Source organism: Ailuropoda melanoleuca, chromosome 8, assembly GCF_002007445.2.
Source record: "Ailuropoda melanoleuca isolate Jingjing chromosome 8, ASM200744v2, whole genome shotgun sequence".
Taxonomy (NCBI): domain Eukaryota; kingdom Metazoa; phylum Chordata; class Mammalia; order Carnivora; family Ursidae; genus Ailuropoda; species Ailuropoda melanoleuca.
In genome coordinates, this window is record NC_048225.1 from 7,920,349 (window position 1) to 7,992,437 (window position 72,089).

General features: G+C 46.2%; 1 protein-coding gene across 1 annotated transcript; it reads right to left on the reverse strand.

The window, feature by feature from the left end:
* Window positions 1–13,871: 13,871 nt before the first annotated feature.
* POU2AF1 (POU class 2 homeobox associating factor 1) lies at window positions 13,872–39,433 on the reverse strand. The gene is made up of 5 exons (XM_002921100.4): window positions 38,939–39,433; window positions 19,854–19,984; window positions 19,316–19,358; window positions 18,965–19,230; window positions 13,872–16,009 (listed from the first exon to the last, which is right to left on the reverse strand). The coding sequence occupies exons 1-5, from the start codon at window positions 38,952–38,954 to the stop codon at window positions 15,695–15,697; spliced, it is 771 nt and encodes a 256-aa protein (XP_002921146.1). The 5' UTR covers window positions 38,955–39,433; the 3' UTR covers window positions 13,872–15,694.
* Window positions 39,434–72,089: the final 32,656 nt, after the last annotated feature.

Sequence of the window (72,089 nt, forward strand, 5' to 3'; positions counted from 1 at the left end):
CTCCCAGCAGAGGTCCAAGCAGCCCCTCAGCCTTTATGTTAACACAGCTGGAGCTCGTTTGCATTGGGATCACAGGGCACTGCATCATCCAGGAGATAAGTCTGCATTATGCAAATGACTTGTGCCAGGATTCTCCAGAAATTACCAAGCCACAGGGGACTTGCCTAACTGCTTAACCCTTTCCATCCAGCTCCAGATTCAAAACAGACACCGCTGATCAATGCAGAGTTTCCCAGGACTTGACAAGCTGATAAGCAGAGGGGGACCACTCATGTGACGGGCACATAGCTCACCCAGTGGGTTTGCGGGTTTGCCCTGAAGCTGCTTGGAAGCCCAAACTCTGCCTTCCCGCCCCTCTTGAAGGGGAGTGCATTTCCTCTGGGGGATCCTGGAGCCTCACAGAAGGTGGGAGGACTCCTACAATGGGCTCCAGGGGCTCAGAGTCATTTACTCTGACTGACAAGATAGTGGGGGTTTCTCAGAGAAGGTGGTATTTGAACTTGGCATTGGAGGACAGTCAACAGGAGAGAAAGGGCATGTCAAGGACACAGAAGCAGAAAGGTCTACAGTTTATTTTAGGAACAGCAAGTGATTGAAGTGAAGTGGACTGGGAGGCAAACAAAGGTGAACTGATTTTTTTGTTACAGAAATCACTGTAAAGCTAGAAATATTTAATAAAATCACAAGTTCATGTCTATGAGTTATAAAATTCACCACTTGCACGAAAGACAAGCAACAAACAAACGAACAATTCTCCAAATTCCCCAGACAGATTTCCTTCAGGCAGGCATGCAGGCACTGGAAGTTTCAAAGCCAAAGGTGAGGTCAGCACGAATTCAAGCTCGTAATTGACATTTGCATAGCTGAGCAACCAGGTCCAGCTGGAGCAGACAAGCCCCAGGAGGACCAACAGTCTGGCCACCTGTGGCTTAGATGGCCAGGTGAGAAGCAAGGAAAGTCTCCTTAGAGAAGATCAGTTTCCCCGTGTGAGTGGCAGCTTGAGACCTCAGCTTTTCTTCCGGCTTCCATAAGAAGGAGTCATGGAATCTTAGGGCAGGGGGCTGAGCAGAGAGCATCTGATCCATCCGTCTAACTCCAGGCCACACTGTACATATGACAAAATGGAAACACATCACTGATGCTCTTCAAATGCGTCTTATGACTGCGGTGCTCACAACCCATCCCCCTCTGATGCTCAGAGATCTTCATGATTCCATTCACCCCATGGTGACTATGTCTCGCTGCCTTTATAAGCAAAAGCTTTTTCTTTAGTCGACCTGGAGCCCTGGACAGGAACTGTGAGCATCCACGTCTTTAGCTGTTAGAAAATGGACCACTTTCTCCGCATACGTTTCCCACATTTGCCCTGACTTATCACTCGGCATGCCACACTAGACTCCTTCAATTCTCCTTCCACCTCATCTACGAAGAAAAGCGTATCGTAATGGCCCAGAGCCAGGTGCTGGAACAAGACAGGAACCAGGCACCGTTTCCACTCCCTAAGCACGGTGCTCTTGGGAAAGTCACTTAATTCCTGTGGACTCAGTTTCATCTCTGTAAAATGACGATGACAGCATCATTTCCCCATAAGATTGCTGTGGAGATCAAAGGAAAATGTAGAAACTGAATCTGTTCATAAATAATGCAGTATAAATATAAAATATTACAGGATTATTTCTACTTACAAAGGAACACCAATACTGAGCAAACAGTAAGCACAAGGAGGCTGAAGTGGCTATATTAACATCAAATAGAGTAGACTTCAAAACAAACAGTATGACCATAGACAAAGAGGGGTATTTTAGAATGATAAAAGAATGTATTTATAAAGAAGGCATGACAACTGTAAATGCGTATGTGCCTAAGAACAGAAATTCAAAATACACAAAGCAAAAGTCAACTGAACTAAATAGAGAAATAAATAAACTCATAGTCATAGAGATTTTAACACCCCCTCTTTCAGCAGTTGATAGAATAGCTAGACAAAAATCACCAGTAAATACATACAAGACCTAAACAACACCATTAACCACATTAACTGAATTAACATGTCTAAAATACTACATCCAGTAATTACAGAATTTGATTTTTTTTCCTCAAGAGAACATGGTATGTTCACCAAGAAATACCAAATGGTGGTTCATAAAACAAGTCTTAATACATTTGAAAAGATTGGCAGTCTTACAGAATATATTCTCTCACAATAGAATTAAATTGCAAACCAGTAATATGATATCTGGAAAATGCCAAAATACTTGGAAAGTGAACAAAACATATCCACATACCCACAGGTCAAAGAAGGAATCACAAGGAAAATTACAAAATATCCCTAATTTAATTGTAATGAAAAATGCAATATATAAAAATTTGCAAAACATAGCTAAGGTAGTGTGAAAGGGAAATTTATAGATTTAAACACATATATTTTAAAAGGTATTAAAAGAAAACTCAATGACTTTAGGATATATCTTTAAAATATAGATCAAATATAATTCTCAACCAGGAGTGATTTTATTCCCTAGGGGATATTTGGCTATGTCTAGAGACATTTTTGGTGTCACAACTGGGTGAGGAAGAGCTATTAGCATCTAATGGGGAGATGGCAGGTTTGGCCCTAACCATCCTGCAAAGTATCAAACAGCCTCCCACAACGAAGAATTATCCAGTCAAAAATGTCAGTAGTGCCAGGGTTGAGAAATCTTAATTAAATATGGCATCAAAAACATTCAAAAATATTTTAAGATGCCAATTATCTGTAGATTGATCTACAAATTTAGTGCAATCCCAATCATAATCTTACCAGGCTTCATTTTTTTGGTAGGAATTGACAAACTGATTCTAAAATTTACATGGAAATGTAAAGGGCCTAAAAATCTTCAAAGCAATCTTGAAAAAAGGAGAACAAAGTTGGAGGACTTAGCGTATTTGATTTAAAGTTTCACTACTAAATTACATGAATTAAGAATAGGGGGCGCCTGGGTGGCACAGCGGTTAAGCATTTGCCTTCGGCTCAGGGCGTGATCCTCGCGTTGTGGGATCAAGCCCCACATCAGGCTCTTCTGCTGTGAGCCTGCTTCTTCCTCTCCCACTCCCCCTGCTTGTGTTCCCTCTCTCTCTGGCAGTCTCTATCTCTGTCGAATGAATAAATAAATAAGAAAATCTTAAAAAAAAAAAAAAGAATAGATGCATGTATCAATGGATCAGAAAAGAAAGTCCAGAATTAGAATCATACTTATGTACTCAATACTTTCAACAAAAACATCAGATAAATCCGATGGAGAAAGGAAAGACTTTTCAACAACAGGTATTAGAAAGTCAAATGTACTTGTAGGGGGGGAAAGCCCTTGACTCTTAGACCCCACCAAAAAATGGATCTTAGATTTCAATATAAAACATAAAACTACCAAGCTTCTAGAAGAAAACAGGATATCTTCACAACTTGGAAGGAGGGGGAGGGTGGTAGGAAAAGATTTCTTAGATAAGACACAGAAATAAATACCCATGAAAGAAAATACTGCATCAAATTTAAGAGCTTATTCTCATCAAAAGATACTATTAGAAAAAAGAATACAGAAGCTGCAGCCTGGAGAAAAATATTCACAAAACATGTATCAGGCAAAGGAATTGTATTCAGAATACACAACTATCCTATAACTCAATAAGAAGACAAATTACCTTTTTAAAAATGGGCAAAAGATTTGAACAGACATTTCCTGAAGGAAGACAAATGAACAATAAATATGGGTAGGACAGTGTCCAACATCATTAATCATTACAGAAATGTAAAGAAAGACCAAAGTGAAATACACCAAATATTAGCAAGGATGTGGAATAAAATGGCACAACCACTTTGGAAAAAGATCTGGCAGCTTTCTTATGAAACTAAACATATACATACTGTATGATACAGTAATTTCATTCTTGGGGACTTACCCAAAATCAATAAAAGCTTATGTGTGCACACACAGACATACACAAAGTAAACCGACTTGTACAAGAATGTTTTTAGCAACTGTATTCATAATAGCCAGAAACTGGAAACAGCCCAGGTGTCAATCAATAGGAAAATGGATAAACAAATTGTGGGATGTTCTTGCAATGGAATACTCCTCAGCAATTCAAAGAAAGAGACGATCTCTATGTGCAATAATGTGGATGAATATAAAAGCATCGTGCTGAGTGACAGGAGAGTTACACAAGGGAGTGTATACTGTCTGATCCCGTTCATGTTAATTGTACAACAGACAACGCTAATGTATGCAGAAGAATAATTGGTAGTTTGTCTCCCAGGAGTTGGCAGTGGGGACGGGGTCGGGGCAGGAGGGAATTTGGGAGTGATAGTAATGTTTTGTATCTTGATAGAGATTCAAGTTATACAGGTGCGCTCATTGAGTTTATATGCTTCATTGTATGTAAATTTGACCTCAGGATAAAAAACAAGAAGCCTAATCTAATATCAGTTTAATACATGCATCCTAAAGTACTTAGGGGTGAGTGCACTGATATCCACAACTCACTTTGAAATGCATCTAAATACAAAATAGATTAATGGAGAAATAGATGGATTAGATCTGTCCATGGTAACTAGAAGTAATGTTCATTGTAGCTGTAGGTGGTGAGTATATGGGTGTTCACAGTACAGTTTTTTGAATTTTTGTGCAGGTTTGAAAATATTCATGATAAAATGATGTGTAGGGGGAAAAAAGTAACACTGATGTGGAATATCAGAACTCTCCCTGGTAACCTTAGGGCAAAACACCGAGGAATTCAGGGATAGGTGTGCCTGTCCCCGCTGTTTGCCAGCTCACAGCCCGTCTGTGCCATGGATGGGTTATTCGAAACACAGGCTTCTTCTTCTTTTTTTTTTTAAATTTTTTTTATTATATTATGTTAGTCACCATACAGTACATCCCCGGTTTCCGATGTAAAGTTTGATGATTCATTAGTTGCGTATAACACCCAGTGCACCATGCAATACGTGCCCTCCTTACTACCCATCACCAGTCTATCCCATTCCCCCACCCCCCTTCCCTCTGAAGCCCTCAGTTTGTTTCTCATAGTCCATAGTCTCTTATGCTTCATTCCCCCTTCTGATTACCCCCCCTTTCTTTATCCCTTTCTTCCCCTACCAATCTTCCTAGTTCTTATGTTCCCATAGATGAGAGAAATTATATAATTGTCTTTCTCTGCTTGACTTATTTCACTTAGCATTATCTCCTCCAGTACCCTCCATGTTGCAGCAGATGTTGAGAATTCGTTCTTTCTGATAGCTGAGTAATATTCCATTGTATATATGGACCACAATTTCTTAATCCAGTCATCTGTTGAAGGGCATCTCGGTTCCTTCCACGATTTAGCTATTGTGGACAATGCAGCTATGAACACTGGGGTGCATATGGCCCTTCTCTTCACTCTGTCTGTATCTTTGGGGTAAATACCCAGTAGTGCAATGGCTGGGTCATAGGGTAGCTCGATTTTTAACTTTTTAAGGGACCTCCACACTTTTTTCCAGAGTGGCTGTACCAACTTACATTCCCACCAACAGTGTAAGAGGGGTCCCCTTTTTCCACATCCTCTCCAGCAATTGTTGTTTCTTGCCTTGTCAATTTTTGCCATTCTAACTGGCCTAAGGTGGTATCTTAGTGTGGTTTTGATTTGAATTTCCCTGATGGCTAATGATTTTGAACATTTTTTCATGTGTCTGTTAGCCATTTGTATTTGACACACAGGCTTTGATGAATCCGCGTCACCGCATTGAACTTTCCCAGAAGAATATACCGTATTTTCGGTAAGTCTGCATGTACATTCTAATTTTAATAACCGGGGTCACCAATATATCAGGGTTATGACAACTACATCATTTAAGTATATAAAAGATACTCTTATGTGGGACCTAAAACCGGTGACAAGCGACTGCAAAAAACAGCAAGGTAAATTATTTTGCAGCCAGGTGATTCTGTTTTAATATCAGCTAGAAGAAAGTTAATTTGCCTTCAAATTTTATGAGGTGTTCCTAGCATACGTGAGAGCTGTTTTTAAATGTTAAGTGTGAGCTGCAGGAAGTTCTTCTCACCTTCTACTTAGAAGGAACTAACATTTATGGAAGGCTTATGATAGAAATGTGAGACGTTACAATGGGCACTTTAATTATATTATTACATATATTATACCCATTCAAACCTAGTTTTGTCTGCTCTAAACTGTTCTTTTGGCTATGTACCACGACCTGAGATGAGGTAGCTGGCTTTCGATGTGTGAGAGAGCCTCTTACTCCCTTTCAGAAGTGCATCTAATCAGAGCTTGCAGCTATCAGAACTTGCAGGTGGACCACAGCGGACAACCTGTAGCCTCAGAACTCGGCCTTGTGAGTTGTTGCTGAGTCATTGCGGTGAGCTGGCAGGTCCGCTCAAAAGCCCCTTCAGCATCATGAGAATCTCCTCTCTGCCTCCTTGTCTTCTAGTTCATAGACCAGCGTGAGTGTTCCCAGGGCCAAGAGGGCCAAACGCTGCAACTCCACAAAAGCTTCTTCCTGACTTGCTTCCCTAGGCAGAAAGACAGGAATACAGGTCTACAGTGGCGACCGTTCGTCGTTAACGCGTCTTTACCCAAAGCCCTTGCACTCTTTATTGGCTTGTGCAGAAAAGGTTATCCTTTTCCATTTAGTAAGATGGCATGTAGATTTCTGTTTAAAAGCGGGAAACGTGTATATGTAAATCCAAGATATTTGGAAAAACAAAAGAGAATCCCCTTCAGAATAAAGGGAAATACCTATTTCGAATTATCTCATAAAAACTTCATACTGACCACATCTTTCCTTCCTCTGAAACACATTTTTAAATCAAAATCTACAGGATAGGGTACTCTAATGAATAATTTGCAAGAACTGAATTCTATGTTGAAATTGACCAAGGTGTTTAATACATTTAATTTCGGTCCCTTAGATATTCAGATTTATGTTAACTATGTCAGGAAACAAAAAAGAAAGGCAAGGAATTCTTGATTTATAAAGTGCCCCAGTACCATGGCTGGACCTGGTAGCTACTATGATACTGTGATTTTAAGAAATAGAAACTTAGTCTGTATCCCATTGCCAGCACAGTGCTCCAAAAACCCTTGGAATTTCTTGACAGAGGGATAAAGGTGTTTTTTGTTTTGTTAATGAGGTGATTTAGGAAAGCCCCTAGGTAACCTGAGGAGGGGCTTGTTGTGGGAGGAACCAACTTGTGATTGGCGGCTAGACCCTCCTGAGAGGGAAGAGGGGCTGGAAGTCGAATTATCTTCAGGACCAATGATTTAGTCAATCAGTGACCATGTAAGGAGCTTCAGTAAAAAGCCGAAAAGGTGAGGGGGTGCCTGGGTGGCTCAGTCGGGTAGGCGTCTGGCTCAGGTCCTGATATCAGGGTCCTGGGATTGCGCAGGGAGCCTGCTTCTCCCTCTCACTCTGCCCTACCCACCCCCTCATAAATAAATTTAAAGAAAAAAGGGTAAGGTTCAGAGAGCTTCTGGATTGGTGAACATTTGCAGGTTTGGGGAGAGGGGTGGGTGCACCCTTTGCCTTGTGCACCTCTTCCAACTGGCTGTTAAGTAAAATACTCTGAGTTCCAATCTAGAGCCCGAGGGTCAGAATTTACAGTTGTCATCTGAAGTGGCGGGGTGTAGTCTTGTGGGGCTGGGCCCTTAACCTGCGGGATCCAGACTGTCGCCAGGTAGATTGTGTCAGACTTGAGTAACAGAATTGAACTCACTAAAGCATTTGTTGAGTGGGTGAATAATATATCAAAAGGAATGCAAAAAACGGAGCATAACCCACATAAAGCAACCGTCATCCCGTCCTCCGATTTTGGGAAAGCACCCAAGCGTAAGCTTGTGTAGAGCTTTGCAGCCACAACCTAATAATCCTTAAAATTCCTCACCCTAAGAAATGGGCAAATGATACACCCCTTGACTGATAGAGAAAACAAAATCCGGGCCCACAGGTGGCATGGAAGGCTCAGAGTCTTAACGGCAACTTTGAAAATCAAAGACACCTGAGAAGCAGCCTCGGCGCAGGCCATGTTGCCGCGTCTGCAGACGCAGCCGTTGGACTTAGGTACGTTGGAGGACAAAGCTTCATAGAGACCACGGAAGTAAGAAAGGTAAGATTTCTGGCTACCGTCTGCGTTATCTGTGAAATATATTTAGTTATGTGAATCTACATCCATTCATTTATCTCTCTGCATCGTGTATATACCGTGTATCCCAAACAGTATTACCTCATTTAGTAGCAAAAGCCGTGGGGTTTGGATATCAGCACATGGATAATTAGCACCGTGAGGCTACTAGAGAGCATAGATGACTTAGAGGGGAGACATCACGAACCATTGAGAGTCTAGATCTCAGGGCAACCAGCCGGTTGACCTAAAATGGCGCGTCCTCTCTCCACATCCATTCCGGATTCAGTGCTCACTGGGTGTCCTGGAGCACACGTCTGAAACTTTTGTGTCCGCCTCTCCCTGCCTGCTCCCTTGGAATGGATTCTCCCCTTTTGTAGACCCCTGAGTAAGTGCAATCTGAGGCACTCCAGGTGGGGACATCCCAACCCCCCAGTTATCTTCATCAGTATCTTCATCTGCGTCCGCCTTTTTCTCACAGGGTAGATGAATTGAGGTGAATATGCGAACTTGGACAAGTAACTTAACCTCTTTAAGGGTTTAAAATGGTATTAAACAGGAATTAAAATGGTATGTTCCTTATTTGCTTTTTGTGAGGATTAAAAGAGATTGCAGTAACAGCCTTTTTAGTAAGTGTGCGGTACACAATGCACCTGGGTTTCTGTTTACCACTCTGCTCACTTCACTACATTAGAACCCTCCATTTGCTCTGCTAACCCTGAGTTTCTTGTGATAAGGACTATGCCTGACTTTTTGAATTCCCCGACAAGTAGCACAGTATCCAGCACATCAAGCAATTATTTATTGCCCGTGGCAAATGAAGCAAGGGTCTCCAGTCTCATTTACCAGAAGTTAGTGACAGCCTCTCTGGAGCCTTCCTGAGTCACTGCAGACACCCACATCTTGCTTCACTGAAATAGGGAGAATTCTAAGACAGCAAATAAGGACATTTGTCGTGGCTGAATCACACCCTGTCGTTGGAATTAGCAGATTTTTCAGTCCTGCATGGTTCCTGCTTTACAGTTTGGTTTGGAGGGGCGCCTGGGTGGCGCAGTTGTTAAGCGTCTGCGAGCCCCGCGTCAGGCTTCTCTGCTAGGAGCCTGCTTCTTCCTCTCCCACTCCCCCTGCTTGTGTTCTGTCTCTCTCTGTTAAATAAATAAAGTCTTTAAAAAAAAAAATGTACACGGGTGAGACAGAGGGAAAAGGCTCCAAATACCCTGCTCTTTCCTTTGTTTCATTCTTGCATTTGCTTAGGGGTCTACCCACGAAGAAAGTCACGGGCTGTCAGATAATTGGTGTTTATAATGGCTTTAGCTGCTATCTCTCAACCGAGTCTACCCACCCCAGAGGCCTGCCATAGTGATTGCTAAGACCTCTGGGCTTTCCCTCTCTGAGGAGCTTACGCAGTAGGACCATAACACTGCCTGGTTTGGTAGGAACCCGACTCCGATTCAATCGAACAGCATCGATTCTGTGTGTCACACACAAGTTGCGTCTGAGATCCGCTTTTCAGCATTCAGACACAAGAGGAATCCACGAAAGCACTGGAGGGGCCAGGGTAGGTGAGCCATGGTTCTCAGCTTCGGCTGCATGTTGGAATCACCTGGCGAGCTCTAAACACTCCCGATGTCTGGTTCCCACTTGGAGCAGTTCTGTTTCAATGGGTCCGAGTCGCGGTCTGACGCGGGGATTTTTAAACCTCCACAGGTGATCCTAACGCACAGTTTCAGCTGAGAACTGCGGTTATAGTTTCTTGCCTGATTGAATTGGTACCTTGACCTTATGACCAACGTGCTTCCTTTTAGGATTTTCCCCGATGAGTTGACACAGTCATGTTAATACAGGTGTCACTTGAGGACCAGGTTGGATAAAGAAAAACTTTTGTGAGGATTTGATTTGAGTTGGAAGGGAGCATGGCATGACTGTGTGTCCCATGCTACCACTACTCCTTCTCTAGAATGGGAAACGTCATTTTGATGTTCCCGGACGAGTACGGACTTCAAGCAGGAGTGGCAAGGTTCTGCGGGCCAGAGCCGGCTTCCCTCCAGTGGTCCCCAGGGGAGCCTTCAGGGACAACTCCAGCAAGCAAGAATCTTTCATTCAAGCTCCGAAGTGGGGTGTATGTGTCTTAGGGATCACATGAGACAATCTACTGGGGCACAGAAAGAAACTGCTAATTTATGAGAAAAACTAAATCTCCTTGTATGAAAAGTATGTGGAGGAGGGGGACCAAATGTCCCAGTTTGCCCTGAACCGAAGATTTCCTGGAACTCTTGATTTTCAGTTCTCAGTCACGGATGAATTGTCAGCCCAGCATGGACTGATGCGCCCAAACTTTATGTGACCCATGGGTCTGAGAGTGTCCCCAGAGATGAGAGGGAGCCCTGTATGGGAGGAAAGGTGACGATGGTGCCCTTGCTCCATTCCTTCACTTCCATCCTGTTGCAACACAGGAAGTGGTACGGGGTGATTAGCGGTATGATTAACTTTATAGACACAGCACCTTTTTCATAATGGTAGGAGACGCTTGCACCACAAAGAGAATCTCTGATTGCCTCAAGGCAAAAGACTCTGAAGAACTGTCAAACTGAAAAATGAATTATGTATATTTAAAAATATATAATCATACTAAATTTGCTATTCTTTCCTGGTTGATGAGTTGACTGTCCAAAATAGGCTACCTGCAGATTTTTTTTAAAATAACACAATTTGCATTTAATTGGCCCATCAAGGCAAAAATAACATTTTAATGACGCTTTTAGAAACTTATATAGTGGGAAAAACATTTAGGAAGTGGAAGTTTAGTAGATATTTAAGAATATATCCATCGTTGATCTTGTTGGTAACAATTACAGTATAGATGTGTGTCACCTATGAAAACTCTCTTATCTTCATACTTTTTTTTTAAGTAGAAACAGAGCGTTTGAGCTTGTTTGAGTTTTCCAGATAAAGATTTTGAGTGGTTTTAACTCAGTGTGTTAAAAATATGAAAAGGCAACATCTTCAATGAGTTCATCGGTCTAGTTGACGTCAGCTAAGATGGGAATTTACTAGCGAGATTTATTTTTTTTTAAGATTTTATTTTTTTATTTGACAGAGAGCAAACACAAGCAGGGGGAGGGGCAGAGGGAGAGGGAGAAGCAGAGTCCCCACTGAGCAGGGAGCCCAATGTGGGACTCTCTCCCAGGACCCTGGGATCATGACCTGAGCTGAAGGCAGATGCTTAACCAACTGAGCCTTGCAGGCACCCCTACTAGCCAGATTTAAAAATAAAACCTTTGCAAAACCAATGGAAGGAGTTATGAAATTATTTTTGTAATTCATTTAGCACAGCCAACAATACACTATTTTGATTTGGATCTCAGTATCTTTGTATGGTATCTTTTCCAGCTGTGACATCCATTCAAAGTACTTAAGTCAGTCAAACTTAGACCCAGATCTTCAAATTCAAGTATCACAAAGATTTAAAAAAATCAATTTAGACATATTCAACAATATTTTTCCTTCTAAATATACTTAGCAAGTTTAAAAGAACTTTTATACCGTTAATAATTACTTAAAATGTTATCTATTTTATGTTTACTTCGTCTTTTAAATTTCTATTGTGACTTTTTTATAATGGATATTCATAGAGTAATTCAGGGATATAATTTATAAATAACTAAATATACATGTGTAGGAATGGGCACGGATGCCAAAATACGGATCTCAAAAACTACTTCAGAGTAGAGATCTGTAACGATTCATGATGCCTGCCTAGCCCAGAGTCGCCACTGAATAACGTAGAGTCAATGAATGAACAAATGAACCCCTTCATCAATGTCGTCATATATTGTAGGATTGCCTTTAAGGCTGAATGATACCCACTGTATGCATATGTCACATTCTTTTTCTCCATTGAGGACATTATGCTAAGTGAAATGAGCCAGTCACAGAAGGACAAATACTGCAGGATTCCACTTATAGGAGTTTTTTTTCTAAAATAGTCAAACTCATAGAAGCAAAGACTAGATTGGTGGTTGCCAAGGGCTAGGCAGGGGGGAAAAGGGAGTTGCTAATCAGTGGGTGTAACATTTCAGTTGTGAAAGATGAGTAGAGATCTCATGTATAACATTGTGCTTGTAGATAACAATATTGTATGGTACACTTAGAAGTATGTTGAGTGTTCTTAACGAAATTAATTTAATTAATTTAATTTTAAAGCCCTTCCACGGAAGCCATAGCTGTACACGGAAGAACTAACAAATCGATTAAGAACACCAGCTTCTGGAAGTTTCTTCACAAGCATTCAGGAGGGAAAAAGGCATCTGAGAAGCATCATGTGTCTCTGAGTCTAAGAAAGGAGGCTTGGCTGTAATCAGCTGCATCACGCACATCCGTATTCCTTCAATGGGATGTCATTACTTCACTTCAGCAAGGTGAGTGCCTCACATCTGGCTCGCAAAGTAAGTTACTGCTAAATAAGTTATCTATGATTTCTGATTTCAAGAAATTCGTGTTTAGCTTTAGAATAGGTCTCCAACTTCCACTTAGAGGAAGGATCAGAGAATTTGAGCCTCTTGGCGATGTTATTACTTTGTAGAGGCCCAGCTTCCTTGTCTCACTACGTATGCGTCTCCTCCTTGCTGCCCCTTCTGCGCTAGAAATGGACAGCTTTGTGGGTCACAGTCTGGCAGAGGACCCAGACTGAGCTAGTCACGTCTTCCACATTGCAGATCAGTGGCTCACACTTCTATCATGAAAGCTGGTGAGAAATGCAAAATTCATTTTTAAAAGATCTTCCCCTACCCTTGAGCCTCGGCAAAACTAGAGGGGAAAAAACCTCGAGTACCTTTCCTTTCATGTCTTTTTTCTGGTTTATGACCTACAGAGAGAATAAGTAAAAAGACAACTGTGGTGATAATCTAAAGTGAGCTAAGTAGCTGGAGGTACTGTTGTCCCCCAAAATCTGATGACAAGATATATGGCAGAATAAAGTAGACTATTGGGGCACCTGGGTGGCTAAGTCAGTTAAGTGTCTGCCTTCAGCTCAGGTCATGATTTAGGGGTGCTTGGATAGAGCCCCATGTCCGCCTCAGTCAGCGGGGAGTCTGCTTCTCCCTCTCCCTCTACTCCTCCCCCCACTTGTGTGTGCGTTCATTCTTGCTCTCTCTCAAATAATTTTGAAAAGTGGACTTTAAAAAAAGTGGACTATTAAAAAAAGTTACCCCAGAAGAGATGAACAGTGAAGGCAGTGAACTCAGAAGTTGTTAGTAACTCAGAAAATCACAGGAAAAGATCTTTCCGGACTATTACTCACTCCAAGGACTCATGTTAGAGGGGACTGGTGGGCTTCTTGAATTTCCATTTCATGATGATGACTGGCCCTGAGAGATGGCTTCTGACAGGTGGAAACACTAGTGGTTGAACTTACCTCTGAACACCCAGCATCACGAGACTTTACCCGTGTAACATGAATAATGCCAAGGGCAATAGAGTTAAAAGTTTTCCTTCATTGCCTCAGATCCCTGCTTTCCTGGAGACCCAGCCTCCTGGCCTCACATGTTCTGTCCCTGGGAACTGGCCAGCAGGCAAGTGGGGCCAGTTCCATCTTCCCTTGCAGTAGATCAAGTTGCAAAGTCAACAAGACTCGTGTAAGCTCCTGCCGACGCTCACCCTACCTGACATGGGACTGCAAGCTAAGGGGGATTAATTTGATAAGGAATAAAACACTTCGGCAAAGAAGAATCTGAGCAAATCTTTATTAAAATGTTTCCATCTTAGCAGGAAAACCCAGGAAGAAACCTAGAGAGACTATTACACCCAAGACCTTTTACCTCAAGGTAAGGAGAAAAAAACAGACTGTATAAATCTTAGCAACTACTTCAAGTACTTTATTTCTATGCTAGTTTTGCCAACTTAAACTCCCTTGTGGAGATTGCTGCTGCATCGTCTCAAACCCTCAAATAATAAGCTGAAAAATCTTGCATAGTGTTTTTTCTAGGTAACTAAACAGGCCTGAGACCTCGTCTCCTTTGCCTACTCACCATCATTGTACCAACAAAGATGTAAATTTGGTATTGAAAATTTTAACCTTTTAAACCTAAATATTAAGTCTGAATAAAAACAATTCAGGATATTTGTATTGGGATTTTAGGCAGATGCTGAGAAAGCGGGGTCAAAATAATCCCAAAGCAGGAAAAAACCCAGGGAAAGGCAACTTTCTAGAGTTTTTATTTAAGATGGGAAAGAAAATGTGTCAATGAAGTCATCATTTCTGAGAAAAGTTTGTCACCTCGACATGGATTCCACCAACGAACGTGTCTGCCCGATGCTGACGATGGTGTCAGCGGACAGGTGTGCCAGTCCTCAAAGCACACGGCCGCTGCCAGCAGCTCTGCACCCCCGGCAACAACTGTGCCCGAGCACCTGCCAATCTGAAGCTTCCCCAGCAAAACAGTAAAAATTGAAATGAAATTAGCGGTACTTCTGGCTGAGGCTCTAGAAGCCTCCAGGAAGGCAGAGCTTCAGAAGGAGGCCTCGGCTCCACAGAACAGTGGCTTATGGAGGTTTTTAAGACCCACTAGATGCACATGAGGCAGCACTAAGCGAGGACCCCATCACCCCTGGGCTTCTGTGGGTCTTGGCCCCCGGCAAGCACCACAGAGGGTCTGCACCTGGGAGATAGCAGTCAGACATATTAATGCTCCTGATTACAAGAGCCTGGCTTCCCTCGCAAGCATCCTCAAGCAGAGCAGCAAAACCAGCCATTAAACCAATATTTTTTCGTAAGTTTATTCTCCTTCTTAATAAGCCAGTAATCTGGAGCTAAATAGGTCCTCAGCCCCTCCTTCTCTCAGCCCAAACTTTCTTTCAACCCAACCCAACCCTACCCTACCCCCTCCATATACACACATCTCGTTCCCCTCCCTCCTCTGTCCCTTGACCCAGCCCCTGCCCCACTCTGATGTTCCCTTTTCTCTTGGGACCACCTCCCCCACCACCTCACTGAGCCCCAGGCCTTGAGACTCTGCTGCCTGAGACCATAAATCTGGCCACACCGAGAACAGCAAACAAAGGAGCAACTGTGGGGACTGACAGCTCAAGGACTCTGGCATTGGGTCGGCCCTTGGAGGGGCGCTGGACACCCCATCCATCTCAACATGACAGAGGGCAGGGCAGGGTGTCACTGGCCTGAAGACGGCTCAGCCGGGCTCCTGCTCCAATGGATGAAACGAGGCAGAAATAAAAACACCTGGGTCTTAGGTTTGCAGCACTGGCATCAATATTATCACTAAAATCCTTATAATTCCTTCTCCAAAAGGAACAGAAATGGAAAAACAAATGAGAAAGGATAGAAGGGAGGGAAGGTGAGAGGGAGGAAGGGAAAAGGAAGGAAGGAGGGAAGAGAGGAAGGGAAGGAGGGAAAGTCTATCACTTTAGTTTGGGGTGCCAAGTGTAGTTGTAATATGGCTACTCCAGACAGATGTGAATCCTGTTCCCTGTTTTAAATCCTGTTTTAAATCCCAGTTTCAGGGAACAGGATTTTTAGGCAGGAGAACACCCTAAAAGCCTTCCACGGAGAGCGTGTGGTTGAGTGCGTAGGCATCACCATCCTCTTCCTCCAAGAGCAGCTTGTCAATGGTCAGGGAATTCATGGCTCTCCTGGGGTCTTCCATGTCCTGAAGGACTGGCTCGGGGATGGAGATGGGCAGCTGGACAAACTGGGGCCCGGGCAGGGCTGGGGCCGGAGGCTGGTATTGCAGGGTGGAGGTGGGCAGTGTGGACAGGGGCTGAGGCCATGGGAAATAGGTGAGAGGCGCCTGGTGCTCCGGGCCCTCCAGCTGGGGCCCCACTGTGGGTGCAGCCGCGCTTCTCGTCTGTGATGGGAAAGACACAGGACCAAGGGTTAGCAGCACTGGGGGACCCACTTATCCTTGCCCGTCCTTGTCCTCGTAGGGATCTCTCCATCCCCCTTTCCTGCTGGCTCCCCCCAGGGACTCTGTCTCCACTTGCTCAGAGTCTCCCCCAAGGGAGAAGCCACACAGACTTCAGCTGGGTCCCTGACTCTATCCCTTATTACTAGCTACAGGTCCTTGCTCACGCTGCTTCCTCTCGCGTCCGTTTTCTCTTCTGTAGAGAGAGTTACAAATAGAACTGGTGCCAAAGGGCTAAGCCAATTAGAGATGCTTTTCCAGTTATAATTGAATATACATTCCATCCCAATTTCAGAGATATTAAAATGTAGGTGGGAGGAAATGTATGTCTGAAAAATGAGTGAAAATACATCGTGTTAAACAAGACTGTTCCCTGGCATGGTAGCTGTATCCCAAAGGTGGCCACTGTCATGCCTGGACACCGAGACAGTCCTGGCCCCATACCGCAGCTCTGACATCCTGAGGTCCACCTGGTCCAACATAGCTCCACTGCCCTCCCTCCTGCTCTGGGCCAGACCTGGACACTGGGGAAGCACCGCTTCCTCTGTTAGTAAACAAGCTCCTTAGAGCTTCCCAGCACTTTCCACGAGCTCATCCTCCTCTGTCTCTGAGCTGGGCCCCCCACGGCTATCCCAGGGCCATTTTCTCAGGTGCCCTGCAAACAATGCCCCTCCCCTCTGCAGCAAGCGCACCACAAACCTGAGGTGAAGCCTGCACGAGACGCAGGGCCTGGATCCTCACTATCGTCTACAGCTGAGGAAGCAGGTGGAGAAGGAAGATCTCTGCGTGAAATGATGTGAGCGAGGCCCAGATCTCCCCCTGCTGCCCCTAGCTCCCCCCTCCTATCCCTGTCTGGTTGCCACTGTGTTTTGAGAGTAAACCATTAGAGTCATTTCGGGACGAGCTTATTTCAGTTTCCTGGGAATCTTGTGACAATGTAGATTTTGGCCCAGGAGGTCTGGGGTAGGCCTGGGACTCTGCATGTCCATTCAGGTCAGTGTGGCTGGTCCAGGCATGGTAGTTTGAGTAGCAAGGCCTTGGGGTGTTTTCCTATAGAACGCGAGAGCTAGAAAGGGTCTCCGAGGCCTTCCAGCCTCCCAACAAAGCCTTACTCTTTCCAGTACTTCAAAAATGCTCATGGAAATCCTCCTTTTTTGAGTCATAAACCCATGAAGGTCACCTGCAACGGCAGGTTTCTTGGCTCAGAGAGGGAATTCCATCAACCCAGTGCTACAAAAGGTCTTATCTCCTGCTCATCAGGAGTGCTAACTGGTAGCTCGAACCAGCTTTGATGAGTTCATTTACAAAGTGGCAAAACAAATAAATTATTTCTTAATAAATAGAGTTTGTTTGATACACAGAGCCTTTCAAAGTAGGAGGTGGGGTTAATGAAAGATAAATAATGAAAGAAATCCTTGGGATTGAAATGACTGGGAACAGTTATATCTGGCACCTCCCACCCCCACCCAAGGCTCCTGATATGGAAATGAGTTGCTTGGGAAAGGTGTTGAATTCACTCCTTCCTATCCACCGTCATGTAGGCCCCACAGCTGGTTAACTGGGTAGCCAGGGGGGGCATGGGGTAGGAGGGCTTCTGGGGGCCCTTGCCTGGATGGTGATGAAAAGGCAGGTGAGTCAGGATGATGCTAAGCCCCTGAGGGAAATGGTTGGGAGGCAGGGAACCAAAGCAAGCTCCAACATCAGTGTGGGCTTTGCAGCTCCTCACGAGTCCCCAGCTCCAGCTCCCACGGTCTTCCCTGAACTGCAGCTGGATACAGCTATACCCACAGGCCTCTTCTCCTCTGAACACTTGGGGGATTCCCATTCATTTGCTCAAACAGGTGCCATGCACATAAAACTATTTCTCTTGCTTTCTTCATTCCTTTCCCATCTGGCACTTGGAGGCCATTCTTGGTTAATGTTGTTAGCCAACTTTAATCAACCGTAATAACATTTATGGAGTGTTTTCTGTATGCCAGGAACGATGATAAGTCCTCCACACATATCATCCCAATTGATCCTGACATCAGCCCTCTTGTTAGTATTCTCCATTCACAGATGAGGACACCAGGGCTCAGAGAAATTAAGTCATTCAGTCCAGGGTTTCATAGCTTCTAAGTGAAGGGACAATGATTGAGCCCAGGCAACCTGATGCCAGAGGCAGCACTCAGAACGTTACCCTGCAGGTGGGTCTGACTTCATTAACAGTAGATTCTGTGGGGTGCCTGGGTGGCTCAGTTCGTTCAGCGTCCAACTCTTGGTTTCGGCTCAGGTCATGATCTCAGGGTCGTGAGATCGAGCCCAGCATCGGGCTCCATGCTCAGCAGGGAGTCTGCTTGAGGACTCCCCCTCTCCCTTTCCTTTCCCCCCACTCACATGCTTGCTCTCTGTCTCTCTCTCTCTCTAAAAATAAGTAAATACATCTAAAAAAAAAAAACGGTAGTTTTCAGAAAAGTTGTGTCACCTATCGCTTAGCCTTAAGATCACCTGGAAAATCCCGTTGTTAAGTGAGCAATCACCTCCTGAGGTATCTGAATAGAAAGAAGACACTGACTCTGGTACAAGACCCCGTGCAGACCCCACCTGATACCCCATTCACTGAAAACTTACTCTTCCAACCAAGACTTGGCGCTTGGGGAGATCTGGGGCAGAAACGCTGGAGAACATCCCCAACCCTGAGGAGCCCAGTGTATGACCAGAGAGGCCCTAAGCCTTCTTGTGGGAGCTATTTTAGGTCACTGAGAATATGAGCAGGCCTCCCTGCAGGACAGGGTGGGCTTGGCGACTCCATAATCCTGCAGGTCAGGAGCAGGAATGATTGGGGGTCTGGAAGTCAGCCTGCATTCCAAAGGATGCCCTTGGCGTGGCTTGGTGCCACCATGCATTTGCGTGACATACCGTGACGTTAGTGATGAGTGGCTGGGAGGCATAGGTCAGCACAGAGGAGGGCCCCACCACTGTGTAGCTCGGGCACATGGGCTGCACATACATGTCCGCTGAATAGGGGCAGCTGACAGCTTCGTGGGACACGTACTCCGTGTAGGGCGTCCATGGGGCCAGGGGTTGGAGGGTGGCTGGGGCAGGCTGGGAGAGCCAGCCGGCACACAGGGCCCCCTCCTCTGTCACCGTGGAAGCAGAGACCTCCATGTCAAGGCAGGAAGGACCTGTGGGAAGAAGAAAATTGCAGAGCTGCCGGTTTCACCCAGATGGGGGTCTGCGGGGCATCCCCAGGGCTGTGGGAGCTCTTACCCACTGCGGTGTAGGTCGCCAGGGGCTGATGGGGCAGCACCACCTAGAGGGAGAAGGACAACTAGGATCAGTGTTCAGCCAGCTCCAACTGGCCCTCGGCAGAAAACTTGCAGGGCCCCAGGGCAAGCGAGTACAGGCGAGAGTCTTCCTTATGAGAGCAAAACACCCGCCCCATATCCCAACCATCACCACCCATACTTTGGGGGAATTTGTGTTTCCGTTTATCAAGAACCTTGCATACTTAGGGAACTGGCATGGTCCTCTTCCCTGGGGAGCCCCCATCTCACGCTGGGGTGTGGGAGTCATCTGCTCCCTCGGGTGAGCAAGCCAGCATCCCCCTCTTCCTACTTCGGGGGTCACTGACTCGTTCCACCTTGGGTCCATTCTCCCGCAGCCACACCATGGCACTGTGTCGCCTTCCGGCCTCAGAGAGCATCCCATAGAGCAAAGAAATACACTCCCATCCGACCCCGTGGGACACCCCGCCACCCACGCACACACACGCATACACACACACTGGCCACGGTGGCCCCCTCACCGCCGTAGGTGTGACAGCCGCCCCATTGCTGGCGTGGCCACGTTTCCTCCGGAGCAGTTCCTTCACCGGCTCCTTCACGCGGACGCCCTGGTACGGCCGTGGTGGGGCCGGGGCTTGTTCTGGAGCTGTGGCTGTGAAAAGCAATGTCACTGGTGCTCATCTCCCTCACAGCCAAGCCGCCACCGCAGGGTGCCCGCTCCCCTCAGTTGTGCCTGAACACGGAGGACCCACGAGACTTCTTGGACAGTTTCCCCCAGTATCGCCCCTCCTTCTGCCCCAAACTTTCTATGGCTCCCTTCCATCCCATTGATTAAGGCCTGCAAACATCATGGACAATGGAAAGTCCTGGGCTGTGCTAGCTCAACCCATTTGCCAACTACTTTGCACGCTAAGTGCTACCTACACTCCTACTCTGGCTGGACATAAACCCCAACTTCTCTTTGTGCTCCTTGCATATGTGATGTTGTCGTCTTTACTTGAGATTTCCCACGGTCAGGATTCCTGCTCACGCTGCTCAGCCTCCTGACTCGTCCTGACTCAAGACTAGTGTAACCCTCCTGGCCGCCCGCGGCTGCCCACGGAAGTGGCTTCCTCCTCCAGCCTCTTAGACTGGGTAGTGCTCAGCATAGGGGGCGGTAGAGGCCGGCCTAAGAGCAGGCACTCAGTCCAGGTGGCACAGGCCTCGACATCTGCCCCTGCCATGTTCTAGCTGTGTGATCCTGGCCAAGTTACTAACCCTCTCTGTGCAAGTTCTTATCAAGGGAATGTCATAAGGAGTCGCTGGCCTAGTAAATGAGAAGCCCGGTAGGTGCTTAGTATAAAATCAGGTACAGAGGGAGCATTTAATAAATTTGCAGTCTGCTATATGATAATTAGTAATCCTTTGGGTATAAATTTCTTATGCCCCTAACTAGCTTATGAACTTGTCAAGGTGAGATATTATATCTTCTTTCTCAGTATCTTCCCAGGTAGCATGTTCAGCAGTAAGCTCAGTAAGGTCTTTGTTGATTAATTGGTTGGATGATGATTTGAAATGTGCTGCCCTTCATCTTCCCTTCACCTCTCCCGGACCTTTAGAGTGGGCTGCAGTGAATGGTTCCCGGGTTCTCTGTGGCCCCGAGGACAGGACAAATACCCGATGGTGATCCACATACTTGGGACCAGAAGGTGTCCAGCCTTGCTGCTGAGAGAAAGTTCCCTGTACCTTTTGTCATCAAAGCTGGGAGACCAAAGCACTGAGCTGGAACAGGGTACTTCCTGGCCAGGGAGAGCAAGCCAGCAGCAGGCATGGCTGGGCAGTGACAATCTGCCCACCCAGACGGCCCACAGCCTAGGGCCCTGGGCCTTTGGAGGGCAGGCCTGGGTCAGCCAAGAATATGAGTACCAGTGGCCCTGGGGACTCACACAAGGAGTCCATTATCATCCATCGATAAGGGTTCCAGGGACCTGGGCTCTGATTCAAAAGCCTGAAAGCCTGGGTATCTATTAAACCCGGAACCATAGTGCTGCCCTGGCTGAACTTTGCTCAGTAAATACCCAGCTGATAAGAACCCATGCTTGACCCAGCACCAGTCCTCCAGCCATGCTCCAGGCACACGCACAGCCTGACCTTGAAGCCTAGGAGGCAGAGAGAGGCAGCAGGAAGAGGGAAAGGGGACGTACAGAACCCTAGGGACACATGATGCAGACGACCCCAGACTCAGATGCATGCAAGGGGGCTTCCTTACCTGGCCAAGTGGCAGAACTGACCAGGAAGGGATTCACAATGCAGATAACTGGGCTCCCAGAGAGTTCTGATCCTGGGTGGCGGGGGGGTTGATGTGGGCCCAGGAATCTATATTTTAAAAGTCCTTCAGATTCTGAACCTTGGCCAGGGTTAGAGCCACTGATAATTCATCCCTGATCTAATACAAGAATCTCCCTCTAACATCCTAATAGGAGACTTATTATCTTCTTTTTAATTTCCTCCATCATAACAAGGGATCTCTATTGGTATTCATTCATTCTTTCCAATATCCCGGGGCACTGAGAACACATTACTGAACAACACAGCTGTGGGCCCTGCCCACATGCATCTTGCATCTGGCGGGAGAGACAGCAATGGAACAGGTCCGACTTGTGAAATTGAGGCCAAAACTGGAGTGTGGAGCAGAGAGGTCCAGCCCAGTGCCAGTGCCCCGGGACTGCCTGTGAGCCGGTATTCCTATAAGCAGCTTTAACAATGTTCTTGAGAGCCAAAAGTACCTGTATTCAAATCGGGGCTGTTGCTCACTGGTGGAAAAGTCTCAGGTGATTTTGTAACGCCCCTGGGCCTCACTATTTCATGTCTCCCACAGTGGTTGTGAGGATTCACTGCAGTAATACACGGGATACCCCCAAAGCCACGTCCACCTATGGTCCCTGTTCTTTTCCTTCCCCTCCCCCGCCCACTTCCGCCTTCCTCTGGGGACCTACAACGTCAGGAAGCTCTTCCCCCCGCTTGACCTGCCACATGGTAACAAGCACCATTTTTTCTTGCATTGTCTTCTGATGAAACCCGCCATTCATAATCCAGCGACGGCCTTCTCATCTACACAGCAAGGATCCTAAGGGTACGTGCCTGGTAGGGTAAATGCTTAACGCAGAGCTTGCCCTGAGGAAGCATTAAGTAAATGCGAGCTAATATTATCATTCGTGTTAGTAGCAGTATCCCTTTCCAGCATCTGAAGACAGATACCAGGTCTCCTGTAGAGTCTTATGAACATTCCATCCTTCCAGCTATTTCTTAATCCCTCCTTGTAACCCTCCTTCTGGGAGCCTCACCCCTGCACAGGTTCCATGTGCCACTTCCCGTCATGATCACTGATGCCCAGCGTTGTCCCCGGAGCCCAGGTGGGGCCTGACAGGGCAGAGAACAGGGCCACCTGCCCTCCCACACTCTGCTCACTCATTCTCAGTCACCCATAGCCACATGGGCTTTGTTCACACCCATACCACTCAAGCTATGCATGTCTGCGATTCGGTTTCCTGCTATTCTGAGGCACAGAGTACAGCCTGAGGCATTATGCACTGGAGAGAAACTCAGGGGACAGGGTTATTTGGGGGTCTGAGCACTGTGGTCACACTCCTAATTCAGATGGGGGACAAGAAAGGCTCACTCCTACAGGCCGGCAACTCAGACCAGCTCAAAGACAGGTACCAGGCTAACCCCCTCTAATTTGCATGTACACTTCTGGGGAAGGGCCCACAGGACTCCTGAGCCCTCTCCCTCCCAGGAAGTGGACACATTGAGCACTTGGCTGCAAAGGGGCCAGCTGGGCATTTCCAGGATCTTGACAAGTGACAGCTTCCTGCCTCCTGTTGTTTTCGAATCAATGAACAAAGAGGGCTTGGGGGAGGTGCTGTGAGCAGAGGGTATCAGCCACTGATGTCTGGACTTCCTTAGAACCCACAGTGTCAACAGGTGTGCCCGGCACAACGACCATATGGAGAGCAGTTTCTAAGTCCCCACCTCTTCCTATTGCAGTCACAAAACTCCCACAGCTCTCAAGGATCCTGCCTAACCACCTATGAGTCCACAACCAGGTGCCAGGGAGTCCTGCAACTGGCCACAAGTGTGCAGGCACGAGAGACTGTGCTTCCGACAGTGTCTTTGCAAAGTGGCCGTGACACATTGGAATCAGAGGCCTCAGGACGATCCCCAAAGGAGCCCAATGGCCAAGTGTGTTTGCAAAGCCAAAACTTGCAGTTGGCGCCTTTCACACCGACCTTTGGGAAGCAACTATAAACGTTCCTAATTCTGCAGTAAACACTGCACTCCCTACCACCACCAGCATGAGAAACGAAACCACAGATAGAAATTTGGAATAGGAAAAGAGGTTTGTCTGAAATCATGATTGCTTTGCCTTGGAGTTTCTGGATCCCTGAACTGAGCTAGCTTTAAAACAACTAAACTAGAGTGTTTGAAAAAAAAAATTTTAAGATTCTTAAAATAATTTCTTAAAATAAGAGACAAAATAAAACGGAAGCTCAAAACGATAATGCACAAGTCGAAAGGATGAAAGTCCAGTGTCCCAGAGCAGAGCTGACCAGAGACTTTAACAACCCCTCATCAAAGTGCAGCTCCAGGTAGCATGTCCTCAAAGCCTGAAGCTTCCTCACCATTTATCTTGAGGTTTGAAGGCCCATCAAGTCTCCTGGGAGCATCCACTGAGAAAAGTCTTCCCTCCTAAACATGAGCCTCGCTAGGAATCTCCTTTTTCAGGGTGAGAAGTTCAGCCATGTTACCATCCCACACTGGAAGTCAGTCACCAGTGGAGTTTGGGGAAAAAAACAAAAAACAAACTCATTTACAGAAAAACCTATAAATTTGGCCCCAGTGAGGGCTTTCCTTTTCCAAAATGAGCGACGAAAAAATCTGAAAGTATAAAAAGTCAGCAGAAGACATTTCAGTTCCCCCTGCCACACACCCAGACATGCTCCACATCACAAAAATAAGAGTCCTACAGCTGTTGTTCCTCCGGAGAGCACAGAGCATGACAGACCGAGCCAACTGGTCACTTCAGGCAGTGCTCTGACTGCTTGCGCCTGTTTGCACCGAGCTGAGGGAACATATGGATTCTACTGATTTAAATAAGCATGGCCCTCCAGTTCCTTGAAGAAGGTACAATAAATATCACCAAGCACATATGCAAAATTGTCAGCACTTGTTTATTTAATGACCCCGTGCAAACCACATTCACATCACAGTGAGGAAGCTACTTGGCTAAGGAAGTAGGTTCCTCCTAATGGCTCCTAGTGGAGCCAACACCCAGGCATTTATCACCGTAACTTCTCCAGGCAGCTTTCAGAGAACTTCTTCAGATGGGTGTCACCTAGAACAGCCTCCAAGATCCTCTTGAAAAAAGACTCTTCTCTAAGCTACTGTCCTGTTACAGATTTCCCATAAGCCACCAGGGCCAGGCAGTAAGTTGAACACCAGTTAGGATTGCTGCTCTAAAGGCTAGTTGGGATTCAGGGTATGCCTACATTTCTATCATCAGGGAACCAGGAAGAGGCACCCATCCCACCCATCTTGACAATCTAGCTCACTGCTTTCCATTTATGACCGACTGGTGTGGCCTGCAGCCACAGAAGGCCATTTTGAAAGATAAAACCTTCCTAGCCCAGAAGGACACATGGCACACTATTGATCCCTCCAAGTAACCACAGTAAATATTATTCTCTTTTGCTGCTGAAACGTCAGTATTTTTTTTTAATCCACTCTAAGGAGCAAAACAAATAATTTTCTCTTTACTTGTGGCAAAAGCAAAACCAAATAATTGAACAATAGAAATTCAAGCCTAAGGCTAACAAACTTGTCCTAGCTTCTAACTGAAAACAAAGTCATAAAAGTTGCTGACACTTTTCACTTTAATGTAAAGAAGCTTGTTTGTGTTCTCGGCCCAAGGTAGTTGAGGGCTCCTGGGAAAGTTTAGCTCAGGTCGGCTAAAGGATTATCCACATCCTTCATTGAAACACTAATGTGAATGTTCATCTTCTGCTGAAGATCTGAGTCAAAGTTTTCAAATTTGTTCTTTCCATTCATGGACAATGGCTGATTTTTTTCCAAACAGGAAGAAAGAACTTGGGCTTTGGCCAAAGACTGGACTTGACACGCTACAGAAAGCCTCTCTCGCCCAATTTACACTAGATTGCAGTTTACTTTTTTTTTTTTTTAATGGAGGCCAAAGAAGAGATTTTATATGCAGTAAATGCGGGCCTTCCATTCACTACTGTTTGAACTGAAAGGGCTCTGCAGCCACCAAGTATCACCATGTCACTCATAGTTCTAGCAATGTGGATAACATGCAGGGTAGAGTGGAAAAAGATAGATGGACAAAAAAGTGCCTTTAAATGTGTTCAGAAGAATGGTGCCTGGGTGACTCAGTCTGTTAAGCGTCTGACTCTTGGTTTTGGCTCAGGTCATGATCTCATGGGTCCTGAGATGGAGCTCCCAGGACATCTCCATGCTCAGCGGGAAGCCTGCTTGAAGATTCTCTCCCTCTGCTCCTCCCCCACTTGTGCACGCACACTCTTTCCCTCGCTAATAAATAAATCTTAAAAAAAAAAAAATAAAGGTGTTCAGAAGATATGGGAAAGTGGAACCTCAATGGAATTACAATCTGATGTTGCTTGTAAGGCTGTTGGGGCAGCTGAAAAGGAATAAAAGCCATAGCGTCTGGAAATGTAGGCCGGGATGTCTCCATCAGGAGAGCTCCAAGATGGCGGGTGATCCCAGACTCTCTGGTCTGATCAGAGAAGAGAAGGGGAAAGTAGTGATATTTCCCCTCTTGGTCCCCATTCTAAGAGGCATATTCCCATCAGCCCCACAGAGTTCAGTGATCAACCATCATTTGATGGATCATCATTTAATTAGAACCCTCAAGTGATCTACCATGATCCTAGGAGGTCACTGGGAAAGGATAGAGAAAAGCCACAGACCTGAGTGGGCTGAAGGACCGAGTGAACAACCTGAGAAAGAAGAGCCAGGGGAGGATCCTAAAGTACATCTGGGTTGACCACAGAGGCTTGTTCAATCTTAGAACCACAGAGCCCCAGAGCAAAGGGGTCTAGGAGCCAAGTGATCCCTGTTTAAGGGAAGCCCCAGCCAGCCTGGAATGGACACCCAGGGTGATGACACACTCCTCTCAGATTATGTTAGGCTTTAAGGAGAGAGCTAGTTTACTTGTCACCCGCTCTCATCTGCCAAGTTCCTGCCTGAGGCATTCGCACTCCACAGCCTCAGGATTACCTGGATTATCCTGAAATTTCTGGATGTCCCACTCCATGACCTTGCGTGAGATCAGCCAAAAGGCCACTAGTGCCAGTGCCTTCAGACTCTCTTCACAGGCACTGCTGCCAAGACATCCTTCCCCCAGGGGCTCTCAGTGCATTCCACACCATGTGTCCACCTCCCTCCAAACCTTCTGCAGAACAAGCAGAGTGCACAGGGCCCTTGGATTCCTCTCTCTACTCCCAGAGACAGTGTCAGGGTTCTGCCTTTTCTTCGTGAAGACTCAGGCGCGTTGAATGCATGCCTGCCAAATGTCTCTGTGTTTCCTGGTCACGACCTTAACCCCCAGGAACTCAGAAATCACCACGCTCACCTTTGCGTGATTTTCTGTGACTCACATAGCCCTGACACAAATGATTTCATTTGAAGCCTCGCCACGACTTCTGAAATAGGCAGGGGAGATCTTCACCCTCCTTTTCACTGATGAGGTACACGATGCCCAGAGACATTAAGTGGCTTGCCCAAGTCCTCACTTGTAAATAACTGTGTCATCAGCTAAACCCAAGACCTCTGATTCCAAGTTCAGTCCATTTCTGCCTCACTGCCTGCCTGCCCCCCTGCCTGAGCAAGTCCATTTATTTCTCTGGGTAACCCCCAGAGGTCAGTCACCAAATGTTCCCTGCCCCATTCTGACCCTCATTTCTTCATGTCAGAGCCTGGGCTTGGACCACCCTGATCCAATCTCCCTTGACCACCAATTTCCCCAAGAAATAGTATTTCCCATCTGAGAGAGGAATAAGAAGTCCATGAGAAGGTTACCAGCAGTCTGCTCACATGAGTGACGAGAACTGAGAGACCTGAACAATTTCCCGCAAAGTTTTATTTTTGGTATTTTCGACTGAAATGACAGTGGATAGGTCCACCTGAGAAACCAGCTGCATCTGCCCGTCTCTTACAGAAACTGGGGTCACCGGAGCAGAAAGGGCTCCCATCTGAGATACACTGAGTCCCAGAGTAGGGGACAAGACTAGGAGAGCCCTGGCAGAGCATGCCCTGAACAAATACTTGCTAAGCAGAGTTAACCAGGTCCCTGCCATCGTGGAGCTCACCATCTAGTCAAGTGGGGTGGACATCAATTACACAAATGCATCAGCAGACCTAGAATCACAAAGTGTGGCAGAGCTGCGTCCTGGCTGGTTGGGCTGGTTTCCACCTCCACTTGATGCAGTAGGACTCACATGAGCAGCAAGCAGGGGTCCCCAGTCTGCAGGGGCTATGTAAAGAGGAGAATGCGAGAGGCATGGTGGTTCCACCTTCGATGCAGGGAGTCTGGTCTGGGGTGAGGCTCAGCCTACACCATGAATGTGAGTCTTGCCCAACACAGACATAGTAGTCCCAGATGTTCAGGGTTCATCCCCAGCCTCAGGACCCTAGATGAACCCCAAAGACATTTCACCAGCTGGTCCTTTCCTCTCTTGGCTGATCAGCCCACTAGGGGAAGACCAACCCTAGGAACTCCAATTCCAAGATGGAAATCAGCTGGCTCCAGAGGTTCTGTGCTGTCTCACATCTAACTTTTTGAGGCTCATATCTGTAGGCGCTTTTGAGTCAGGCTACAACTCTTCTCAGTGAAGTAAGAACCCACCTCCATCTAAGGGTGGACTTACTTCAACTGGGAAGGGAAGAAGCATCTAATGGAACCCTAAAATCCTTGGCACTGAAAAGTGGTATGATGTTGTTTGGGACTCAAACAGACCTAGTTTGGAAAGCCTACTGCAAAGTAGGTGATCCTTGGAAATTCACATAACATGTATGTGCCTCAGTTTCCCTATTTGCTAAATGAGAGTAATGGTATACACTTCATGGGATCATCATGAGGATTGTTTGAAATTAACACAGTTAAGCACCTAGGACATAACAGGTGTTCAACAAATGGCTGTTTCTCCTGTGATCTCAGTCTATCACAGCCATGTTTAGGAGACAGGGGGCCCATGATGCTGCAGAGAGCCTGGTCGAAGATCTCTTGAAGACAGAACAAGCCTGGACAGGAGACACCGAAATCCTAGCATCAGCCTCCTGCAACGATACCATGAGCTGAGCAGAAGGACTTCTTTCCTCAGAAGCCAGCAGAGGAGCAGGTCTGTGGCAGAGTGAAATGTTTAAAGAACAACTCCAGGCAGGAGCACCTAGAGATTTTTGAGAGGCAGACAGAGTAAGATGGCATGCCTTTGTCTTGACCTCAGATGTAGCCCCTCAAGGAACTTCTGTGTATCTCCCAAAGGACAGGGCCAGGGCCATGACTGAGGCCATAGTCATGGTACTTCTCCAAAGGGCTAGAAACCTAGGAGCACATATCCCACATGGGATGGAAACATGGCAACATACACGGGAAGACTCTTTGGCAGTCCAGGAGGGAAGTTTTATCAACTATTAGAACAAGGCAAAATTCTGGCGGAAATATTGGGCATTGCTTTTGCTTTATCGAGAGCAACAGGGATCAGAATGGGGAAAGAGAGGGACAACACTAAGAGCATGAGACCATATTGGGGGTGAGCCAACCCAAGGTGCCCACCCAAATTCTATAGCAAGTTAGCACAAGAGTGAGGAGATTGAGCGGAGGAGACAGGATATCTTTCTTTGTGAGATTAAGACCCAGAACCTGAATCTAGAATTACCAGTCTGAGAACAGGAGAAACCTACAGTCACGCAGCTGGAGGAGAAGAAATGCAGTTGTTTGTTCCTTGATTTAAACTATCTAGTTTGGGATTTTCCACACCAAAGAGATTCTTGTTGAAGAAATCAACTTTTCCTGACCAGTTCCTTGGAGGAAGGACTCTCCAGACCCAGCGCCAGCTACACATTGGGGGTCGGGTCTAAGTGCTCCAGCCCTAAGGCTTGTGGCGACCCAGGGCATAGACCACGTGAGTGAAGTCAGCCCTCCTAATTGGTTCATGATGTGAGATGTAACTGCCAGTCAAGATGAGCTTTTTTGCCAAGTCTCTGATGTACTAACTAATGGTCTCAGGATGTGGGGACATTTCCTTGTGAAGGGCCCTGAAGCAGTTGTTAGAAGAGCAAGCCTGGGAAACGAGTCACCAGTTCAGTCTTTGAGGAACATACCCCTGCTTTGTTCACAAGACACCGACATAGACTGAAAACATGACCTTCACAGCTTCAAAGCTTTGTGGAGCCCAATACAACATGCTTCACAGTGACTCACTTTGCTCTAGGAGTGTGGGCTTTACCCCAGAAGCATTTAAACCAAGGACCTGTGAGCAGCTATCAGGGATCTGGCTGAAGGAGTGAGAATTGGTCCAGGTCACGGTTGTCAAGATGTGATCTGAAAGTCCTGGAATACAGTGGAGACCCTGTAGTTACCAACAAGGGGAAGGAAGCAGGGGAGCCTGGATGTGAATGAGCATCAGAGCTTCAGTATCCCCCCAGAACTGCTCCGTTTTTATTTTTGTATTGGAGTTGTGCTGTAGGTTTTGTTTGAATAAAGACATTTGTTTCAAAAAATATTGTAAACACCTACATCCTTGGATTTTCTTCCCAATCCTCATATGTTATATCCTAATATGTCTCTTGGTCTCCCCAGATCTAAGCAAGTCTAACTATCATTTATCCTTGAGGATCTATACCCAATGCCATATGCTTCAGGACACCCTGATTCTGTCTCCCCCCACCCCCCCGCTGAAGACAATTTATGACACTGCTTGATTTTTCTGCTAAGAATAATTCCATTATTGAGTGGATGCATGCATGCATGGGACAACAAAGGGTTGGTTGATTTTCCTTCTATGCCTTTCTTTCCTGAATCAGTGTTGCCTTCATCCAGCACTAAAACTTGCTCCTGCTTTGAACTCACTCTCCTCCCCTTTTTTCTCCTTTTTCTATCTCTCTGGCATTTCGCAGTCCTGGAAAGTGATAACAATCTTTGTACACTTCCTATCTTCCAGTTAAATTTGAGTCTTTCTAGAGGATTAAAAAGTAATTCAGCTTTTCTTAAGTGTGGTCAAATCCTTTTTGGTCCCAACACCTGGTCTGAGAATGACTCTGGTTTATAATTCTTTGGCTGCCTGCTCTTCCCAGAAAGTGATACTCATGAAACCATTACTAAGAAAGGCAGCACATTGCTGTTTCAGTTTTCGGTATCATTTGTGCTATTTCTTGCAAAATTCAAGGGTCAGTCTCCTGACAGCTAGATTATAAACACCTCAGCCCAATCTTGTGAATTAGAAGAAAACAAACACAGTTTGTCAGTCAGTACGAGCCTACTGCCTTATGAGGCGTGGAAGAAAATGGTGGCCCGAGTTCCAAGTTTGGTCACAGAATGGCCATCTTAGCCATCAGCCTTAGCCCTGATCACTAACCCACCACAAGCTGCAAGACTGGAAATGTACACCCTGCCGTTTCACAAGAAATGCAGAACTCAGAGGCGACACAAATTACTATCTATAATTAGTGGCATAAGTTTTATTCTCAGAGGTGGAGTGAGAGAGAGCGGGAAAATAAGAATAGTAACTAGTATTTATTATTGAGCGTTGGCTTAATGCGAAGCACGGTAGTAAACACCTACCACAGCCCCATGAAGCAAAGCGCTAAAACCTGTGGTCCCGTTAGATGCTTTAGGAAGTGGCAGCAGAGTGAGGCAGAAGGGCTTGCCGGGACCGTGCAACCAGTGAGGCATTAAATCTAGGATTCAAACTCAGATCTGCCTGCCCCAGAGGCTAAGCTTTAAACCACTAATGGCATAGAAAGAACAGAGACATCACTCTCTAATTCCAAATAAACCCCTGCTCCCTATATGTTGCTTTCCACACCACACCACACACGTGCACACACATGCACACATGTGTGAAGGGATAGCCTGACTCTTCCAAAGTCTAGACGGTTCAAAACGAAGGGAGAGCCACGGAGGCAAAAGCCTCGGGTCCCAGCTCAGGCTGCCACACAGGGCTCTTGATTCATGCTGCCCAGAGTACAGAGAGGCTGGGTTTTGGGGCAGACAATTCTAAGTGGCTCTCTCCCCTTTCTAGCCGTCCCGTTGCAGCCGAGAAATCTGCAGAGAGCCCAGTGGAGGAGGTATAGCTGCAAAGACCTTATTCCTCGCAGTAAGTCAGATGAAACACGCATCAAACTGAGTCCGTGACATCGGCGCAGGAATCCGCCAGCCGGCCACTTCATTTTTGCCGTTGGGTTTCCACTCCTTTGCCTGACGTGGAAGGCCTGTGCCTTCACCCAGAGCCCCCTCCCACGCCCTGTGGGTGAGCCAAGGCCCACGGTGGAGACACGGGACAGCTTTGTAAGACAATATTCAGGCTGACTTACTAACCTAATCTTCAAGCTTCAGTCTTCCATCTATGACATGGAGCTTAACCCAGAACCTGCCTCCTGGAGTTTCTATGAGGATTAAATGAGATAATCCATCCAAAGTGTGGCAAAGACTGGCCACTGCGGCACCCCACATCGGCCCTCTCCCTCCTTACTAACAACCCCCACGTTATGGGGCGGGGGGGTCATGTACCAGCTAAACAATGACACGATCCTCCCTTGCAGATCGGCGCGGCGGGCAGACGTTGGCAGTAGTGGTGGGGGCGGCAGGAAAGCATGATCTTTTTGCCGTTCTTTTCTCTTCTTCCTTGTCTAAAACACAGATGAGGTGGCTGGAGCTAAAGTAGCAGCTATGAAACAGCTTTGAGGACAAAAGCCACATGCCTAGGACAGCCAACCAGAAAACAGAAGTAGCGGGAGCCGTTGCTGGCCCTGCACTCTGCAGACAGTCTTGCATGGCTTACTGCAGACTTCGATGCGAGAGAACGTACACCACTCTCTTATTTAAATCCAGCTTGTTTCGGGTCTCTTCACTAGCAACCAAATGCAATTAAACTGATGCAACAGATCGCTTGGTACAGCGCAGGGTGCCGAGTAAGTACTCAGGCCCCAGAGCTGGTACGTGTCCCTATGGAGAGGACGGAACATGTTGGGCGCCAGGTGAATTGTCCAAAGGTATATTAAAAGCCCTTCCCTGCAACCTCCAGGTCACTAGTTCTCACCTTGGCCGCACATTCGAATTGCCTGGGAAGATTTGAAAATCTAATGCGCAGGGCAATTTAATGAGAACCTCTGGGTTGGGACCTGGACATTAGTATTTCTTAAATTTCCCAGAGCCTTCCAACATGTCGCCAAGGTTGAAAAGCACTGCTCTGCGCAGATGGAGGAATGCCTTCTGTTAAATTAAAGGCTTGTGTTTGAAACATGGATTTATTTGGTATAAGCCCTCGTGAAAGCTCAGTAATTATAGCTGGAAAAGAACTTGGATCAAGTTTAATCTCCCTGCCTCTTAGCCACGTAAAGGCAATTCCCGTTTTACAGCTGGGGTGCTTGAGACCCAGAGTGTTTAGGTGGCTTGCCCAAAGCCCAGCACCTAATAACCTGTAGATTGGAAAGTCAACTCCACATGCTGCCTGCAAGAACAATGCTTTGTCCATAGTATCACACAATCGGGACTAGAAGATTCCAGAAAAGGCCACTCTATCCCTGGCAGGCCCATTCTTATCAAACAATTGTTCTACAAAAAAGAAAAAACTAGAACATCGATAAGTATTTCATAACCGGGAAACATATGTGGATAATCAGTCAGCCAACTTTGGTCTGGTTGGATCAAAGTCAGAAATTGGTGGACATCTTCATTAGTAGGAAAATAAACTTCTTTAGAAAGAAGTCAGAGGGGGGAAAGAACCTGATACCTTTACTTTGTACTGGGAAGGTTTAAAAGCAAAAATTTAGAGAACTTCTAAGTGAATTAAATGTCCAGATTTTTAGCTAATTAAGTGTAGACAACTTTGGTTCTTTTCATTCCTCACCACAGAACAGATCTGCAGATGTGAACTGGAAGAGAGATTTCCAAACCTCTGGCTTGCAAACTTTCTGGGTATAGAGAAAAACAAAGTTGGCATTTTTCTTTAGTAAATACAGGGAGAAGGAAGTAAAGTGTCCACCATGGAAATTATTGCTCTTTCACCAACTAATCTGTGGGCTTGGTAGATGTTTGTCCCTTATTTCACTTCCTTCTGTGCTAGTGAATTTGTGTCTGTCCTTTAGACCCTACGTGTCCTTATCAACAAGAACCACTGAATCAATACATAAACTTGGTGCGAAGTAAAGGTGCTTATTAAGTGGACAAAAGTGGTAAAACACAACAGAAACACTAGAGATAAGTCTCTTCAATAAATGGTGCTGGGAAAATTGGACAGCTACATGCAAAAGAATGAAACTTGACCACTCTCTCACACCATACACAAAAATAAACTCCAAATGGATGAAAGACCTCAATGTGAGACAGGAATCCATCAAAATTCTAGAGGAGAACATAGGCAACAACTTCTATGACATCGGCCAGAGCAACCTTTTTCACGACACATCTCCAAAGGCAAGAGAAATAAAAGATAAAATGAACTTATGGGACTTTATCAGGATAAAGAGCTTCTGCACAGCCAAGGAAACAGTCAAAAAAACTAAGAGACAGCCCACGGAATGGGAGAATATATTTGCAAAGGACACCACAGATAAAGGACTGGTATCCAAGATCTACAAAGAACTTCTCAAACTCAATACACGAGAAACAAATAAACAAATCATAAAATGGGCAGAAGATATGAACAGACACTTTTCCAATGAAGACATACAAATGGCTAACAGACACATGAAAAAATGTTCAAAATCATTAGCCATCAGGGAAATTCAAATCAAAACCACACTGAGATACCACCTTACGCCAGTTAGAATGGCAAAGATAGACAAGGCAAGAAACAACAATTGTTGGAGAGGATGTGGAGAAAGGGGATCCCTCCTACATTGTTGGTGGGAATGCAAGTTGGTACAGCCACTCTGGAAAACAGTGTGGAGGTCCCTTAAAAAGTTAAAAATTGAACTACCCTATGACCCAGCCATTGCACTACTGGGTGTTTACCCCAAAGATACAGACGTAGTAAAGAGAAGGGCCATATGCACCCCAATGTTCATAGCTGCATTGTCCACAATAGCCAAATCATGGAAGGAGCCGAGATGCCCTTCAACAGATGACTGGATTAAGAAGCTGTGGTCCATATATACAATGGAATATTACTCAGCTATCAGAAAGAACGAATTCTCAACATTTGCTGCAACATGGACGGCACTGGAGGAGATAATGCTAAGTGAAATAAGTCAAGCAGAGAAAGACAATTATCATATGATTTCTCTCATCTATGGAACATAAGAACTAGGAGGATCGGTAGGGGAAGAAAGGGATAAAGAAAAGGGGGGTAATCAGAGGGGGGAATGAAACATGAGAGACTATGGACTGTGAGAGGCAAACTGAGGACTTCAGAGGGGAGGGGGTGGGGGAAGGGGATAGCCTGGTGATGGGTAGTAGGGAGGGCACGTATTGCATGGTGCACTGGGTGTTATACGCAACTAATGAAGCATCAAACTTTACATCGGAATCTGGGGATGTACTGTATGGTGATTAACACAATATAATAAAATAAAATTAAAAAAAAAAAAAAAAGAAACACTAGAGATACTCGACAGACCTAAATTACTTCTTGTTATAAGTTTGCCTGAGTTTCTGCAAGTGATAGGGTTTCAAATATTACAGGGTTATTACAGATTTTCCTTATGTTTAACCGAATTTTTGGCTTCCCTACAAAAATTGGCTGTTTAGTGATACCCTGAAATAAATCCAGAGTTCTACGTGAATGAGAATTTTGAGACCCTAATTTACCTGTCTGGGAACCTCAGCACTGTTGAAGTTGTCTGAAAGCAAAGGCACATCCATGCTGTAATAGTTTAACCATAACTATTTCCTGTTCCTATCCTGCCTCCCTGCACACTGGGTCCGTGTCCACGGGACATCAAGACAAGCAGCAATTCAAAGAAAATCAGTCAGCCTGCCTTTCATTATCATGTAAATCTTTCCCTTACACAAATAACAACAATAAAAAGCAGTCATGTGATTCATTCATTTTCTAACAAATGGTGTTGAGTTTATTGTACACAGTTCCATAGCTGTTAAGGAAGAAGTCAATCAAATCAGATTTTGGCTTTATGCAAATCATTCAATCAATTGACTACAAGTTTTATCTCCCACTGGTGTTGGCATTGTGTGACCCCAGGATGCAGAGAAACCTACGGAAATGAGCATGTAAAGTATGACCCAAATCATTTAGTCCAGAGGTCGGCGAACTTTTTCTATGAAGGACCAGATAGTAAATATTTTCGGCTTTGTAGGCCATGTATATAGTCTCATGGCACCTACTCAACGCTTCTGTTGTAGCAAAAACACGCCCAGGTGACATGTGAACAAAGAGCTATGGCCATGTTCCAATAAAATTTTATTTCCAAGAATGGGGGTTGGGGCCAATTTGGCACTCAGACCGTGGTCTGCAGACCCCTGATTTACACCCTTGGAAAACCATTTGAAAGATCCTATCACTAGGAATATTTTGATCATGCCTTTTTAACTATTCTGATCAAAGTGTGGAAAAGGATAGACAGGAAGGAATTTAGAGGAACGCTGATCCCTCCAGATGGGCACAGGGGAGGTACCACGGGATGGAAGGTGCTCCCTCACCGCTGTCCGGACACTTGATGACACTACCCACGCTCCCTGCTTTTGCTCCGACTAAAACCTCGTAAGGCAACCATTAAAACCCCCATTTTGCAGATTTTTCAGAATCTGCGAAGGTTGAATTACTAAGCTGCAGAGCCAGCTTTCAAACCCGGACCTGCCTCACTAGATCACGCATGCCATTTCTGCAGCGCTGTGACCAGCTGGCCTGAACAAGGCCTCTTGTTGGAGTGGCTGTGAATTCACATCCGCGTGGGGCCTGCAGCACCAAGTCCAGGACCCAGAAGGAGAATCTGCTGGCTGAGTGACTCCTTTATCCAACTGGCCATTCAAGCAAAGCTCAGAACCATGAGTGGTGCTCACAGATTTCCACTTCTGTGCGCCAGCGGTTCTGAGCTGATCCGAACCAAAGTCAGTGTGCACATTTGATCCACCGACAGGGATCATGGGCCAGTAGGGAGGAGGCAGCATTTACAAAGTGGATGTTTTCTTAACCCTTTCCAGAACACCATAGTACAGTCATTTCAGATCATGGCCCGAGGGTGTTTTCTGAAAAAAGAAAGTGCCTTTTCAGCACTCTTGGTGTCTGATTTCAAACTCTGCCCTTCCATCAGGTGATTCTAAGTAGGCTGACGACGCTGCCCTGTTTTTACTCGTTCCCCACAGGGTCTAGGCACCCAGGTACCCTCGTTGCCCCTGTACAAAGGTTCTACTCAGATCCTGGGTAAGGGGATTGGGTCCAGTGCCCAGGGCCTTTCCTAATTTCCTTTAAGGTGCCAAAGGACAATTAAAGAGAATTTTGACTGTGTGCACCTGATCATGTGGAACCGTTCACCCCAGTTATTCCACAGACGAGCTTACAATGTGGTCTCCCTAAGGATGGAATTGGACCTGACTGACGTCCAGGGTGTGAGCAGGAAACATGCCTCCAGCATCTCCTTTGGGGAAAAAAAAAAACAAAAACTGCTAATCTCTTAAGAGGAATTAACGAAGAATATAGTGCATAACCAAGAGTGGGGAATACGGTAGCTCACAAAGGGAAGAGAGCCACCCGTATCTCAGGCATTGAAGCAAAACCGAAGCAACCAACACCATTTCAGTGGCGCCCCAGCTTACCACGGGAAGGGTAGCTCTGAGGAATGGCTGTTATTTTTACCCCATTTTACATATGACAAACCTAAAGATTTAAAAAAATTAAAAATAATGAACAATTTTTAAAAAAGGAAAGTGATTTGCTCTGAATAGGTAGGAACCAAGGCAAAAGTTCCTCAAGAACTCACATAAAACCCACCAATCAGCCAAGTGTAAGGGCATATGGACACTCAGCAGCGTCCAGTCAACACAGCCGTGCCCACCTGCCTTCAGCCACATTGCTCTCCCTGGGGCAGGCTGCTTCTCCTCTACCCTTCAGGTAGCCCTGCGCCCCACCCATATTAGCATATCTCCAATTCTCTTGGAAGGATTCCATAGCTCCAAAGCCCAAATTAAAATTCATCTCTTTTTGTTAAAAAAAAAAATTGCATCTGGCCAGTATCAAACAATGAGACTTCACAATCGGAGAAATTTTGAAATCACTCCTCCAAATTATATATTAACAAGCTCAATCCCAGAGAATTTACACAAGAAATAAAGGAAACAATGAGTTGGTGATAAAGTGACTGTAAGTTATGTTTTAATCGGTGAAAGTATATTTTCAGAACTTTAAGGCCTCCAAGAGAATATCTTTTTGTAAAATAAACAAACACTCCCCAATTTATCTTTTCCTGTAAATCTAGATTCTCTTATATTAAGTTTGCTTGAAGCAGGGTGTACATAAATTCATTAAAAGGCATTTTAAAGACCTAAGCTCCTTTGAAAAGACAGAGCGATTTTTTGGTGATATTTCTTTCTTGAGGAAGTACAGGACTGAGCCCCAAAAAGGTTCAACTCTCATGAGGCTGTCGAGTTGACTGTTATTTCAAGAAAGGAATGTTGTAGATACTCTCTGTATGATTTCAATTATTAATAACATGAGTCTCTGTTTGATCCCACATAATGGAAAATAAAGTTCACAGTTGTTCCATCCAACCCCAGGGATAAACATGAAGGTTAAAGATAAACCCGCTGCCCCCTTGCACGGGGGCACACAAGCCTTGCCACAGAGCGTGAAGAAGAATGACAAGAGGCAGGGCTGGGAGCAAGTGAAGACATGCCTGCCAAAGCCAGTTTTCCACATTGTCCCAGGGCACTCACAGAAACAAGTCATGCCTTCAGTAGAAACCGAAGTAACTCAGAGAGAAACAGGCCCAAGGAATGGAACCACAAGGTCAAGAGCAGCTGTTTATGAAAAATAAAGCCAGTCATGTAAAGGACTCCACGGCCTTCCCCCGTCGGCCCCAAACCAATGTCACATTTGGCTTTTTGTGGGGTGAATCATGAACTGGCCTTTCCTCACCACAGTGATTCATGCCTCGCAGTGGAGGCACGATGAGCTGTCCCACCTTGGAACACTAGTTCGTTCCCCTCCTGCCTGGAAAATTAGCATCACCTCTGACAGGTTGGTTTCTCCACCGGGCTCCGTCGCCCACCTCACCCCTGCGCTCCCCCCCAGGCTGGGGACCCAGACCCCTGTTGCCTCCATCACGACCACATCCTCTCTGAGAAGTCCCAGGCTCACTGGTGAGCTCCGGCGCCTACCTGTGCTGACACGGCTCTGACAGCCACGGCCAAACCACTTACGTTTTTGCCAGAGCATGGCCTGTGACAGGATGTTGCCTTTTCTCTTTGAAGCAGACAGTTTGGCTTCTTGAATGTGAGACCTGGGTGTGCTCTCCTCCAGTGTAGCCGCTGCTCGCTCAGAGGCTGTTTCCTCAGCTTTTTAAAGGCCCAAGTTCCCGCTGCGCAGGGGCACCGCGTCATCACATCCTCCCACCCCAGGCACGGGTGCACTCTCTCTTCAGCAAGGCTGCCTGTCACCCCACTGTGTGCGCCCTCGGAGGCCCCCCGGCTGTAGGCCGCTTGACTCACAGAGCCAGCCAGCTGGATCTGAACAACGACACAGCACAGAAGGCCATGGTCATCCAGACGCAGCCCCAGCGTGCGGTGTGATGCGCGTGGGGAGGGTGAACACGTCTGTGGACGTGAGCTGTGTGAGCACGCGTGTCGAGTCTTGGACCCCTCCACACCCACGAGGAGCCCAAAAGACCCCTGGAAAACTCTGGGTTTTCTATGATGCCTATTCAGGCTTCTATACCACAGGCATGTCAGCAGGACCCAGTCCGCATTGGGCCCTGCTCAACGGGAAATGCAATTCCCAGGGGTCACTGGTTCTCAACACAGGAGGAAACACCTGTAGTTTCTTCAAGCCTCACTAAACAACCTCTTCATTCTTTTAATACTGCTTTTCTGTTTATTCCATTTTGAAACACAATAGCCCCTCCCTTGCCCCCTAGCCACTACCAAAATGGCAAGGCTTAATCATGCTTAAATATGGGGGACACTGGTTCCAATGGTCCATACACCCATGGAGAAAGAGGCCAACTCTCTCAGGGAAGAGAGGAGAAGACACCCATGCTCTTTAACAATACAATATGAACAGGGCCTCCTTCCTACTACCCACCCACCTACTAGCATGAAGCTTCTCAAAGGAAAAGTAGTGAGGTTCACCACCTCATAGCATATGGGGATTAGGCCACTGACTCCCTCCCAGTATGGAAGCTTCCTGCCACTGTGTATCCTAATCCACATGCTCAGGCCCCAGGGACCCAATCATTTGACCCCCTGACTACGGCCCCCTAGCCCAGGCCCCCTTGCTGCTCTGTCGCCCACACTGCTTTAGAGCCATCTGACACAGCTCTGTCCACTGGAAACCAAGGGACATCCATCCAACCTGGCTCAGTCGTAGGAGGGGTGGGTTCCCAGTGAAGTTGTGCCACTCACTGGCAGTGTCCTCTTCACCAAGTCACGTAACTCTAAGTCTCTGTTTCCTTGTTTCTAAAATGAAGAAGCAGTTCTCTGAATGTCTCATGGGGTTCTTAGGAGGATATGTGACCTCACTGTTCCTGCCTCACATTGTTCTGAGTTTTGTCCTATTTCTCCAAGTTCCATGAAATTAAGAACTTTTCTTTATTTATCTTGGTCTCTCCTCACAGCCTAGCATAATAATTTCCATGAAACCATCATAATAACAACTACTTACTAGGCACCGAGCTCTATGTGAAGCCTTAACTGCATTATCTGATCAAGTTATCACAACCCTGTGAGGAAATTTCTATCCATATGGTTCAGAGAAACAAATACTCAGGAAATTTAATTGGCCCAGTGTCACGGGCTGTTAGGTAGGTGATAGGCTGGCTGTCAGACCCAAGTTCATCTGACTAGAGCCAGAGTTTTAGATAATCACACCGACAGATATTTGTTAAGTTGAAGTCAGTGAAAGCCAAATGTCAGCCATGTTTAAAGCCTAGAACAGATCAGTGGACTATCTGGGATAATTCTCTGTCCTCTGGAAAGAAGGGAGGAAGAAGACAAATCTAGAGGTGTGCTGACAATTCAGATCTTGTACAGCAGCAGGTAAAAAAAAATGTCAGTACATAGGCCCACTGCCATGCCCAGCTCTAAGCCCTGCCACCTTCGACAGCCTTGAAGCTCGGGAACCAGATTCCAGCTCAGTGCTTCCAGCAAAAACTCTGGACATCAATGACCACATATATGCAGGTATTTGGGAACTGAGACTTGGTCAAAAGATCCAAGATTTGTTGGGAAGACATTTTCCGTGGCTGCGAATCCAAAGCCAAACTTCATGGCATAGTTCAAAAGGGGAGGAGGTGTCCATGTTTAAGAAGTCGAGGAAAAGAAAAAATTCTTTTAACTCCTCCAGGTGTTTCAAATTTGGGTGTGCTCACATTTTTTAAAAACTTTCATATATCGAAATCAAAACTCCTAAAATAATTCAATAAAGGGGCACTTGGGTGGCTCAATGGGTTAGGCATCTGCCTTCAGCTCAGGTCGTGATCTCAGGTCCTGGGATCGAGCCCCATATCAGATGCCCCTGCTCAGCAGGGAGTCTGCTTCTCCCTCTCCTTCTGCCCCTCCTCCTTGCTTGTGCTTTCTCTCTCTCTCTCTCTCCCTCCCCCTCAAATAAATAAGAAAATAGTAATTCAGTAAAGAGCACTGATTCGCATTGCAAAACAATCCTTAGCTTTGCAAAAAGGATTTACCGCAGACTTCATTCCTTCCTTCATTCAACAAGTATCTACTTGTACTCACTATGTGCCATCATCCAGAGCAGGCCTTATTTCCCCCTTTCCATTTGGGCCTTCATCATCCTTTTCAGTCATGGCACCTTATCATCATGGGTCCCCGGAAGGTTTCTCTCTTACTCATTCATTCACTTAATCATTCATTCATTCATTCCCAACCCCATCTTCCATTCTCCCATTCCTAGTCTTTCTCTTGTCGCTACTCACCTCCATCACATGCCAGTCAAAGCAGGTATTTTCATCTGGTTCATGTCAATCCTTTTATTTGTAGACATTTGTACCTGTCCTTATAGGTACAAATGATGTTTTGCATGCATGGATTTTTTTTTCATGTCCATGGTAATTTATTGTAAGCGCTCACACTGTTCCTGAGTTTGTCATTCCGGATTATGTTTAAGGTCCATCCATTCTGCCATGTAGACATTCTGTCTATCTCTTCTGATGTCTTCAAAGGAGCCCACGGAATGCAAACACGGCATTTTACTTACCCAGATTGTCTCCCACTTCTCCCTGCACAATCAGAGCGTCAATGAATATTTCAATGCGTCCTTTTACAGATACGCATGCTTTTGTGGGTTATATGCCCAGAGGTAGAATTACTATGTATGGATATATTTAATTAAGCTGACAAAATACAACCAGATTGCTCTCCAAGACTCCCACCAGCTTCACGGATTTCCATCTCACCACCAAACTTGGCACCATCCAGCTTCCCAATTTTTGCTGACCTAATAGATGTAGTGACAGCGTGTTGTGGTTTTGTTCTACATTACTAATACTAATACTAATGCATAGCAATACATACTCTACATACGCTTGCAAACCTTCTGGATTTCCTGCTCTCTAAAATGACTCTTTATTCCTTTGCCAATTTCTCCAGTGGGGTTGCTGTCATTTTCTTATTGACTAGGAGTTCTTTGTATATTCCACATGTAAAATTCTAGATATTATCAGTTTTACTCAATATAAATTTCTTCCCCTAATCTGGCATCTGTTAACTTTATTTGTGGTATCCTTTTTTTTTTAAAATAGAAATACCTAATTTATGTACATGGGCCTGTCTTTAAATTCCATTGTATTTCATTGGTCTTGTCTGTTCTCGTACCAATACTTGAAAGTTTTCACTATTACTTATTATAGTACATCTTAAAATTTTAGAATAAGTTTATCAAGCTCCTCCAAAGAAATACAACTGGAGTTTTTATTGGTTTTTCATTGAATTTATAGATTGCTTTAAGGAGGACTGATATCATTATAAGATTAATTTGGCTCAGCTAAGCAGGGGATAGCTCTCCATCTATTGAGATCATATTCCATATTCTTTATTATTAGAGTTTTAAAACTGTCTCCCTGAAAGTCTGGTATATGCCCGGATAAGTTTATTCTTAACTTTCTTCATGGATTCTGTTGACATTGTGAATGGCATCTTACTTTCTATTTTATTTTTGAGTTGGCTGTTGATGTTATTGAAACATTCTAATAATATTTGTAAGTTTATCTTACTTTAAACAACCTTGCTAAACTCTTGTACTTGTTCTAACAGTTTGTCTCCTGATACGATGGTCTTTCTAGGTAGGTGATCATCTCTTCTGCTAACAATAGTGGTTTTCTCTTTTCCTTTCCAATCCTTACATCTCTTTTTTAGTAATTAAAGATTTATTTATCTATTTATTTATCTATTTATTTATTTATTTAAGAGAGAGCACAAGCAGGGGGAGCAGCACAAGCAGAGGGAAAGGGAGGAGCAGACTCCCTGCTGAGTCAGGAGCCCCATGTGGGGCTCAATCCCAGGACCCCGGGATCATGACCTGAGCTGAAGGCAGACACTTAACCAACTGAGCCACCCAGGTGGCCCAGTGCTTTTATCTCTTATTCCTTTCCTTATAGGGTTAGTGAATGCCATGATAATGATAAAAAGCAATGCTGATAGTGGTTATTCTTATCTTGTCCTTGTCTTGTGTATGATGCAGATAAATTCCTAAAATTTAAAAAATTATGAAAGATCTAAGAAAAGAAAGAGTGACGGACAAACTATAGAGGTGATGAAAAACTAACACCTGGACACATTATAATGAAGTTTAAAAAAACAACTCATACAGAGAGGAAAATCTAAAACCGTATGGAGAAAAAGAGTATATTAACCACTGAGGAACGAGAATCATATTAATAGTATTCTTCTCAACAGGAAAACTAGATGCAAACAAACAATGAAGAAATATTTTTAAAGTATCAAAGAAAAGAGCATTGAGCCTATAATTTTAAGCTGTCCAAACTATCATTTAAATATCATAACATAACAAAAACATCCTCAGATAGACAAGTCCTCACATTAAATTGGTCTTTGAGAAGCACTCAAAATAAAAAATAAAAAAATAAAAAGGCACCCAGGAGAATTTCAAGAAATACGGGAGCAAAACATGGTCAGATCCATAGGTAAAGTTTATGACAGGAATTTTCTTTAAGCTGAAAAGAAAGAGAAAATACATCCCAAGCCACCCAGAACAAAATATCTAGAAAATATCAGCATGTTTGCTCAAGAGCAAGGGACTTCATTCACTTTATATTCTGTTTAATTTGCAGAGGCATGATGTGTGGCCCTGGAGGAGATCAAAGAGAAATTAAAATGTGCTAATGGTTTTGTTTTACAAAAGGGAAAATACAGGTATTGACAAATTTAAGAAATCAACAAGGGAAAATATAAACCGAAGTATGGATCAGAAGTAAGGGGTGACTGCCAGTTTTGTTCTTACTATAAGAACAGATGTAGAATGTTACATTTTTAAACCAGCTGAAGCAAACTGGATCGTTCTTTGGAAAACAGAAAGGGGGTATTAAAAAAAAATACAATGAATGGAAAATAGAACTAGGGTAACAGGATAAGTTCTAACAGCACAATAACTATAGTAAATATTAAAAAATTAAACTCACTAATTAAAAGATACAGATTCCTGGATTGAGTTTAAATTATAAAAAACAAAACAAAAAAATAAACAGAAAAAAACAATACTATGTTGTCTCTCACATAGAATCAAAACGAAAAAGTCACAAGTAGTTTGAAAATAAAAGTCTGATGCAATTCTCAATTTTGAAACTAGATAAGGTCAATACAAGAAAAGACTACAAGCCCGTTTTAGTTTGTTAACATAGATTCAAAAATCCCAAATGAAATTTTGGTTTGCTGATACATGATGGTGATATACTAATAATAATAACAACATGTTAAAGTAGGATTTATCCCAGGAATACAAGGATGATTTATTCGTAGAAAATTTATCAGTGTAACTCACCACATTAATAAACTCTAGGAGAAATATTATGAAATTACCCCACTCAATTTCTCAACACTTGATAAAGTCCAGCATCTAAATGTAATTTTAAAAAATAATAGTAACCCTTAGAGAATTAGGATTAGAAGAGAATTTTCTTAGCTTGGTAAAGTTTATATACCAAATATCTATGATGAGGTACATAATGGAGCAATTATAGATAAATTCTCTTTAAGAACAAGATTTTTCTGGGGCACCTCGGTGGCTCAGTCAGTTAGGCATCTGACTCTTGATTTTGGCTCAGGTCATGATCTCAGGGTCCTAAAATCGAACCCCATGTGGAGCCCCTGACGGTCTCTGTGCTGAGCATGGAGCCTACTTAAGATTCTCTCTCTTTCTCCCTCTTTCCCTGCCCCTCCAAAAAGTTTTCCTATTACATATATGTGGTTAATTTCCAAACATTTTTGCACACAACAATTTTTAAAAACACATATTCAACACAAAAAATAAAACATGTAATTATACCAAGAACTGTTCTAGGCTTCAGGGATACAGCAATGAACAAAACAGAGAAATTGTTAGCATCGTATAGCCAGATACTTGGTGTTGAGTGGACAGAAAAATCCGTATGACCTTCCAATGAATGATTTATCATCAATGCAGATATGGACAGACTAGGGCATAGAAAAGATTAATGGCCTACAGGTTGAACATCCCTTAGACAATGAAGATTTTCTGTGGCCCAGAAAATCAAAGCAATTTCTAAAGTCATATCTAGGGAAAGATTTCCTGACCTTAGGGGTGGAGTAGGAGAGGAGGGAGGGACCCAGTGATTTTAAAGTGGGGGGGTCCTATGTGCATATATACATTTTCCTTGGGAGACAGTCTGTAGAGTTCATGAAAATGCCAAGGTTGAGAACCACCATTTATTTCAGAGAAAAGCTATGATATCAAAATTTTAAATACATGAAAGATACATTGCATAAGTCTGGCTAGAACAATAATGAGCCCCAAGTGAAATGGGTAATCCATGGGTATAGTATCAAACTTCATTTCTGCCTACAGGCAATCCCCCATGTTTCCTTTACACACCCAGTCAGCTAAGCCCATTTCTCATTTCTCCTGAAAACAAGTATCATTTCACTCTTCCATAGAATTTGCCTCTGGGCAAAATAGCATGGTGAAGATACAATTTAATTTAGAGTCAGAAAGCCCGGCATGGAATCTAGCTGCACTGCTAGCTGGGTGGCCTTGGGTAAGGCGTTTCAACTTTCCTAGCTCTAGTGTCCTCCTCTTCCAAACCAAGATAATAGTAATAGTAATCATAAGGATAATAATTGTTGTTATTGCAATGATTAAATGCAATAGCCTAGCGTAAGTCCTCTGCACTCACTAATTTTCATTGTTTCGTTCTGACCAAGAGACTAAATAACCGAATTCCCTTTCATGTTTTTGTTCTCAACATTCATGCACTCTAGGGACCCTTCAAGCTTCAATGGTTTGTACTTTTCCAAGATAAGAGCCATTTCTGCTACCTCTGCTGAAGGAGTGGTGGGATTCAGACCGCGTCCTGTCACCCCAGTTCCAACCATCATCTGCAACTCCGGCTGACCGCTGCATGGTAGGTGCGTAGCTGGGAGTAGCCTCCATGGTTGGCATTTCCAGCTTTATTATGCCTTAAATAATTAGATGATATGACTAGGTACAATTAAAAAGGAAATCACATTCATTCTGATCAAATAGAGACTGCACAGACCCCAGGCAAAGTGGCCTGGATGGGCGCCAGGACTCAGAAGCGCGGGCTTTCTTGTATATAGCAGCATGGCGTTCTTGACAAATTGGAGGATGGCCGGCTCTTTTTATGGCTGTCCTGAATGCCCCCTGATGCCAAGCAGATGGCCCCCAGTCATACTACGTCTCTTCGACAGAAGCAGCTGGCAAGCGTCCATGTGCCCATTTTGCAGATGAGAAAACCAAGGACCGGGTGGCTTTAATTGTTATCTACGGCTCGAGACGGCCATAAATAATCCTGGAAGGTAGTCAAGAAAACTTAGTTGTTTTTACCTTTGATTTGCTTGTTACCCTGGAGCTTTAAAAAACAGCCTTTGCAAAAGAGAAAGTCTCTAGGCTCCTCTACACACATGTGGTCCTTTCAGGGCAAAGGGACTTTTTTTTTTTTTTTTCATGCTTTACCATTACTTGGCACCACACACTGAGTAATAGGCTTAATTTGACAGTTTCACCTCCGAGTCAACAGTACCGTCCCCCACGGTCTGCACAGTCGATGGCCACCTTTGAGAAACAGCTTCCATTAAACTTCTACAAATGCTTTTTGAGCACTAACTCTATACTGGGAATTACGCTAGACATTAAGGATTCCATATGAGGAAGACACAGCCCCTGTCCCCAAGCAATTATCACTGATAGGAAAAATCAGATTTTTTTAAATGAAAGTCCTGCAAGAATTCCTAAAGAGTGGTTTCTATCCACATTACACAGGATAATTACTACAGAGAAATATCCTTGGATCCTGCCTCAGAAAACCTGACACAGTAGGTCTGGGAGTGGTCCATGACCTTATTGGCTATTTTTTATTTATTTATTTATTTATTTATTTATTTATTTATTTATTTATTTATTTTTAAAGATTTTATTTATTTATGTGAAAGAGATAGACAGCCAGTGAGAGAGGGAACACAGCAGGGGAGTGGGAGAGGAAGAAGCAGGCTCCCAGCGGAGGAGCCTGATGTGGGATTCGATCCTGAAACGCCGGGATCACGCCCTGAGCCGAAGGCAGACGCTTAACGACTGCTTTTTTTTTATTTTAAAAAAGTCAGGAATTCAGGTGACATTACTTTGGGATTTAGGAAACACTAACTTAGGCAATCAGAAGCTAGTCCTTCCTGAGGCTTTGGAGCCCTGCCAGCAGCCTCTGCTCTCACCCCCCTGTCCGGGCACAGCCTCATGTGACTGACCCCAGTCCAGGGAGGATTTTAACTGGCTGGATTTGACACATGTGCCTGCCCAGGGTGGCTGTTGCCTCTGATTGGTGACCTCCTTGACCATCTGCAGCTCAAGGCACTCCAAGAGTATCTCTTATGGGTCACCTTCTCCCCTCACCCTCCTGGGCCAAAACCCAAACATCTCCCATATAAGTGTGGTGAGAGAAACAGCCTGTCAACTTCCAAATCTCTTTTCCCATTAAGTGTGCTCTTCACTGTAGGCTTTATTAAAGATGCAATTTACCGGATTATGGAAGTTCCTTCCTGTTCTGGTATAGTTAGAATGTACATGATGATAGGATGTTGTGTTCTGTCCTATCGTTTTCCTGCATCTACTGAGATAGTCACATTGTTTTTCTTAATCTGTTAATATGAATCACATTCATCATTAGAATTTAAAAAAATGAGTCCTTCCTTTTTTCTCAAGATCTCTTTTCCTATCTGTCCTCTTTCAAACTCTTATTCATTGGAATGCCCCTAGAAAGCCCTGATTAAGAAGAAAAACAAAAATCTCCAGCTCAAGTGTAGCGTGGAAGATCCTTTGTCTAGGGAAGCATGTAACCATCGTTTCCCACACAGAGAGGCACTTGGCACCATGAATGTTGTGCACCCAGAGAAAATCCCTTTCCTTTAGTCCCCCCACCAAGGAATAGTGATCAGGTGGCCCTGTGACCTGGTACCCACTCGGCATGCCCATGACTCAGACCACTCAGTCTCACTGTTTTTCTGTGCAATGTTGAAAGTCCCTCAAGTGACCAGAGCCCCCCAGGCAACAGACATCAGGGACGTCTGAGCTAATGGCTCAAAAGAGTAAAGGGAAGGGAGTTTGTCCAATGATGCTTGTCAATCATCTTTCCTTCTAAAGTGCAATGAAAACGTCTTCTCCAGTTCCTCTTCCTGCAACACCAAGCCCTCTGATGACTCAGGATTTTCACCAGGTGTAGTTCATGATTTGTGCCCAAACACTATGGAAACTGGAACTACAATAAAGCTAAGGTCTGTTTCCTTGTGAATCAAAGGTTTAGTTTACTACAGAAAGGAAAAGGCTGCAGCATGCCACGACAAGTCTATTTGCATGTGTGCCATGCTCCTGGGCAACTGTTGGTCATGGGGGGAGCTGTCAGGCAGCTGTAGTCTGGTGGGAGAGCAACTTGAATGAATGAATGAATGAATGAATGAATGAATGAATGGAGAGGTGGAGAAGTTGAAAAGGAGATAGAAATGTAAGTGGAGAAAGAAGAGAAAGAGGAAAAGGATAAGAAAGAGAGAAAAACAACTCAAAATTTTAGACATCTTAAAGGTCCAAGGGGGGAAAAAAAAAGATCTGCCTTCAAAGACAGAGCTGTTAATTCAATCAAGCAGTAACTGTGCGAGGTACGTGTGGCCGCAGTACAACCAGGGAGAGACTAGTGAACCAAGGAAGCTAAGCGTGTGCTCAGTGAACCCAGAGACAAAGTCAGACACTGGCAGTCAACACCTACACGTCATTGTCCCTGGTCTGGGCCATCACGTAGCCACCAAAGTGTACAATGCCAAGCACATAGTAAAAGTCTATAAACGGTGGCCATTGTCGTTGCTATTATTTTTAATATGAAATATTTTAATTCATATGAAAACTTTTGACTCAAGCCCAATATCTCTGCCATTACCTGTGAGAGCAAATATGGAAAACAAAAACACAAATAGGGTTAAAAATGTAACAGGCACACAGTAACTATAAATTGATTGGCATGAGTACATTTAAAAAAAAACCCAAATCTCCCTTAGTTAATATGTTCCACAAATAGACACAGTCACACCATGAAAAAATAAATAAAATAAAAGTGAGAGGAGGGAGGCAGAGATCAAATGTACCTCCCAGTTGCAAAGCCAATGATAGCCAAGATTTCTGGACATTTACTATATGCCAGGAACTGTTCTAAATACTCTGCACATATTATTTCATTTAATCCTCATAGCAATGCTTTGAAGTATCAGCCTCATTTTACAGATGAGAAAACAGACAGAATGAGGTTAAGAAACTTGGCTAAAACACATAACTCCTAAGAAGAGCCTGGGATCCCACCTGGGCACTTGGATTCCATAGCTCTTTTTTTTCTTTCTTCTTTTTCCTTTTTCTTTTTTTTTTTTTCTTTTTACTTGAGATACAATTGACATATCAATTTCAGGTGCACAACACAAGGATTTGATGTAAGTACATACTGCAAAATGATCAGTTCATTGTCTCATGAACATCCACCCCCACACAGAGTTACACATTTTGTCTTGTGATGAGAACAGCTCTTATCAACCATGTAACACCACTTCCCCACAAAAGAGTTAAGCTTCAAACAACCAATCATTCATCTACGTATTCATTCAGCAAATATTCGATGACTGTCATTCTGTTATCCAGGCTGTACATAGCACTGAGGATATAATAGTGAACAAAGAAAGTCCCTGACTTCAGAGAACTTGCATTTTAGTGGGGTTTGGGGGAGTGGAGGAGAGACAATCAGCACAAATACCCTCACACCAGAACAGGGAAAGCAGTGGGTCAGAAAGCCTCTCCCCAAATATACATATTTCCACAGAAATATGCACATGCAGAAAAGCATTTTTTTAAAAACCCAGCTAAGGGATACAGATAAAAGCCATTGATGACATTAAATCCGGATATTCAACAAATGTCAACTGAGCACCAACCACGGCCCTCACAATGGCAAAGGAGAGACTGAGTTCAAGGAGGCCCAAGCTCAGCCAGTTAGCGGGAGATGGGTCAAGGGCTCCAGTGGGATTTCCACTCTGCCACAGATGCCTAGAGGAGTTTTACCACGGGATGGATGCTGAGCCTAGAAGCCAAAAAGTCTAATAAGACCCCAGTGTCCTTGCCTTTACTCTTTCTGTAAAGGCTGCCAGTCCCACTTTCTCAGCCGAAGATGCAACTCAGACCACTTATTCCTCTGCAACCAGGTGACCATTTTGCAACTGGGAGGCGGCCTTCACAGGCAGGTGCACAGACTCTAGAGCGAGTTATAGACGGATTGCTCAGCAGTCCCAGAGCCCCCTCAGCTTGAGCATGGATGGCCCGACTCATTGATGGCACCAAGCTCTGGAATGCAAAAACCATGGCGAACTGCCTCTTCTGCTACAAGAGTGGGTTCCTTAAGGAAGCATCTTGGGTTTCTTTTGTGCCCAGAAAATTTGACACAATGCCAGTTGTAGAGTATGTGCTCAGAAAAGTTTCATGAATGTGTTGATCACTGGCCATTTATCCTTTCTCAGAGCGTGAGACAACCACGTGGACAGCAGTGGTGGCCCCTGGAGTTGGAGAGCAGCCTCCCCAGCCCATCAAGGCCAACTGCAGTCACCAAGCACCAGGAACTTTGTTCAGGCTGCTGTCTGCGGGGTACAATGGCTCACAATAGACTCAAACTCGTGCTGCTGAAGGTGTTGAGTCTTGAGTCAACACCTCCACCAATCTTGGGCAAGTTACCTTCTCTAGGCAGACAGATTTTAAAATTTTTGTAAGGATTAGATTAGTAAATATTTGCAAACCGCTGCAAATGCCTGGCAAATAGTAAGCATCTAAAAGGGACAGCCGTGACCATCCCAATGCTGTGGCTGGGCTGGGCCTGGGCCCCAAGGGGGGTCTGGCGGTACTGCCTGCACCACAGAGGGGCATGAGGACAGGTAACCGAGTGACGGTACGTGATGCGATACAGCCACCTGGAGTCATAAACATACTTACCAGTGATTGCAAAGATCACTAGAAGCATGGAGAGATCCTACATAGATCTCCCTGAAGCCTCCTCCAAGTCCACCGTGGTCAGGGAGCTCCCTGTTATTTCTCTGGGTTGAGGAGCCAGGTTACTGAATCAGTTTATAAATGATGGTGAGTCACACAATGTAATCTAGATAGGCCTCTGCTCTTGCCTGTCCGAGAATGGGATGCCAGCTTGGCTGGATTCGATCAGTCGGAGCAAATGGCTGGCATCAAACATTTGAGCACCTGCCACGTGCAGCCCTCCAAATGCCCCCAGGCAGCACTGGCAGCTGACCGTGGCTCTCAGTCCCCGAGAGAAGCACATGCTGAAACCAGGCAGTAGCTGAGTGCAGGTCCCTGGGATGCTGGCCACCCAGAGAACTGTATATTTGAAGACCTACTTTAGTTCTAAATTTCAGATGCACCACCGGAACCCCAGGAGAATGTCCTCATTAGCCACTCCCATCTTTGGGGGCCCCGGGACAGAGTTTGCAGAAAGAAGCTGTGGGGGATGGCTCCCAAATTACTAACTAAGAACAGAGTGTCTAAGGTGCAGCATGGGAAGGAAATGCTCTCGGAAGGAGGGTGAGTGACCAAGTGACATGGCCCACAACACAAGACTGGCCCCACCCTGCAACTCTGTCCTCCCAGGAGCTCTGCCAACCCTCAAAACCTCCCTCCAAGCTTAAATCAACCACCACCCCCACCCCCTGACTCAGCACAGTCAAGATAGGCTGCCGCCATCCAGAGGATTCCACAACAAAAGGCAGTTAAGAATTTGATCTCTGGAATTAGATCGGTCCCGGTTCGAATTCTGGTTCTACCACTTAGAACTGTAATCGTGAGCAGGTCACTTCACACTCTATACCTCAATTTTCTCGTCTGTAAAACACAGATAATAATTCCTTACCAGGCTACTGTGAGGATCAAATCAAAGATTGCACGAAAAGGAGCACCACAGTCCTGGCAGGAGTAGATGCCTGGCAAGGGTTGGCCACTGTCTTCCTAAGCACCACCTGAGAGAGAGACTACGGTGGGAAGGAGCCCAGAGAACACCAGGCTTGGAGAAGGAGCCACGCCAACCAAGTCCGCCTTCTAGAACTTGCCACAACCAGCTCATTCCAACAGCTCACGGGTCCTGCCTTTTCCCTACGTGATGTTCGAATGGATGCCATGGTGTGGCTCATCTCTACGGCCACCTCGCTTCTATTTATCCCCACGCAGGCCCACTCTGACTCCGTGCTCAGATGCTTGTGCCCAGCCCAGGCCTGGTCGGAGAAACAGGCCTCCTCCCCATGTGACCAACACCAGGAACAGTGTCTCCTTGTGATACAATTACTCGCACTCACCAAGAATAGCTATACCTGTGTTGGCCCAATAGTCCTAATGCAGGGGAGAGCCCCAGCACGCTCCTAAAATCACTCATTCCACAGACGTTGATGAGCGTCTAGGAGGTGTCCTGTCCCCGCCTCACCCTTCCCTCTTAGAAGCTGCTGCATTAGATCCTAGTTTCCCCGCTCAGGGAATGCCTCCCAGATGGTAGGCGGTGAGATGGCTGTGGGAGAAGGCTGAGCAACCCAAACACAACTGGGAATCCTTCCCTGAGCAGTGGCGGGGACAAGGTCAGGGACAGGGACGGGCCCAGTCCTCAAGCAGGACCAGGAAGTCAGAAATCTTCAGGGCCAGGTGGGCTGGGGCGGGCTTCCCAGCAACCACTCCTGCCATCCTCAAGGTGCCCAGGGCTCTGCTGCAGGTGCGGTCAGGAGATGTGCCAGGGGAGGCTGGCTCAGGGTCCCCTGTGGCTTCCTGCCTGGACAAACACGCCTCCGCAGCCCCGGCAGACTGTCCCCTCCACCGAGCCCCTGCGGGCCGCGCTCACAGTAGCTCATTGTTCTTCCTGCTGGCAGCTTTCTGGCTTTTGCTCCCCATCCCTGCCCCCCAGCGACCCCAGCAGAGCCCTGGCTGGTCTGTACATGCCAAGCAGATCCTGGGGCTCAGCGCTTCCACCCTGGTGCACCTCACAGAGTCGGGGTGCTCCACAAAGTACCTTCCCTGCTTTGAGGATATTCCTTCAAGTAGGGATCAAAATAGAATGTTGTGGAAAGGCCAGTCGATGGGCAAAGATTTTCAACTTATTTCTATCAACAGAATCCTTTTCTTTTTCAACTCAATTATTAAGTGGATCTCTAAAGTATGAAACAGGTAGAAGACGACTAACTCTAGGCAGATTGAGGTCCAGAGGCTGTCTTTGGGATCTCCCACTCCTTTGGCTTCCCTGCTCCTCAGGCAGCCCACAGGCATCTCCAAGAGCGCACATAATTGGAAACGTTCTGCCCTGTGATCGTCCCCCTTGAACTCACCTTGCAGACCGATGTCTCTGGCCAGACTTTGAGACACATTCCCTGCACTGCCCCCACAGTTCACCCAGGTGTCCCCCAGAGTCATGCCTGTCCTCTCTCAGCCTGGCCTGCAGGGTCCTCTGCTGCTGCAAAGCCAATTTTAGTCCCTCTGCCCTCCCACCTCCTCCCTACCTCCTGTCCAGGGTGGTGGCGGGTGGCCATCAAGTGGCAACTTATACCTGGGGCTTGAGGGCAACTCAAAGCCCCGTTGACCCTTTGGTACAATTGAACTCTGTATGAGAGCAGACTGTCTCAGCGCTAAGGGGCTAAGGGGCTAAGGGGCAAAGAGCAGGGATTCCCAGCGGGCGTGACTTTAGAAATGTCTCCTGTCACAGATAACTTCTGAACTGTCTTGGCATTAGGTAAGGTTCTGGAAAGCAGAGCACGTTGGTTTCTGGGGTGGTCAGAGTTATGGAAGGCACGCTGCACTCCCCCGCAGCAGTGCCGGGCCCCCTCTGTCCTCCCCAACACCTATTCCCCGTCGACCCCACATGCCTTTCCAGATCCTACTGTAGCTGCAGCAGGGGTGGCCAGGAAGTGACCACTACTTAAGATGGGGGCATTTACTACTCCCTTATTCTCTGCCCAAAGCTAGTGTGCTTTTCTTTTATGTCTGAGGCCCAGTTGACTTTCCCTGAAAATCAAGACAAATTGAAACCACAAGTGTGGATCGAACCACAACGCCCATTGCTCACCCCACTCCCCCTTGCTGCACTGACCTTCTTCAGCTTGTCCATCTGCCCACTCCCACGAGCTTTCCAAGCCTTATTCAGAGCCCCACACCTACATCTCCCACAAAACGACTTCTACTATTACTTCTTTTAGAGCATTAATGATCCCATCCTCATTTTTGGATAGTTAATAACACACAGCTCGAATTTTCATTGACCGTTGAAATGGTTTTATTTCCAGATTGCACTGTTAGTTTCTTGTGGGCAAGGACAAAGGCTTCCCGGGATTCCCCATGGTGTCCAGCCCCGTGTTTTATATTATGATTTGCAAGAGGCTAGTGTTCAATTTTGTATCCATTGACTTACTCGTGCCACTGACTAGGAACTCCGCATGTCGGAGGCATCCAGACTCTGAAGGTAGCTGCCATAGATGTTTCATCCAAAGAACAAAACCTGGGCTGAGGAAGAATACAAGAGGAAATACATTTTAATCTCATAATTTCTTAGTTCATTTCGTATTTTTCCTAAGCAAACAATCACAAGTTTAGTCCGTATAATAGACAGCTCCTAACGTCTCCCAATACCACTGCTCCCCCCACCAATCCACTTTCCAAAGTGCAGCCAAGAGATTTATTTCTCATGCAAATCTATCATCTTCTTCCACTGCTTTAAACCCCTTCGTGGTTTCCAGTTGCCTTTAGGCCTTAGTCCAAATCCTTCCTCTGACTTCCTAGGCCCGCGGGGATCCGGACTTATGCCTTTCCAACCCCATCTTCCATGCCATGCCCTATGCTCTCCTGCATGTTCAGCTTGCAGCTCTTAAAACTTCCACACCAGGCTCTCCTTTGACCCCCAGGCCTTCACACAAGCTCTTCCTCCTTCTAGAAGGTTCTTCTCCCCACGCTTTTTTTCCCTCTCCTGCATTCCTTCACCTGGCTGATTCCTGTTCAACACTCACTGACCCAGAGAGGACTTACCTGAGCCCCAGATAGCAGATCAGAGAAAGTACCAGATGCTCAACTCCTTCTTGTGTCTCCTCTTCATTGAGATCCCCTGCTTGTTTCCACACCTAGATCTTGAGGTTCGGGACAGTGACCCTCCTGCTCACCGACAAGCACCTCTTGATCATCAGTCCAGTTCCAAGAGTAGAATGATCAAAATGTCCCACATTGCAGCCAAGCATGTAGGACATCTTCCCCACACACAATGCTGCGGGCCACGAAGACATTACCCTTCAAACGGAGGGCTTTGGGATCACTGTTTTTGAGATTAAATTTATAATTAAATAATTTGGGGTCTCCGGGTGGCTCAGTCGGTGAAGCGTCTGCCTTCGGCTCAGGTCATGATCCCAGGGTCCTGGGATCGAGTCGTGCATCGGGCTCCCTGCTCAGTGAGGAGCCTGCTTCTCCCTCTGTCTGCCCCTCCCTCTGCTTGTGCTCGCTCGATCTCTGTCTCTGACAAAGAAATACATAAAATCTTTAAAAGAGAGAGAAAGAAATAACTTACAGCGCAAAAGAGTTCCATGACGTCAGACTCAGTCCAGTTCAGCTTACTAAATCAAATTACTTACTTCCCCTACCACAGCCTTATTCTCTGTCTCTGCCCTGTCCACCAGCCTCACTTGTGGTCTGTGGCTTGTGGGATGCAAGAGGAAGGAAGGGGGGACTCATGACCACCAACATAAACACCACCAGTTAATACTCTTACCCAGCATATTATTGCCGCTTTAAGTAAAGCTGTCCTTCCTACTGGAAAAAAAGGTTCCAACACTGCTGATGGTCTGCAAATCTGAGACAGCCTCAGTCAAAGGATAGGGACCCAGCGATGGCGTTACGTGTACACAGACAAGACAACAATTTATGGAACGTGGTCTCAGGGGGAACTCGTGCCCTCCGTCCATTTTTTCCCCACTCCTGACTCAAATGTCCCAGTTAGACCTTGGTCCTTTTGCTCAAAGCAGTGGTTCTCAAACTTTACCATGTGTTGGGATCACATGGAAGACTTAATAAAACAAAGAGTATGGGGACCCCATCCCCAGATTTTCTGATTCAGGAGGTCTGATTCAGGCCCCAACATTTGCATTCCTATGTCCCTAGGTGATGCTGATGTTGCTGGTCCAGGGACCACACACTAAAAACCTCTGCTTAAACTAGGAATGGTTTCAGCCCTGGTTGTGCATGAGAATCACCTGTGGGGCTTTTTAACATTACACAGTTTGACTGAGGCCTGGGCTTCTGTATTGCAAATATGACACAAGTGATGCTGATGCATGAGAACCATGTATGTGTTTATCTCCATTGAAAGGTAGTGGTCCTTCTAAAGTACTAATACTTTGTAGTGGAATCAGTCATTTACATGTTAGTATGAATGAGTCCCCAGGCTTTCCTGAGATATGATGACTAAATGCAATGGGGTGTCCTGGAATGGATCCTGGAAAAGAAAAAAAAAATTAATGGAAAAACTGGAGAAATTTAAATAAAGTCTGTAATCTAGTTACTAGTATTATACCAATATTAATTTCTTCATTTTGATAAATTTACCATAGTTATATAAGATCTTAACATTAGGGTGAGCTGAGTGAAGGGTATGCAGGAATTCTCTGTACTTTATTTTTGCAACCCTTTTATAAAACTAAAATTGTCTTAAAATAAAAAGCTAAAAAAAAAGACTATACATGGTGTAGGTAAAGTCATTAATGCTGAAAATGTGTCAATTAGCAATAAATATGGCATTATTCTTTAGACATAAGGTACATCTTTTCTTTTTTTTTTTTTAAGATTTTATTTATTTATTTGACAGAGAGACAGCCAGCGAGAGAGGGAACACAAGCAGGGGGAGTGGGAGAGGAAGAAGCAGGCTCCCAGTGGAGGAGCCTGATGCGGGGCTTGATCCCAGGATTCCAGGATCACCCCCTGAGCCAAAGGCAGACGCTTAACAACTGAGCCACCCAGGCACCCCAGGTATATCTTTTCCGACGTAAGATTTGAGATTTGTGCATCAGAAACCATGGCATCACTCTCTTTGCCTCAATATTTGCTAAATTACACTATAATTTGTATGAGAGATTTTCTGTCTTGTTCATCAAGCACCACCATCACCTAACTCAAAACAGACACTCCGAAAGTATGTGATGAGTGAATGAATGAAAAAGTGAGTGAATGATGGTATTCTAGACTTTGTACAAAGATAGTTTGATAAGCCCTACCCCTGACTTTTGTAACATACAGTCTAAGAAGATGTATTTATAGTATTTTTTCACCTACATATAAATATATTTACATTTTTATTATGGATTACATATAAATCTGAGAAATTTAAGATTCACATATAAAACCTAAGGATATACATATATGTATATGAAAAATACAGGTGCTTACATGCATAGTCAAAGAAAGCAAAATAACAATATTAAGCCAATCAGAGGAAAAGTGAAATTTGTATCAGTAGGGATTTTTGCCTATTTTTGTTTGCTGCTGTATTCCCGCACCTAGGATAGGTTTGGAATTAGCTGACGCTCAATATATATTTGTTCAGTGGATGAATGGATCAAGCCTCACGTACAAGCCAAGGGGATGCCTTCCAGTTCCTTTGGGGTGAGTGTGTAGGACGAGGGGTTGCTGCAGAGAAGGCCACAGCCTCCCAGCCCTGAGGCAAGTTGGCCTGTGCTGTGTTTGTGCTCAGTGTTCCCCTGACATACCTCAGACATCCTCCCACTCTGCCTTCCACAGCTTCTCAGAATCCACATTGTGCACAAAGGTCTGAGTGTGTTTTCATCCAAAGGCAAAAAAAGAAATCCCACATCGGAAATGTCTCTGCACACTCATTTCCACATTGCAATCTGTGTGGACTCAGTGAAGAAATTCAACGGAACTGAACACCCCTTTGCAGAGTGGAACTTCTCAGGAGAGCCCCCCAAGCAAAAATTTCCAAAAGAGTCCCTTTGCCCGTGTGAATCGCCAAAGAGACATCTCTCCAAAGAAGGGCTTCTCTTCTGGGGGCCCGGAGTGGTATTTCCGTCCATCTTCATGCAAGCTCTTAACCTGGGCCCAGCTCTGGACACAGCTCAGGGAATTTCTCGACTTCAGAAACCCTCAAAGCAGAGGGTTTACAAAGATAAAACTCAGTTGTGTACACGGAATCTGGGAAGCCAAAGGTAATTAACTCTGCATTTTAGGCTTCAGAATCCCAACCTCAAACACTTCTGTTGTTCTCCTCCAGGCACTCCCATTATTAGAGACTGAAATTGAAATGATCTCTCTTTATCATGACACTATAATTAATGGGGAAAAGGGAAATGATTTTAGGGAGCTAAGGTCTCCTTTGCCTGCACTGTTACCACTGTTATTCATGGGAAAACAGGAAGAACTCAGTGGAAAAATTCATCTCTGGGAAAGACCTAACACCTGCAGAGAAGGTGATCTGAGGGGCATCCAAAAGGCCACCCAACCGAAACGAATACCCTTGCTGTCCCACCACAGGGACTAAAATTGTCAGCACGGATTTCCAACAAGTTGCTCCCTTGCCTCTGAAACCTTGCACAGAGATATATTCTGAGTGGGGTGACCAGTTAAGCCATTACCACACTGGGAGAGCATGATACTTACCAGGTTAACCAGGCAGTCGATGGAAAAGGTCCTAAGGGAATGGGACACAGGAGGTAAGAGCACAAAAAGAAAGGAGTAGAGGGTAGGTAGGTCATTGACAGACTTAACCCCTTGGCTTCGAGTCCCCTTTGCTCAACAGCACTAGACAGTCACTCCACATGGGCAACAGTCAAATTGCCTTCCCTTCCAGCTCTGTCGAAGAAATACATAGGAAGGAACAGACACACGTCTGGATGAACATGGAAGGAGTTGCTGCGTGAAAAATGTTCTTTGCAAGGAATTTTCTTTTCTTCTCTGGGAAGGGAAGATAGGTCACCCATGCTGGGTATAGTGTCCTAAAGAAAACTTAGAACTTTGAGGGGGAAAAAACCAGGACATGAAGGAGGACATGAGTAGTGACATGTTCCATTCACCTCCCACAGTTATGTTGGCAAGACTGAACAACTTTGTGTGTTATCACGTTGTTACCCAATGGTATTGTCTTGTTATCTTAATCTGTTCTTTCCTCTGTTTGATCTTTCCAACTCGATTTCTAACTTTTCGTGACTGGAGACCATAAATAACCCTATTTCTTTAATGCGTCATGCCCCCGGTCCCCTGCACCGTACACGCACGATGTCAGTGCCTAATGAATTTTTGTGACCTGCTTTGCTGACGGATCTGTACTGCAGCCAGGGGCAGCTTCCGGGGACTCTCCTGGACACCGAGGTGTCAGAACAGTGAAGACCCAGACAGTTCGGAGAGATTATCTGGCCTCCCTTCAAGAACCAGGATGACCCTCTTGATATTTTCCTGCAAGCATCAGGTAAGCTTTCCCAGGTTTGGGCTATGAAGAGATTCAAAAACCTTCTCCAAGAAGTAGACTGAGCTCAGTGTGAAGAACAGCCCGATTTCCTCTGTGCCAAGAGCTTCCCTAAGCAGGGAGCAGGGAGGATTATCTGAGACATCTACCAATGCACGTGCTCACAGTCATCTTAAACACACAGCCGTTGAGAGCACAGATTGGGAGCCAGATCACCTGCATTCGAATGCCAGCTGTGCTGCTTACTAGCTGTGTGACTTTGGGCAACTTGCTTCACCTCTCTGTGCCTCAGTTTTCCATCTGTAAAATGGATATAATACTCCTACTTGTCTCATCAGAGTGTTGCGAGGATTAAAGATATATAAAGCACTTAGGAGAGTTCCTGGCATATAGTAAGTCCTATATGTAGGTTAGATGTTATTACTGCTAAGAGGATAAGAGGAAATTTAAGATCAGAAGACATCAGTGACTTGTGAACTGTCTGCGCTCATTTCATTGCACCATTCTTGTCTCTTGATGATGGTAGAGATAATGACCTTCAGGTGACAGGCCCCATCGTGCCCAGAGTGGGGCCAGGGCAGATGGCTCAGGATAGGCTGTTTCCCCAACAGGCTGTCTCCTTGGCTAGTGTCCCAAGGACCATCTCTCTTTACTGTTGGACCACCCCATGCTGAAAGCCGTGCGTGTGCCCAGCACCTCACCTCGGCTGACTTTTCTAATACAGCCCCTAACTGCAAAATGAACCTCTGTCTTTCTTATTCTAATGAGCTTGATGGTCATTTTGTCTCATCACAGTATGTCTTGTATACTCTAAGTGATTTGCCCTGGGGCAAAAAAAAAATCTGCCATCTGCTGCCAGGCTCAGAGAGAGCCTATGTAGTTGGGCTACAAATGAGCAGGAGGCCAGGGCTGTGGGCACCGGGGCCCCAGGAAGCCAGCGTCCTCCCTTCCCAGCTCTTAGCTACCAAGGGCATGTTTGCTGATAGCATCTGCTTGTCCGAGCATTCCAAGACCACTCCAAACCTGGAGCGAGGCCCTGGAAGGTTACGAAGAGGCTCCGGACACAGGCGGTGCCCCCACGAGACCCACAGCCCCGGGCTGGACACAAAGTGCACGCACGGCAAACTCTACCACCCAAGCCAGCCTGTCTCGTTTCAAATCCTGCTCTTCCTCTTCCTAACTTCATATCCTTAGGCAAGTTGCTTAACTTCTCTGTATCTCAGTTTCTCACCTACAAAAATTTCTCATCTACCTTGTCAGGATTCAGTGAATTAATAGACACAAAGCTCATAGAACAGTGTCCGCACATGGTAAGCACTTGGTAAGTTAGTTATCATGTTACTGTTATTATTATCATATTGTATATTTATATACTATTAAACATATAGCATACACATAGTATTTCTACATATAGAACAGAGATTAGGTACTATATAGTTATACCACATAAGTATATAATATATATATATAGCATATGGTCTGCATATAGCATATTATTATATATGCTGTTACTGAAATAACTATATATTATTATGATAATATTTTATAGTGACACCAAGGAGAAAGTGATTCTATCTGGCAAGATGAGTTAGAGAGAGCTGTGGTTATAAAACACCGAAATAGTCTCTCTTTTTGAGGGCTCGAATATGCTAACCCCTTCACCTGGCTGAGACAATGGCGAGCGCGGTGGCCGGCCCCGTCCTGAAAGCCAGAGGAAGAGACCCCGTAGCAAAGGGCACCACGGCCTGCGGTGGAGGAAGGCTCCCGCGGTGGGGAAGGAAAGAAGATGAGCAGGTATGAGCAGGTCTGATCGTTGTCTGGTAGGAAGCTATAAGCCAGGCCTTCTGAGTGGCTCTGAACCCACTTCAGAACGTCAGTCCTTCTGACACTGCAGCGGGGCACGTGCCGAGGTGGCCCCCCGCCGCAACGCGCTGCCCGGCCCTGGGCACCCTGCCCTCCCCTGCCCTCCCCCAGCTCCGCCGGCAGCCTCCTGGTGTGCTTCTGTGCTGCGTTCAGTGAAATGTCAGTGTGGGAGCAAACCGAGAGCAAGGTGTCTTTCATTTGCCAATTAGTCATGTACCACTTGTAACTGTTCTCGCATGTGATGTGTGTGTGTGCTATGCATTATTTAACTTTTCCTTTATTGGTAGTTGGTGTCCCCGCTCAAGTTTTATTAAGTTCCACATGGGCCGGGACTGTCTTCTCTTTAATTGGATTCCCCAGAGCACAAGGCAGACATGCTGTGGATTTCATAAGCCTCTGGGGGTGGAGGCCCTATTCTAGAGAAGGAAAGCAGCTCGGCCTCTCCCAGATCCGTGGAGACAGCAGATGGGGTGGAGGTGGCCAGTCCCACAGTGGGGGGAGGCTGACCCCCACAGTGGCACTGGCAGTCCCTTCCTTGCCCAGTCATGCCTCCCCGTCCAGGGCCGAGGGAATCCCTGCCATGCCTCACCCTTCCCTTCCGCATTCATGAGAAATGGCAGCCCCACCACACGTGGGCGTGTGGTGTGAACACAGTAGGTGAGGCTCTCATCTGGGCAACTGTTCTGCTGTGTTGTTTTCCTGCCCCTTCCTGAGGAGATAAGATCAGGGCAGGCTTGTGGTTCTCTCCCAGCGACCCTCAAAAGCAGCACACAAGCCAAGTTCCCATTTCTCAGACGCCTCCCCAAAATCACACCCCATTTCAATATCTGTAATGAGATCCGGGTCACTTGAAAGCAGCAGCAAAGAAAAACACAGAGCAAGATCAATGCTTCTGAGCTTCCCTTTCTTCTCAGAAGGTCTCCAGGCCAAAGTGATTTGCATGGGCTGCCCACTCAGCCCCTCAGAGAGGGAGACGCGAACTGGAGCTTGCTAGAGAAGCTGCCGCTTTCCCCAGCCCTGGGCGGAGAGGGGAGAGGACTGCTCTGGAAAGACAGGAGAAAGTCATATACGCTCAGAGAAACAGCCAAAAAAGCATACGTGGCCATGCACACAAACCGTGCGCCTGCTGGCTCCGAAATGGGATTCCAGCTGCAAGAAGCCCCACGATACGGACTGACTGCTCTCGAGCTCCCCGGGATGTAGAGGTGGGAACTACCTGCTTTGCCCAGAGCTCAACGCAGAATGAGCCCCGCTCAGTAAACCCTGTGACTAGTTTGCTGGTGACCAGCAAGTTCCACCAGGCTGAGAGGAGAGAAGCCTCCTTCTGATCACTCCTTCCCTCAAGGCTTCTCCTCCACCTCCACTCCTCTTCAGACCCGTTTACTTTGTAAGCTGGCAGCTGGTCAGACCAGTCCCCAGGATGCTAACGTTCACTGAGAAATCAGAGGACATGAGCCTAAAAGATAGCAGTGCACAGACAGCTTGAAAGGACAGGAGTACAAAAATTAGAAATTTCTCCTGTATTTTAAAAAAAAAATCATGCTCCCTGACTTTAGGTCCCAGAGATCAGGCCAGGGAGGGTACAGAGAGGTGGGGGGTGGAGGAAGGAAGGGAGAAGAAGACAGAGAGGGAGAGAAATAAGGAGGGAGAGTGGGAGATCGAGAAAGAAAGAGAGAGGGAGGTCAGGATTCCTTTGTATCTCCTGATGTTCAGAATAGCAGGTGTTCAAAAAGGAAGCGAATATGGCTTGAGGTCCCATGTGATTTAGAAATGGCCTGAGTGTCCAGGCCAACAGCCTCCCAAGACACATCCACATTAAACAAGGAAGAAAATCTGGCCTCCAGGATGAGGTCCACCTGGTGGCAGAGCTGGAAGGGGTGGATATGGCAGTCCTGGGGAGTGAGGGTAGGGGTGGGGGTAGAGGACATATAGAGGAGCCAGAGGCCCACAGATTCAAAAGGCAGTGGAATGTGGCAGCTCCTTTGTTGCTCAGTTTCGGGATATTTTTCATTCTGGGCAACCTAGGACGTCCACATGCTAAGAGAGACTGGCTTAGAGCGTGTGGCGAAGGGACAGCTGGGGCATTACTGATCGTGTAGCCTGGTTGCCAGAATGGGGTTGTATAGACTGAGTCTACAGAGTGAGTCTTCATCAGGTCCTTTCCTGGATCCTGGATGGAAAGACCTGTGCCCTCTTCTTGGATATATTATTACATTTAATCCCAGATAACATGTGCCCCTCACTTGGGGTCCCCGTACATACATACGCCAGGCCTCAGAGGACTGTGGCTTCCTGAACTCAGGTCAGAAGAACAGATTTGAGAAGCCATCAGCCATGCCAATGGGATGGAATAATTTGGGACCCTTCGGGTCCTCAGGTAAATCCAGAGCATGCCGTGCTTCTAATTCAATATTCGTGCCTCCTTCCAAGTACAGCCTGGAACCCCCAGAAGGCCTAGAAGGTTATTTGCCCAGGGCAGGACAGGGTGACCCTTAAGAGCATGGGCTTTGGGGTCAGCGCTCCTGGATTTGCATTCTGGCTCCACCATGTACTTCGTGACCTTGGCAAAGCCGTTTGACTTCTCTGGGTCTCATTTTCTCAAATGTAGAAAGGGATTCGTAATGATCCTTGAAAAGACTAAATGAGACATCGTCTATGTCTAGCACAACATCGATCTGAACAGATAAAATGTTCGATAAATAATAGTCATCCTTCTTATTTTTATCATTGCTATGATTGTTTTTCCCCAGATCCCTAGGCTCTCTGGGCCTGTGGGGAATTCTCTCAGAATAGGCTTTTGGGGAAGCCGGTACCCCAGCCCTTCCCGAGTCCCCATGAGCCTGGAGGGGGCAGAGTGCACGTGGTTTGCTGTCTGTTAGTTTAACGTTGAGGGGACTCGGTCCCAGTGCTGCCGGTGGGTGGGCCTACATTTTGGACAGAGTTCAGTGACCCCAACTCCTCTGCCTTAGGTCCTTGGGTGTGAACTAGGTTGTTTTTTTACAGACGGAGAGATTAATGACCAGGACTTGCCCTTGTCAGAGCTTTACTAACTCTGACTGAGGGTTAAAAATGATGCTCACCAGCCGTTCCGCCTCGGTTTCTGCCAGTCACTGCTTCGCCCGGCTGCCTCTGCTTCTCTTCCTCTTCCTCTTCCTGTCCTCTCTTTGCTGATCTGGACTCAGCCTGGTATTCTTGTCACAAGGTCATCTCCCAGGTGAGCTCAGCGCGGCGTGAAACAAAACAGTTCATCCGAAGGCAGCACGCTGTCTGCCGAGGGTGGGGGCCCAGCCCTCCACACTCTCCGGTCCTCTTCCCCGGGGGCTCTTTCGATTCCATGTTGCAAAGCGGGGCAGGAAGGGTGTTAATCTAAGCTCTTGGACCCGTCGGACAGGGAGTGGGAGCTGCCCCTAATTTGGGTGCTGGGTGGTCTGCACTGTCTAGGGGTCAACCACTCAGCCTTAAAGATGTCTGGGCACAATTTGTTTTCAAAAGGCTTATATGTTTGTTATTTTTTAAACTTCGGTTTTAGATCCGTTTGGGTGTTCTCCCAAGGAGAGCCATGCGGCTCTGGCATTCAACCTTTCTCTTTCCCACGCTCTCCGCCCTGCACTCCAGCATCCCGACTGCCGCACCAGCTGCTGCTCCGTGCGTGCGTCTGAGGCGTGTTCGTGTTCTGGGGCCACGGCACGTATTTTATAAACACACGGTCAGTTTACACTGCCTGGGAACTTAGGGGCTTTCCTCTCTCTGGGAAACAGCTGTGAGGAGCTTGACCAACCTTTGCTTTGTGAAGAGTGAGACGTCGCCTCTGATCATGCACGTGGGGCAGGTGCACTGGCTGGGTTCCTGTTGTTACGCCTGAGGATGCGCCCAGAAATGCTAAGGAGGGAAGCTCATTATGCTCTCCTCCCCCACTTCCAGGTTAATTGCTCACAAATGACTTTGTATACTGCAAAACCCTGCATCTGCTCCTCTCCGTGCTGTCTGCCTGTGGCACCTTCCACTCTACCTGATGGCTGGGGGCCTCTGAGGTCACAGAATCATGGAGTCATAAAGCTGGAAGGGACTTGAGAGTGTCATTCACCCAAAGAACAAGATGAGCACTTACTGTGTGCAAAGCACCGTGCTGGACTCCATGAGTGAAGCAAGGTGAGCAAGACCAAAGCTCTGCCTTCCTAGAGCGACAGACTCTCTGCTCTTCCATCGCCTCCATGAGGCCTTCTGCGACCTCCCAAGGCAACCTCAGGTTGTCTTCCTTTGTGGTCCCATATCCCTCTGCTGACCGCTATCACGGCACCTGCCACCCTGCAGTGAAATTGTCTTCATGACTTTCTTCCCCATTGAACGTGAGCTTCCAGAGGGCAGGACCAGCCATGCTGCGTGACCGTCAGATTCTGCAGTTCGTATCACAAGGAGAAATAACAGAAGAGGAGGAATGCTGTATTTATTCACCACCGATGATGATAGTTATTTGGCTAACCACCAAAACAAGCTGAGGTCGGTGGCTGCCTGAAGAAGAAAGAACTGGAGAAGGCGGAGGATAATAGCACTCTTGAGAGCCCAAGAAAAAATGGTCAAAATGTGATCGTCCAATCAATCCACTGCTCCCTTGGCCCTTCTGCAAACCTTCTCCGTCATCGCTGGAGGAGGCTGCATTCGTTTGCTTGGGCTGACACAACAAAGGAGCACAGACTGGATGATTTACACAATGGAAGTTTATTTTCCCACAATGGTGGAGGCTGAGAGTCTCAGACCAAGATGTCGGAGAGGTTGGTTTCTTCTCAGGTCTACGCTCTTGGCTTGTAGGTGACCACCTCCTCTTTGTCTTCACATGCCCTTTCTCCATGCCTGTCTGTGTCCTAATCTCCTCTTCTGGTATGGGCACCAGTCATAATGGATTAGGGCTCACCTAGATGACCTAATTTTACCTTAATTACCTTTTTAAAGTCTTGACTTCCAAATGCAGACATATTCTGAGGTCCTGGTGATTAGGACTTCACCCTATGAATTGGTGTTGGAGGGGAGCAATTCAGCCCATAACAGACATCAACGCTGATGCTCACAGATGTCCCAGAGAGTTCCTGACAAAGGCCACAGCCAATCAAACCAGGGGCCAGGAAATAGGCCTGTGACCACCTCCCTCCTTGGATGACGTGCAACCCTGGACTTTCAAGGTTTCGTCTATCACTGATGACCAAATGTAAAAATTTGGCCACCCCCACCTCTTATATGTGCCCCCTCAGCCCTTCCCCTCCCCGTTGGTGCTTACCAGGTTTCTGTATTTGAGTCAAGGGCAAGATCAGTGTCAATGTGGGGGAAATAAAGAGACAAACTCCCCTTGGGACTAGGATGGAAAATGACAGCGACAGAGACAATTTACAAGGAAACCTACTTCTTCGTTTCCTGAGCTCATAAGCAGAACTAGAAAAAAGGTCCAAACGCCCTGGCTAGATGGAGGAGAGCCAAGGCAGGCACAGGCACCAGCAATGGATTGCTGACTGCCAGCCAGAGCCACATGCTGCTGGACAGGAACCAAGAGGGAACAGAAAGAAAGTCCTGGCGGCAGGACGACCTTCCCCTCGGCATGGCCCTTGCTGTTGGCTTGTGCAAGGTCCTAAGTCCTCAGCAGCCTTGGTTCCCAAGGATGTTCTTTACTGTTGGGTGCCAGTTGGCTGAACGTCACACTGGAAAGGAGTACAGGATGCGAGCTTCCAGGTGAACCGACTCATTGTAACCAGACTTGGCTTAGCTGGGCTGCACAATGCCAAGATAGCGGGGTGGGGGGGGGGCATGTTGCTGATTCAGCACAGCAGATGAGGGTGTGGCTGGGCTGGAGCATGCCCACTACACACAGCGAGTGTGGCCTCGAGGTTCTCAGAGCTCAGCCAGCAAGCCATAGTCCAGTTCTCTAGAGAAAGGGAAGTCTACAGGCAGGCTTCCCAGCCGCCCCTGAGCCAGGTCTCAAGGTACAAAGTTCGAGGATTTGCAAAAAACAGATGTGGACTTCTTCAGGAGGTATTAAAGCTTCTTCCAAAACCATCCCACTGGTCCAGATGACCTGCTCCTCAATCTCATCCTGAAATTGCACTGAGGGCAGGGCAGACCAAGCTAAGAAGCTCTAGCTTTGGAGCTGTATCAGGAGATAACAGCCAACAACCTTTCCAGGGCCACGTAGCATTCTGGGGTTCACCTGGAAAAAGCCACATTTTTCACGCAAAAGCTAAGAATCAGAAGAAAAAAGGCAGTGGGCATGGTAGAGAGTGGACTTAACTTAGCAGAGACTTTGGGGGAGCCCACCTGCTGCTCCCCCTTCAATAGAGAAGAGCAGAAGACAGTGTCCACACAATCTGAGACAGGAGTCTGTCTGCCAGGAGGTGGGAGAGATTCCACTGGTGACCCTTGACCCCATTTATTCACCCATTCAGCTCTTATTTCTTGAGTATCCAACTTCTGCCAGCCACTGCGATGGGCGGTAAACAAACTCACAGGCGCTAGCCTCATGAAGCTTTCATTCTACAAGAGGGAAAAGAAAATAATCAGTTACACAATTCAAAGTATTTACAATTGTGGCAAATGCTACCAAGAGCTTTGAGGACGATGCCAGAACCCAGGCTGGGCAGTTTGGGAAGACTCCCTTGGAAGTGACAGCTCGGCTGGGCTCTGAAGGATGCGTGGGAATTGCCTAGATAAAAGGATGGGATATGGTAGGGGAGAATATGCCAGGAAATTAACAAAGAGCACCATATGTAAAGGCCTTGAGGTTGGAAAGAGCCCTCAGGCCTCCTCTCTCATCTGAAGACTTGACCTTGTATTGGGTCCCTCACAATCCAAAAACTCTAATCTGGACAATCTTATCTTCACCTCTTCTTAGTCTGAGGCTGGGGGCTGGGTGCACAGGAAGACAGCCAACCTGAGTCAAGGCCTTGTTTCCACTTGGAAACATTCTCATTTAGAACCTTCCTCCCTTTGGGTGCAGCAGCTCTGCGAGGGCTGCTCAAGGAGCACAGACACAGGCACCCACACAGGACACGCTCAGGAACTCCAGACACTGTGTCGGGCCCGCCTGCAGCCTGTCCCCGCGGGCAGCCCTGTGCAAGGGAGCGAGTGCAACTCCAGCAGGTAGATGCTTGGCAGTTGTAGTCTCAGTGCAGCCACAGCCCTGCGTCTCTTCCTCACTAACTAGGACACTCTCAGTTGGGATATTTGTGCATTTTCTCCGTGTGTTTAACCCAAAGCACCCTTCCAACCCCTGGACACTAGGCCCAGTGGATTTCCACTTCTTTCCTAGCTGAGGCTCCTGCAGCCCACAGTTCTGGACCTAGCTACAATTCAGCGCATGTCTACGGAAGAGAGCTCCCTTGGCCTCTCCCTGAGCCCCTCCTCGGACCCCAGACAGACCCTCGCCCCAGTTGCGGCAAGAGGAGTCACCACAGTGACAGAGCTCCCCCTACTGACAGCTCACCACGGTGACCCGCCCAGGAAGGCTTGCGGGATGTCTCTCCCCTCGTCCCCGCTTTGTGAAATTAGGTTCCAGGAATATCTTCCAGCTCCCCCTCAATCCACCACTGCCAAATTACGGCGGCTTTATCTGCCAGATCTGCAGAAGCACAGCTCTTTGTATCACTGCCCAGGCTCCGCAGACAACACAGAACTTCAAGCAGAACTTGATACAACACCCAGGACAGGCCCTTAACCCAGCGTGGGGCCAGACTGATGGGATGGGTTCCAGGGTCCTCACTGTGCCCGCCTCAAAGAGCCATGTGTACCAGGCAATTCCATTAAGTGCGCACTCTGACTGCCCGCCAGAGAGCTGGTCAAGGCCTTCCCAAAGGCATTCTTAGACGCTGCTCCCCTCTCCCAGCACAGGCAGCTAAATGGACTGTCGATGCCCATGAAATGAGTGATAGCATAACACTCTTGTTTCTCGGAGTACCTTGACATTCCTTATGTCATTTAATCTTCCACATGCCTCTGCAACCCCTCCCTCCATAAAGCTGATGCCTCCTGGACACTGAGGCGTAGAGAGATGAGGTAACAGGCCAGGATAAAAGCTCAGCTCCCCCCGCCATGGTGTCACTTTCCTGAGGGGCTGTGAGGTGAGAACCCTGAGGAGTGGAGACACCAGGAACCAGCAAGCCTCTGAGGCAGGGGCTCCTCTTCCTCCCTGGGCACTGAGTTCCCCAGAGCGGCCCTCCCTGGATCTTCACGATCTAGAACTACCAACGCTGGTGAGGCAAAGTCTTACTGGAGAAGCAAAGCAGGCTAAGGGAAGGAGCACAGGCTCAGGGATTTGATGGGCATCTGCTGCCGGATGGCCACCCGGAAGTGCATCTCTGAAAGGATCCAGGAGCGCAGTCAGCCGAGGAAAGGCTGGCGGTCCTCACGGGTGCAGCTTCAGAGCCTCGCCCACCCACAGCCCATTTCTGTAACCCAGCGCTTCACAACTTGGCATGGGATTCACCTTGATGTAATTTTTGCCATGAAACAACAAATGCTAATTTGTTCACATTTATTAGAGGTAATCAACCCCCAGCGGCGGTTACATAAATGAATGCTAATGGCCCCAAAGTCATTCAGCATCACTAAAGCTGTAAGACTGTGGGGTTACTAATCAAACAGGCTCGCAGATAAGATATACGTATTCATGTATTAATTCAATATATTTTACTTAGTACATCCAGAGGAAGACACTGTATGAGGGGCTTGAAAAGATGAATAAAAAAGATCCTTGCCCTCAAGGAGCTCAAACCTTAGTAAAGAAAGACATGAGAAGTCCTCAAATAAGGGCAAACTATGCCAAATGCCCCGGGAGAGTAAGAACCACCACGGCATTTCAGAGAGCGGTTGATCGTGTCTCTCTGGGGAATCATAGAGGGCTTCATGAAGGAGGCGAGATTTGGGCTGGCCTTTGGAAAGTGGGTAGGAGTAGAACAAACAGATTATACGGACGGACTTCATTCTAGGGAGCATATGTGTAATGGTGAAGGCGGGGAAATGAAGGGTATCCTTGGGAAGCAGTGAGGGTTCCCGGTAGGCAGCAGCATTTGTGTGCAGGGAAGAAGTCTACAAGCATTGCTGAGGTCTTGTTTCATGCCAGGGCCTATGTGCTATCTGCAGGCTCTGTGCAGAGCACACGGGTACACCAGTAGACAAAGCACACAGGTCCCTGACCTCACCACTTACAGTCCCTCCAAGGACAAGGCCAAAAAGGAGACTAGAGAACCCCCAGCGTTGCCCTTCTAAATAGCTTAAGGATTTCCAGGTTGGCACTGGGGAATTAGTGACAGTTTGTAATACTGCAAGTTTATGATCAGAGCCTTTTGGAAGATGAATCTAGCCCCAGAGTATAAAGCAAATTTAAGGAGAAAGAGGAAAAAATTGAAAGCTCAGCCTATATGAGAAATAATGATCAACACCAGGGCAACAGGTAGCAAGGAGAATAAAGGCATGAGTGGAAGAGATATTACCCAGGGAGACCACACTCAGTTTGGGAACTGACTAGCTATGGAAAGTGGGGCAAGAAAAGCACAGGGGCGCCTGGGTGGCACAGTGGTTAAGCATCTGCCTTCGGCTCAGGGCGTGATCCCGAGTCCCACATCAGGCTCTTCCACTATGAGCCTGCTTCTTCCTCTCCCACTCCCCCTGCTTGTGTTCCCTCTCTCGCTGGCTGTCTCTATCTCTGTCGAATAAATAAATAAAATCTTAAAAAAAAAAAAGAAAAAGAAAAGCACAAAGCTCACCTGAGCTGTGCAGCCCAGGTGATGTAGAGAATGGTGGTGCCATCATCCAAAACCAGGGAGTCAACAGGAGAATGTTGGGATGGGAAAGCAATGATGAGTGGATGTGAGTTATGCCCTGTGTTCTGCCCATCAACGAGGCAAGGAGTGTTCCATGCAAAAAGAGATGAGACTAGCCAAGAAACTATGAAGGAAGGGCCAGTGGGAAGGACAGGTGAATGAAAAATAGGAAAAAAAAAAAAAAAGGCGGGGGAGTCTAGCTCGTGAGCACTCGTGTCTCCTCGAGATCTTAGCACCTTCTCTTTTCTCTTGAGGACACCAAAACTCTTTGGAAAAACACTTTCTCTTCTAAGAGCCATAGTCTCTCCTCAAGGAGACTATGCAATAGAGAATATACCAGAAATATGTGTGACATATGTGGTGGGGTTATCAAAGCGGATTTGAATTCTAGTGGTGATGGGTGAACAATGGTCTCCATCTTCCATGTCCCTTGTGGGCCCTAATACTTTATTGTGGTTTCTCCTCTGACAGTAATTCTCC

Excerpts from the sequence above, each read along its gene's own strand:
- POU2AF1 (XM_002921100.4), bottom strand. Across the intron at positions 19,231-19,315 it reads GGCGACCTACACCGCAGTGG|GTCCTTCCTGCCTTGACATG; the intron begins GTAAGAGCTCCC and ends TTCTTCCCACAG. Across the intron at positions 16,010-18,964 it reads CACTCATCACTAACGTCACG|ACGAGAAGCGCGGCTGCACC; the intron begins GTATGTCACGCA and ends TTCCCATCACAG.